At 43.6% G+C, this 65,434-nt stretch overlaps 3 protein-coding genes across 5 annotated transcripts in view; 2 read left to right on the forward strand and 1 right to left on the reverse strand.

Moving 5' to 3' along the window:
* The window catches only part of AK2 (adenylate kinase 2), a 17,325-nt gene extending 9,777 nt beyond the window's left edge, over positions 1-7,548 (reverse strand). For 2 of the 3 annotated variants that reach the window (XR_010908720.1, XM_067460610.1), the window contains exons 1-3: positions 7,378-7,548; positions 1,342-1,467; positions 3-113 (exon numbers count right to left, since the gene is read on the reverse strand). Coding sequence is in view for 2 of the 3 variants with exons in the window: in XM_067460610.1 (XP_067316711.1) it covers positions 3-113; positions 1,342-1,467; positions 7,378-7,500 (360 nt within the window). In the remaining variant the exon portion in view is untranslated. The remainder of the gene's footprint in view (positions 1-2; positions 114-1,341; positions 1,468-7,377) is intronic. The other variant, XM_067460611.1, reaches the window with a different exon arrangement.
* A 5,864-nt stretch (positions 7,549-13,412) lies between these two features.
* AZIN2 (antizyme inhibitor 2) lies at positions 13,413-49,181 on the forward strand. The gene is made up of 11 exons (XM_060784098.2): positions 13,413-13,626; positions 16,994-17,112; positions 21,227-21,402; positions 24,756-24,929; positions 29,804-29,976; positions 33,676-33,810; positions 36,570-36,735; positions 41,315-41,477; positions 42,401-42,513; positions 46,837-47,051; positions 48,848-49,181. The coding sequence occupies exons 3-11, from the start codon at positions 21,304-21,306 to the stop codon at positions 48,999-49,001; spliced, it is 1,392 nt and encodes a 463-aa protein (XP_060640081.2). The 5' UTR covers positions 13,413-13,626; positions 16,994-17,112; positions 21,227-21,303; the 3' UTR covers positions 49,002-49,181.
* Positions 49,182-55,102: 5,921 nt separating this feature from the next.
* On the forward strand, positions 55,103-60,574 carry NDUFS5 (NADH:ubiquinone oxidoreductase subunit S5). The gene is made up of 3 exons (XM_060784096.2): positions 55,103-55,220; positions 57,669-57,886; positions 60,253-60,574. Exons 2-3 carry the CDS (start codon positions 57,671-57,673, stop codon positions 60,355-60,357), a joined length of 321 nt encoding a protein of 106 aa, XP_060640079.2. The 5' UTR covers positions 55,103-55,220; positions 57,669-57,670; the 3' UTR covers positions 60,358-60,574.
* Positions 60,575-65,434: the final 4,860 nt, after the last annotated feature.

Consider the following 65,434-nt stretch of genomic DNA (forward strand, 5'->3'; position numbering starts at 1 on the left):
ACCATCTCCGCTTGGCGCACAGTGCGGGGGAACCCATCCAGAAGGAAGCCATTTTTGCAGGGAGGGGTCTCCAGGTTGTTCTCAATCAGCTCCACCACCATTTCGTCACTCACCTTATAAAAGACAGAGAAAGCAAGTCTTGGTTACAGTGCCCCACAGTGGCAAAATAATCTGAGAGGATATATGGATGGCCTCAGTGGCACACATTGTTAATGTGCTTCGTGTAGGATTTGATAAGTGCTCTGAGCTTGGGATAAAAGCATTGTTGTTCCTGTTTACATTTGGAAGATCTCTAAAAGAGATCTCCCAAACCAAGATAATTATCACTGTCAGTTCAATCGCAAATGAGAACGAGCTACATTATTTACTATAAATATGGCATGTCACTTCCTCATGATTGGAAAAGCTACCATTACCACTTATCCGAAGGCAGAGGCGGGAGGCCAGGCAAGATAGATTATGGGCTCAGGCAGAACAGCAACATTATCTAGAATAACCAGCCAGCTCCATAACACTCCTGCCTCTCCTCTCGCACTGATATCACCATGAAAGCTGGGAGCAAAGGCTGCAGATAAGCAATCCATAAAACTCTGAACAAAGCCATGTTTGCAAGCTGTCAGTGGAACACAATAAAATGCAGGTGAAGAAAAGGAGACCCTAAATCTGGCTCCAAAGAAGACTATGGCTGCTTCTACACTGCCATATAATTCAGATTATCAAAGCAGATAATCCCTTTGGGGCACTACCAATTTGTTCTAAAAGGCATTTTAGACCAGTGGTTGTCAACCTGTGGGTCCCCAGATGTTTTGGCCTTCAAGAAATCCTAACAGGTGGTAAACTGGATGAGATTTCTAGGAATTATAGGCCTAAACACCTGGGGACCTACAGGTTGAGAACCACTGTTTAGACATATGTAGCTTGCTGAACCTAATTTTGAGTTATCTTTATTGCTTTACATTTTTAATTATTTTACAAATGTTAGCATTGATTTGGCTTGTCTGATGGAGGGCGTGCTGTTGTTGAGTCCCTTGAAGTTGGCTTTCCACCTACGGCAAAGTTAAGATAAACTTTAAATTGCTTTGTTTTCACTTACCAAATTGTTTAATATGGATTCTATACTTTGCTTAAATTAGTTTCCTTTTGTAGTTTTACATTAAGTGAATCTGATCTTAGTCGATCCCATGGTAATAAGGTAAGAATCAATATATTTGACCAAATCATGTTAATGTTTTCTCTAATATACCTTGGCATCCTGTAAAAGTGGACCAGCTATAAATATTTTTATTATCTGTATATCCATCTATTTCTAGAAATGCGAAAAGGCAGCTGTTTGGCACCCACCAACTTCCCAGCATCCATTGTTGCTTTCAGCCGCTTTCCAAGCTCTGATCCAGTAGCCACCATGGCCCTCAGCATGTCTCCCGTTGCCAAGTGGCACACGCAGTAGGTTTCAGCAAGCCGGGGAGCCTGAAATGAGAAGGAAAAGAATGTAATAACTGAGCCACCAGACTAGGGCTCAGCCCATAGGGCAAATCAGTCTTTCCTTTGGGTGCATTTCACCCATGAGATTTTACAGCATTGGTGGAAGCATTCTGTAGGGTACAAAGAAACTGTTTTAGCCTGGCCGCAGTGGAGCAATTGGCTGAACTGCTGACCTGAAGGCCGGCAGTTCAAATCCACGAGATGAGGTGATCTCCTCTCTGTCAGCTCCAGCTTCCCATGCGGGGGCATGAAAAAAGCCTCCGACAGGATGGTAAAACATTCGGGTGCCCCCTGGGCAACGTCCCTGCAGACAGCCAATTCTCTCAGACCAGAAGTGACTTGCAGTTTCTCAAGCTACTTATGACATGAAAAAAATAAGCTTGACAATGGGGAACAGAGGTAGGGAGAGACCATTCAGACCACGGAGAAACAGCTGGACTTAGCTTGATCACATGGAGAAATGAATGCACCCACTTTGTTCTTCTGCAATGAGCTCAAAGCAGCCAAACCATCATGGTCTAAATTGCACATCCATCTTCCTGTTTGGTAGGAAAATACAAAAGCAACCACTTCCAGGACTTCATGCTGCTGGAAGGTGGGAGTCTTTTGTGTGAAGCACAATTGCAAAAGAACAGACTTCTAGGACCTGTAAAAAGGACTTAATACATGTATGTCACTAACAGGATGCTGGCTATTATGTGTCCCCCTCTTTCAAATATTGTTTAATCTCCTTTGTTTTGATCATACTGTTTCTGAGTATTTATGTGCACAGAAGTCACCCCTCTCATTGGGAAGCCATTTTGTGGGTAGGGTGTCTCTAAAAACTAGGATATCCATGTACAGAGAGAATAAATGACTGGTGCCAATGTTGGAACCACACAAGTGAAAACATATACTAGCTAGACCATGAGACATTTTGGATGTTACAATTCCTCTAAGTGCAGAAGTTTCCTGCTCCTAAAACTCACATTGGCCTTTCATTATGAGTGATGGAGAATTGCAGCAATTTCTTCAACCTGGTAACCCACCTTTGTTCTTGGCATGCCACCTGGAGTTTGGGAATTCCAATGCTAACAGATTTTACACATGGATAGGCAGAAAGGAACTGGTCTCACGAGAAAATAAGTATTAAAAATAACACTCAACAGGCTTTTTTTTTTCAAACAGACAAAAGCACCCCACCCGAAATAATTCAACAACTAATTTCCTTTCTTTTGAAATGGAACCAAATGTGATTGCTTTGGAACACAGCAAAAGAGAGTCAGCATGGGGAGACAGAGAGATTATATATATATATATATATTACATTACATACACACATATGAGAACTTACGAAATGTTCTCCTTTGCAGGCCTGACTGGCGCCAACATTAGTTTCTTTTCATCATCAGGTCAAGATGTGCCTTTTAATTAAAACCTTTGGGAGTCTAATTCATTTTCAAGATCAAACCTGTTTTTAAAACTCTTGTGAGTTTTTAAAAGTTGCTTTACCATGTTTGAATCATTTACTGTGTTTCTATATCATTCTTTATTGGCTCTAACTTGGGATTTGTCTAAATTGTTTACATCACGCCATCTGTTTGGGATCTTGTATCAAAAGGGCAGGATAGATAATACCTTAATAAATACGATAATTGCAATTAGTTACAGACACTGCAACAATTGCGGTCAAAGAACAATTAAACTGCACAGGTCCATTTCTGCTTTTGGAAAACAATGGCATTAATGGGTTGCTGTGAGTTTTCCGGGCTGTATGGCCATGTTTCAGAAGCATTCTCTCTCTTCTGGAAAATGGGCATACAGAAAACTCACAGCAACTCAGTGATTCCGGCCATGAAAGCCTTCAACAACTCAATGACATTAATTTCAACCAAACAAGGAATACAGGTTGCAAATCTCTCACCCAGAAGTCAATAATCCTCCTATCTACATTCCAGCAATTCAAACGTATAATTTGAGTATATTAACCTCCTCTCTTTAAAATCTATTTACTACAGGCAGTTCCTGAGTTACAAACATCTGACTCACAAACGACTGCTAGTGAAGAACGAGGCTGAGACCACAGGAAGTGAGAGAAATCTACCCCTTGGAAGGGAAATCCACTCCTGAAAGAGTTATCATGATGGGGAAAGGTGTCTCTATGGAAGCTTTTTCTTCAGTCCTTTTTTCCACAACAAGCGAATTTTTCCAATATCCAATTATCACAGAGACAGAAAGTGAGGTGAAATTTTCTGAACAGGGGCATAGACAGCAAAACAAATACCACACTCTTCCCTATGCTATCCAAAACACACACACACACTTTGACTGGAGTTACACTTTAAAAATTGACCTGTTCCAACTTACAAACAAATTCAACTTAAGAACAAACCTACAGAACCTATCTTGTTCAGAACATGGGGACTGTCTGTAGTCACCAAATTCAAGTATTATTTTCTATGGTTTCTTTATTTCCAATTGTAGTATTCTATATGGTCATTTTTCGTTAAAAAAAAGTCTTAACATTCACAATGGGGAAAAAACTCGTTAATGATGTTCTAGATCAGGGGTCCTCAAACTTTTTAAACAGAGGGCCAGGTCACAGTCCCTCAAACTGTTGGAGGGCCGGATTATAATTTGAAAAAAAAAAAACCATGAATGAATTCCTATGCACACTGTACATATCTTATTTGTAGTGCAAAAGACACTTAAGAACAATGCAATAATTAAAATGAAGAACAATTTTAACAAATATAAACTTATTAGTATTTCAGTGGGCCTGCTTTTGGCTGATGAGATAGGATGGTTGTTGTTGTTGTGTGCTTTCAAGTCGTTTCAGATTTAGGTTGACCCTGAGCACAGACCAGGCAAATGACCTTGGAGCGCCGTATCCGCCCCCTGGGCCTTATTTTGAGGACCCCTGTTCTAGATTCTCTAAGGGAGGCACAGAAGTGAAAGTGGTGTCAAAGTGCATTAAATCTACAGCAGGCATGGACCAACTTCGACCCTCCAGGTGTTTTGAACTTCAAACTACCAGAAATCCCTGCTAGCTAACGGCTGCTAGGAATTGTGGGAGTTGAAGTTCAATACACCTGGAGGGCCAAAGTTGACCCACGCCTGATCTACAGTGTAGATGCAGCCTAAATAGATACTATGTGTGTATTACATATGTATGCATATATCAATTATAGTGTTAATTACTACAAAAGGACGATCTACTAATAGCCAAAATATAAGCGTTATTTCCTATAGTTTCTATAGAGAGATATGCATATTATATATACACACATTAAGGGATTAAATATGTGTGTGCATATATACCAGGTATGGACCAACTTGGGTCCTCCAGGTGTTATGGACTTCCAACTCCCACAATTCCTAACAGCCTCAGCTCCCTTCCTTTTCCCCCTCAGCTGAATACGTGTGTGTATATATACCAAGTGTGGGCCAACTTGGGTCCTCTAGTTGTTTTGGACTTCAACTTCCACAATTCCTAACAGCCTCAGCCCCCTTCCTTTCCCCTCTCAGCTGCTTAAGTGGCTGAGGGGGGAAAGGAATGGGTCCGAGACTGTTAGGAATTGTGGGAGTTGAAGTCCAAAACACCTGGAGGACCCAAGTTGGCCCATACCTGGTATTTATTTATTAATTTACGATATTTATATGCCGCCCTTCTCACCCCAAAGGGGACTCAAAGCGGCTTACAAGCAGCTTACAGGGGCACAGACAGCAAAACAAATACAACAGGGGGTTTCAGTCTTCCCTATGCTATCCAAAACACACACACATACATACAATACATTATATCATTAGTATAGTACAATATCAATATTATATATTACTATATTGTACTATACCATTGTTCTGTAATATTATGAGTAATATTACATGTAATATAAAATATACTATTATAATATCATATTATTAGTAGTATTATATACACAATACATTATATTATTAGTATTACATATTACTATATTGTACTATACCATTATATTGTAATATTATTAGCAACATTACATGTAATATAAACTATGTAATTATAATATCATATTATTATTATTGTTATTATTAGTATATTGTATTACATTATAATATAAATATTATATGTATATACAATATTATGTGTGTGTGTGTGTGTGTATATACACACACACACATATACACACATATAATTTATATATTCCATAAAGGTTTAGCACCTGCTAATCACCAAAATAGAAATACCTTATTTCCTATATGCTGTGTATGCATATACACATACACACACACACACACAGACAGATACATACTATCTTCTATATATATAAAAATGCTCTGGTCATAATGAGTTCCTTAGAAACAAAAGAACCAATGAACGAAATTACACCAAATTTGGCAACAAAATGTCTCACAACACAAGGAGTGACCATCACTCAAAAAAATTATGATTTTGTCATTTGGGAGTTGTAGTTGCTTGGATTTATAGTTCACTTACAATCAAAGAGCATTCTGAACTCCATCAATGATGGAATTGAACCAAACTTGGCACACAGGACTCCCCTGACCAACAGAAAACACTAGAAGGGTTTGGTGGGCATTGACCTTGAGTTTGGGAATTGTCGTTCACTTACATCTAGAGAGCACTGTGGACACAAACAATGATTGATCTGGACCAAACTTGGCACAAGCACTCAATATGCCCAAATATGAACACAGGTGGAGTTTGGGGGAAATAGACCTTAACATTTGCAAGTTGTAGCTACTGGGATTTATAGTTCACCTACAATCAGAACATTCTGAACCCCACCAACGACAGAATTGGGGCAGACTTCCCACACAGAACCCCATGACCATCAGAAAATACTTAAGGCCACCCAGTCCAATTCCCCTCATCAGGGAAAGAAAACGTAATCAAAGCGCTCCTGACAAAGAGCCATCCAGTCATAGATATAGATAGACAGACAGACAGATAGATAGGTATTATTCGCACACAGAGAGATATAGTATCATAGATTTGAAAGGGACCCTTAAAGAAGGACAATGATATGTTGCATGTTCCAGGGCGGGCAAACCAGACACTCTCCACATCAACACTGACAAAGAAACAGCAAGAAATGCTGTTTACCCACAAGCATAAAGAAATTCCCTATATTAGAAACCAACACTTTCTCATTACTTTATTTTCCAGATCAATAGACAGGGCCACAGCAACGCGTGGCAGGGGACAGCTGGTAATATCATATTATTGGTAGTATTATATACACAATACATTATATTATTAGTATAGTACATTATCAGTATTATATATTACTATATTGTGTTGTTGTTCAGTCGTCTCCGACTCTTCGTGACCTCATGGACCAGCCCACGCCAGAGCTCCCTGTCGGCTGTCACCATCCCCAACTCCTTCAAGGTCAGTCCAGTCACTTCAAGGATGCCATCTATCCATCTGGCCCTTGGTCGGCCCCTCTTCCTTTTACCTTCCACTTTCCCCAGCATCATTGTCTTCTCTAGTACTATATTGTACTATATCATTATATTGTAATACAGGGTTAGTCAAAATGCATAGGCCAATAAGCCATTCAATTGAATGGCTTATTGGCCTATGCATTTTGACTAACCCTGTATTATTAGCAACATTACATGTAATATAAAATATATAATTATAATATCATATTAGTAGTAGTAGAATATTGTATTACATTATAATATAAATATTATATGTATATACAATATTATATGTGTGTGTATATATATATATATAATTTATATATTCCATAAAGGTTTAGCACCTGCTAATCACCAAAATAGAAATGCCTTCTTTCCTATATGCTGTGTATGCATATAACACACACATATACTATATATTGTATAGCTACTTCCTCCTAAAAAAATAATAAATCCTTCCAGGGTCTTTCTGCTTCTTTCCAGCCTCACCTGAGTGCCCTTCCCTGCGCCGGGTGGGCCCAGAAGGACCGCGCGGATGCCCTTCCGGACGCCGCGGCCTAGCGCGCCTTCCTTCTCCTCGCAGCCCTTGCCTCCTTCCGCGCTGGGCGCCATGGTTGAGAACTAGGCCTACAAAGAAGGCTCCTTCGCCTCCTGACCCCGCCGCCCCGCCCCTTCGCCTTCCCTGAGCCTCCCGATTGGCTCCAGCCCCTGCTTCCGTGGGAGGAAGGGCGGTTTAGCCAATCGCCGCGGGGAAGGGCTCCGATTGGCCGGCGCGAGGTTAGGAGGCTCTTCCCACCTTGGAGAAGAGAAGCCTTAAAGAGAACATACAAGACATGGTTCTTGTAGGTTTTTTCGGGCTAGGAACATGAAAGGCACTGCAGACTACTTCAACCAGAGAAGTCAGCCATAGCAGAGCACCTGATGAACCAGCCTGGACACAGCATATTATTCGATCACACAGAAATGCTGGACCACACCAACAACCACCATGTCAGACTACACAGAGAAGCCATTGAAATCCACAAGCATGTGGACCATTTCAACAGAAAGGAGGAGACTATGACATAAAGTAAAGAAATAAAGTAAATAAATAATATTATTTGAGAACACAGAAATGCTGGACCACTCTCACAACCACCATGTCAGACTACACAGAGAAGCCACTGAAACCCACAAGCATGTGGACAATTTCAACAGAAAGGAGGAGACCATGAAATAAAGTAAAGAAATAAATAATATTATTTGAGAACACAGAAATGCTGGACCACTCTCACAACCACCATGTCAGACTACGCAGAGAAGTCACTGAAATCCACAAGCATGTGGATAATTTCAACAGAAAGGAAGAGACCATGAAATAAAGTAAAGAAATAAAGTAAATAAATAATATTATTTGAGAACACAGAAATGCTGGACCACTCTAACACCCACCATGTCAGACTACACAGAGAAGCCATTGAAACCCACAAGCATGTGGACAATTTCAACAGAAAGGAGGAGACCATGAAATAAAGTAAAGAAATAAAGTAAAGAAATAATATTATTTGAGAACACAGAAATGCTGGACCACTCTCACAACCACCATGTCAGACTACGCAGAGAAGTCACTGAAATCCACAAGCATGTGGACAATTTCAACAGAAAGGAAGAGACCATGAAAACGAACAAAATCTGGCTACCAGCATTAAAAACTCTAAAATTACAACAGCAAAACAGCAGAGAGGAAACAACCAGGCACATCTTAACACCTCTCAACAAAAGATTTTCCCAGGCTCAGCCAGGCCTTCAAATGCTAATGAAGGTGGTCAGTTGAAATTATTGTCAAAGGCTTTCATGGCTGGAATCACTAGGTTCTTGTGGGTTTTTTCGGGCTATAGAGCCATGTTCTAGAGGCATTTCTCCTGACGTTTCGCCTGCATCTATGGCAAGCATCCTCAGAGGTAGTGAGGTCTGTTGGAATTAGGACAATGGGTTTATATATCTGTGGAATGGCTGGGGTGGGGCAAAGAACTCTTCTCTGCTCTCACCTCTGCAGGATTCTACCATATACCATGTAGCTGTGGACAAGTCTACATAGGGACCACCAAACGCAGCACCCAGACACGCATCAAGGAACATGAAAGGCACTGCAGACTACTTCAACTAGAGAAGTCAGCCATAGCAGAGCACCTGATGAACCAGCCTGGACACAGCATATTATTTGAGAACACAGAAATGCTGGACCACTCCAACAACCACCATGTCAGACTACACAGAGAAGCCATTGAAATCCACAAGCATGTGGACAATCTCAACAGAAAGGAAGAGACCATGAAAATGAACAAAATCTGGCTACCAGTATTAAAAAACTCTAAAATTACAACAGCAAAACAGCAGAGAGGAAACAACCAGGCACATCTTAACACCTCTCAACAAAACATTTTCCCAGGCTCAGCCAGGCCTTCAAATGCTAATGAAGGTGGTCAGTTGAAACATTCACACCTAGCTCCAGCAGAGAAGAGCTCTTTGCCCCACCCCAGTCATTCCACAGATATATAAACCCTTTGTCCTAATTCCAACAGACCTCACAACCTCTGAGGATGCTTGCCATAGATGCAGGCGAAACGTCAGGAGAAATGCCTCTAGGACATGGCCATATAGCCCAAAAAAACCCACAAGAACCTATTTATCTTCCTTCGCTCAGCCTTCCTTATGGTCCAGCTCTCACATCCACATGTTACTATGAGGAATACCGTTGCTTTAACCATGCGGATCTTCGTTGCCAGTGTGATGTCTCTAGTCTTCACTGTTTTATCAGGATTGGCCATTGCTCTCCTCCCAAGAAGTAAATGTCTTCTGATTTCCTGGCTGCAGTCTGCGTCTACAGTAATCTTTGCACATAGAAATACAAAGTCTGTCACTGCCTCCATGTTTTCTCCCTCTATTTGCCAGTTATCAATCAGTCCGGCTACCAGAATCTTGGTGTTTTTGATGTTTAACTGCAATCCAGCTTTTGCACTTTCTTCTTTCGCCTTGATTAGAAGGCTCCTTGGCTCCTCCTCACTTTCGGCCATCAAAGTGGTGTCATCTGCATATCTGAGGTTGTTAATGTTTCTTCCAGCAATTTTCACCCCAGCCTTGCATTTGTCAAGCCCCGCACATCGCATGATGTGTTCTGCATACAAGTTGAATAGGTTGGGTAAGAGTATACAACCCTGCCAGACACTTTTCCCAATCTTGAACCATGGTTGTAGCTTAACGGAGTGAATCTACCCTTGCAGTTTTGGGCTTTTCCACACAGCCCTATATCCCAGAATATTAAGGCAGAAAACCTCACAATGTCTGCTTTGAACTGGGTTATCTGAGTACATACACAGATAATGTGGGATTTTCTGCCGTGATATTCTGGGATATAGGGCCATGTGGAAGGGCCCTGGATTATCTGAGTCCACATTCAGATAATATGGGATTTTCTGCCTTGATATTCTAAGATATAGGGCTGTGTGGAAGGCTCCCTTGACACCACTTGAACTGCCATGCCTCAAGGCTATGGACTCACGAGAGGTGTAGTTTTACTTTAGCCTTCTCTACCAGAGAAAGCTGGGACATGGCAAATAGTGTCAAACTATATTCGTTCACAGTGCAGATGCAATCAGGAATGGGGAGGGGGGGGGGCTTCTACACAGCTGAATAAAATCCCACATTATCTGCTTTGAACTGGTATATATGGCAATGTGGACTAAGATAACCCAGTTCAAAACAGATATTGGGCCCGGGCCCTTCCACACAGCCCTATAACCCAGAATATCAAGGCAGAAAATCCCACATTATCTGCTTTGAACTGGGATATATGGCAATGTGGACTCAGATAACCCAGATCATAGCAGATATTGGGCCCTTCCACACAGCCCTATATCCCAGAATATCAAGGCAGAAAATCTCACATCTGCTTTGAACTGGGTTATCTGAGTCCAAAGTCTACTTCATTTTTGTTTCTTGAGTGTATACTATAAAACAAATAGCTTTATGGGAGAGCAGATATATTTTTGGGCAACTGAAAAACACTTCGGAAACACTGCTATTTTGTGCACTGGGAAATCTCTGTTTCCTAATAGGTCAGAGATCACAGGTTATCAGTCTAACAACTGAAAACCAAATTGCCTTGCATAATTACATCTGGTTGTGTGCCACTTGAGAAGATTCTACAGAGAAGGGTTTTTGGCCCTTCTGTGAAAGATCATGCTTTTCCAAAAGATTACGATCTCCAAATGGTTATGAATTTGCCATTTTCCAAAACAATCTATTTTCTATGGCAGTGCATATGGAGTCTCCATCTACACTGCCATATAAAATCCAAATTGTTTCAACTGGATTGTATGGGAGTGTAGAGGGGCCTCTCATTCAACATAGCTTAAGCGGCTGAGGGGCAAAAGGAAGGGACCTGAGGCTGTTAGGAATTGTGGGAGTTGAAGGCCAAAACACCTGGAGGGCCGAAGTTTGCCCATGCATGCCTTAACTGTTATGGCTCAATGCTATGGGATCCTGGGAGTTGTAGTTTGAGCAGGCCCAGCATTCTTTGGCAAAAAGGTTGCAATACCTTGTCAAATTACAACTTAGGGATAAAAATAAATGAAACAGAGTGGCAACAATTATGGAGACAAAGACATCTAAAAAACTTTTCAATACGGGTTAAAGAAAATTATTACAAGTTAATATGGAAATGGTACCTAACACCAGTAAGAATGGCACATATAAATAAAAACTATTCAAAAAATTGTTGGAGAGGATGTCAAGAACCAGGAACATATATATATGTGGTGACAATGTAAATATGTAAATTTGGGGGGGGGGGAGTATTTATAGAAATAGAAGATATAATGAATATTAAAATAGAAAGAAGTCCTAGTATAGCTTTATTATCATGATATAATAATAAACAATTGAAAAAAGAGGATAATGAAGCGATAATAAATTTATTAACAATAGCAAAACTGCTTATAGCAAGGAACTGAAAAAAGAAATAAATATACAAATAGAGGAGTGGTACAAGGAAGTCTGGAAATTGGCAATAATTTTTTTTTGTCGCGTCAGGAGTGACTCCTGGTGTCACTCCTGACATGAGGCTTCTCTCATGTCCCTGCATGAGGAGCTGGAGCTGATAGAGGGAGCTCATCCGCCTCTCTCCGGATTCGAACCTGCGACCTGTCGGTCTTCAGTCCTGCCAGCACAGGGGTTTAACCCACTGCGCCACCGGGGGTTCCTATATGGCAATAAATGATAAGCTGACGTGTATATTAAAAGTTAAAAGAGGTACATGGAAACAAAGTGATTTTGATGATGTATGGAGAAAATACATTGAAAAGGGATTAAAAAACAAAGAAGGAAAGTTACCTCCACAAGATGAACTGAAATTTTGGACAGATGATATGTAAAAGCTGTGGCTTGAGAGGGGGAAGCGGAGCACAGTGGTGAGAGATAGACAATATTGAAGACAGCTCGGAAGCTCCAACTAGTCCAACGCTCGGCAGCCATGATTTTAACAGGAGCGGAGCGCAGGGAGCATACAACCCCCCTGTTGCGCCAACTCCACTGGCTACCAATCTGCTACCGGGCTGAATTCAAAGTGCTGGCGTTGGCCTTTAAAGCCCTAAACGGTTCCGGCCCAAGCTACCTATCCGACCGCATCTCTGCCTATGAACCCACCAGGACTTTGAAATCTTCCGGGGAGACCCTGCTCTCGATCCCGCCTGCTTCTCAAGCTCGGCTGGCGGGGACGAGAGATAGAGCCTTCTCGGTGGTGGCTCCTCGGCTGTGGAACGCCCTTCTTACGGACATTAGACTAGCACCATCTCTAATGGTATTCCGCAAAAAGGTGAAGACCTGGCTGTTTGAGCAGGCGTTTGAATAATTAGTGCAATGATTGGTTAATGAACACTGGAATGGAACAATGGATGACGAATCTGGAACATGTTTTTGATGACGAGACGATAGTGAATGGGTAATGTAGTAACTGTTTATTAATTGTGTAATGTGTTAGGTTGTTAACTGTTTCTATACTGTAGCACTGAATTTTTGCTGTTCGTATTTGTTGTGAACCGCTGTGAGTCGCCTTCGGGCTGAGAACAGCGGTATATAAGTAAGGTAAATAAATAAATAAATAAATAAATAAATATGTATAATGCAGAAAAATAACACTAGATGCCAAAAGTATGGCAGGTTGTATCAAATAATATGCATCTGCTGTAAAACAAACAATGTATAACAAATGTATTAAACCATGATAAAATAATCAAAATATTTTTTTTTAATTACAAGTCACAATATTCTATAACATGGAGCCCTGGCAGTTAAAGTAGTGTCAAAATGCATTCATCCTACAGTGTAAATGCCTCCCTGGCCTTAGCCTTGGGAGGTACACCTGTTAAGTGCAGAAGATGTATGCACGGGAAGGAGAGCTGATGAGAAATGAAGTGGTCCTGCTTCCTTTTATCCCTCTCGGCCAATCAGGGGGCAGAGCCCGGTTGCCAGGGCAACTCTTGTGAGCAGGATGGGAGGTGGGAGGGGCCCCCAGAGAGGAGGTGGCTGTTTAAAGGGTGGCTTGGCCTCCTCCGGGTCCAGAATTCACTGGTGCGGCTTCGCATGGTGGAGCCTCTGGAGAGGGGCAGGAGGAGGAAGGGGAGCCGCTGCCGGAACTGAAGAAGAAGAAGATATTTACTCTTGGGAGACCCATGGAAAAAATCCGTTTAAATGCTTTTTAAGGTGGGCGGGGTGTCTGTGTGTGTACATCTGTATCATTAAATAGGTACTGATCTGGGTCTGGATACGTGCGGAGGCTTAACGGTAGGAATTTATGAAATGGGCAGAGAGCATTTCAGAACATAAACTGCTATTTACATGCTTTTTATTATTCTTTGAAATTCTGGTGCATTGTTACTATGACATTTTTATACTGTACTAGCTGCCCCCCTGCCACGCGTTGCTGTGGCTTAATCTGGTGATCTGGAATATAAAGTAATGAGAAAGTGTTGGTTTCTAATAGAAGCAATGTCTTTATGCTTGTGGGTAAACAGTATTTCTTGCTGTTTCTTTGTCAGTGCTGATGTGGAGATTGTCTGATTTGCCTACTCTGGAACACACAACATATAATTGTCCTTCTTTAGGGGCCCCTTTCAAATCTATGATACTATATCTCTCTGTGTGTGAATCATATCTATCTATAGAATCATATAGGCCTGGGTAACAACGGAAAATTTGTTTCTAAAATTGATTCGTTTTTTGGGGTTTTTTGCGTTTCGATATTTAAAAGAATTTTCTTTTAAAAAGTTCGATATTTACGAAATTTCGTAAATGTTAAAAAAATTACGAAACATTAACGAAACAAATACGAAACAATACGAATCGATTCGTTAATGGCGGACGCGACCGCGCAATACGCTAAAAAACCTCCAAATGGGACAGGGGGAACTTCTGAAGCTTCCCTCTCACTTGTTGTTGACTGTTGGTGTGATATTATAATTTTTTTTCTCTAATAAAAAAAAAACAACTATAAAACTTGCCCCAGACATGCGGAAATAATAACAAAACAATCTCAAACCGATAACGAAACGAATACAATAACGAATCCGAAGCATTTACGAAACGAATTTAAAAATTCATTTTGTTTTTAAGTTGTTCCAGAATGGTTCATTATCGCTTCGTTATAAAAAAAAACGAATTTTTAACGAATTACGAATTAACGAAACGAAACTGCCCAGCCCTAGAATCATAGAATAGAATCATAGAATCATAGAATCAAAGAGTTGGAAGAGACCTCCTGGGCCATCCAGTCCAACCCCCTGCCAAGAAGCAGGAATGTTGCCTATCTATCTATCTATCTATCTATCTATCTATCTATCTGTCTGTCTATCTATCTATCTATATCTATGACCTGATGGCTCTTTGTCAGGAGGGCTCTGATTACGTTTTCTTGCCCTGGTAAAGGGAGTTGGCCTGGATGGCCTTAAGTATTTTCTGGTGGTCATGGGAGTTCTGTGTGGGAAGTTTGCCCCAATTCTGTTGTTGGTGGGGTTCAGAATGCTCTGATTGTTGGTGAACTATAAATCCCAGTAAATACAACTCGCAAATGTCAAGGTCTATTTTCCCCAAACTCCATCTGTGTTTATATTTGAGCATATTGAGTATTCGTGCCAAGTTTGGTCCAGATCCATCATTGAGTCCACAGTGCTCTCTAGATGTAGGTGAACTACAACTCCAAAACTCAAGGTCAATGCCCACCAAACCCTTCTAGTGTTTTCTGTTGGTCAGGAGAGTCCTGTGTGCCAAATTTGGTTCAGTTCCATCGTTGGTGGAGTTCAGAATGCTCTTTGATTATAGGTGAACTATAAATCCCAGGAACTACAACTCCCAAATGACAAAATCATAATTTTTGAGTGATGGTCACTCCTAGTGTTGTGACACATTTTGTTGCCAAATTTGGTGTGATTTCGTTCATTGGTTCTTTTGTTTTTAAGGTACTCGTTATGCACAGAGCATAGATAGATAGATAGATAGATAGATAGATAGATAGATAGATAGATAGATAGATAGATAGATAGATAGATATTGTACTTGTTTCTCTATAGATGGGTAGATGTAGATATAGATATAGTGTATTCCATCCTTGCCTCTGGACACTGATACATTGTAGAATGAATCCAGTTTGACACCACTTTAACTCGTGGCTTAATGCTATGGAACACCGTGGGTGCAGCGTATCTGGATTTCAGTGAGGCCTTCAACAAGATCCCCCCATGACCTTCTGGCAACCAAACTAGTCAAATGTGGGCTGTGGTTTGGTGGATTGTCGAAGGCTTTAATGGCTGGAATCACTGAGTTGTTGTAGGTTTTTCAGGCTGTATGGCCATGTTCTAGAAGTATTCTCTCCTGACGTTTCATCTGCATCTGTGGCAGGCATCCTCAGAGATTGTGAGGTCTCACAACCTTCGAGGATGCCTGCCATAGATGCAGACGAACGTCAGGAGAGAATACTTCTAGAACATGGCCACACAGCCCGAAACACCTACAACAACCCTATGGTTAGGTGGATCTGTAATTGGTTAAGTGAACGAACCCAAAGGGTGCTCACCAACGCTTCCTCTTCATCCTGGAAAGAAGTGACGAGTCCATAAGCAGGGTTCTGTCCTGGGCCTGGTCCTGTTCAGGATGTTGATTTATGACTTAGATGAAGGGTTAGAAGGTATGACCATCAAGTTCAAAATGAAGTTCAACAGTGACAAATGCAAGATATTCCACTTATGCAGAAAAAAATGAAATGCAAAGATACAGAATGGGGGACAATGCCTGGCTCGACAGTAGGATGTGTGAAAAAGATCTTGGAGTCCTCGTGGATATCAAGTTAAACATGAGCCAGCAATGTAATGCGGCAGCTTAAAAAGCCAATGGGATTTTGGCCTAGATAAATAGGAATATAGTGTCTAAATCCAGGGAAGTCATGCTACCCCTCTATTGCGCCTTGGTCAAGCATTGCAGGGAGAACATCGTCATTGAAGGGAGATGTTGACAAACTGGAATGTGTCCAGAGGAGGGCGACTCAAATGATCAAGAGTCTGGAGATCAAGCCCTATGAGGAGCAACTTAAAGAGCTGGGCATGTTTAGCCTGAAGAAGAGGAGGCTGAGAGGAGACATGATGGCCTTGTATAAATATGTGAGGGGAAGTCATAGAGAGGAGGCAGCTGGCTTGTTTTCTGCTGCCCTGGAGACTAGGACGCAATGGAACAATGGCTTCAAACTACAGGAAAGGAGATTCCACCTGAAGATTAGGAAGAACTTCCTAACTGTGAGAGCTGTTCAGCAGTGGAACTCTCTGCCCCAGGGTGTGCTGGAGGATCCTTCTTTGGAGGCTTTTAAGCAGGCTGGATGGCCATCTGTCAGGGGTGCTTTGAATGCATTTTCCCTGCTTGTTGGCAGGGGGTTAGACTAGATGGTCCATGAGGTCTCTTCCAACTCTATGATTCTATGAATTCTGGGAGCTGAACTTTTGCATTTATTCTGTAACATAGAAAAGTAGACAATAATGATGCTGGTGGTGATGAAGATAACAACAACAGATTCTGTTTACCCTTACAGAGATCTCGGATCCCCAGCAGCAACTGTGCCTCGGGGTGTTGCAAAAGCGCAGAGTTCACCGGAGAGCCCCCCTGGCATTTCACCTAGCCACCCACCAAGGAGGAAGGCTTCGGGACTTGGTGAGGCCTTATGCAATGCAATACATAATGGCACAGAAGAGGAGGTTGATTTCATCTTCCTCATTGGCAGCAGAAACAATGGAGGTGTGGGTATATGAGGAAGGTTCTTCCTTTTGGAATGATGCTTCCAGAAACCTCACGACAGCTAGCCTTCAAGTCACCTTGGCTTATGACAACCCATGAATTTCTCAGGGTTTTCTTAGGCTTTGCCATTTCCTTCCTCTGAAATATGGCCTCCAGCACCCAGGATTTCTTAGCCATCCTCTTGGGCTTAGGGAAGGTCTTCTATTTGGACTGCCACTCCTAAACTCCTCTAGTCAACGGTGGACTAGATGGACTCTGGGGTACCCTTCTGACTATGATTCTATGACTGTCTCTTGCCTCTGCTGAGTTGTCAGCGTAGGTCAATCCACTCTGCATTTCAGAATAAATGACTGCTATCCCCAGATCCTTGCTGTCCCAGGTTGAGTAAATAATGAAGCAGATAGGCAGACCATCTCAGCAACTTGGCCAAGGTGGTCCATGTTACATCTAGAATGGACTATTGTAATGCACTCTATGTGGGGCTGCCGTTCGGAAATTGCAGTTAATGCAAAGGTTGGCTGCCACATTTCGAAGTGGAACTAGCTATAGGGGACATACTATGCCCCTATTAAAGCATCTTAACTGGCTTCCGACAATTTTCTAGGCTCAATTCAAGGTGCAGGTTATTAACTACAAAGCCCTATATGCTTCGGGTCCAACCTGTTTTCAAGACTGCATCCCTTTCTATGAAGCGACAGAGGCTTTGAGATCGGCGGGGGAGGCCCTTCTCTCAGTCCCACCACCGTCTCAAGTGTGGTTGGTTGGAACAAGAGAGAGGGCCTTCTCTGTAGTGGCTCCCCAGCTCTGGAATTCCCTCACAAAAGAGATTAAATTAGCCCCTACCCTTGAATCCTTCCGTTATAGCCTAAAAACATGGATTTTTAAGCAGGCCTTTGACCTCAAGCAGGCTGAAATGGGCCTATATTAGGTTGACACTTTGGCACTTTACTTGTATATTGATGGCAACAAGTTTTAACCATTGATGGAAAGTGTTTTTAAATTGTGTATTTTACCTTATTTTATATGTTCATAGTGGTTGTTTATAATGTATAATGTTTTATACTCATGTACTGTTGATGTTTATACTGCACTTTTAATGCCTTGTTAGCCACCTCGGGTCTCTTTTTTGGAAGATGGAAGCAGGATATAAATAAAGTTGTTCATGGCCAGAATCACTGGGTTATAGGTTTTTTCGGGCTATATGGAATGACCTCTCAACAAAAGTTTGCTCCAGGCACTATCAGGTCATTATATGTTAATCAAGGTAGTCAGTTGAAACATTCGCACCTAGCTCCAGCAGACAAGAGTCCTTTGTCCCACCCTGGTCATTCCACAGATATATAAACCCTTTTTCCTAGTTCCAACAGACCTCACTACCTCTGAGGATGCTTGCCATAGATGCAGGCGAAACGTCAGGAGAGAATGCCTTTAGAACATGGCCATATAGCCTGAAAAAACCTACAACAACCCAATTTTTATTCTTATTATCCTGGTCTATCGTTGATTGATTAGAGCCTCCAGTGGCGCAATGGGTTAAACTTTTGTGCCAGCAGGACTGCTGACCGAAAGGTTGGCGGTTTGAATCCGGGGAGAGGGGGGAGCTCCCATCTGTCAGCTCCAGCTTCTCATACGGGGACATGAGAGAAGCCTCCCACAGGATGGTAAAACATCCGGGTATCTCGTGGGCAATGTCCTTGAGATGGCCAATTCCCTAACACCAGAAGCAACTTGCAGTTTCTCAAGTCATTTCTAACATGAAAAAAATGATTAATTGAATTAGGTGCTTTATTTCTGTCCTGCATTCCCCCCCCCCCCCCCGCCTTATGAATTTTATCCTTGCAAATGGCATTTTAACTTATTCCCTACATTTTTAGGTAGGAACAATTATCAATGTCTCACTCTGTGCAGTGCTAGAAACTTGGAGATTGAAATATATTTTGCTGGAGTGGCTAATTCATATTCGAGGGAGGCAATACCCTCATTGTGCTACACCCCTATGTTCAGGGGTTCCATTGTGTGCTATGCGAAGCAATGGTAGGACCTGTGTCTCTCCTCCCCTTGGATACCACAGACACTGTTTCCAGACGGAGGAAAGGGAGAAGGGATCTCAGTCTATAGGTCATTGCTGGCCTTGAGCAAGCCAATTATCCTCTTCTGGGTTGGGATATTATGCTTCAGTGGTGGGCTGGTGGACGGAGCAATGATGCAAGATAACCGCTGACCTAGAAATGGATGTGAGGCCTGGAGCTCTGCTTCCATTGTGTGAAGGAGAGAATGCCATTCTACCAGACATTTGCCAAACTCTCTCCTGAATGAAATTATGCTTTTTTAAAAAAAGCATCTTAATTGCACATTGTAAGGAATGGAAGGGTCAGACTCTGCAAACGCAGACCATTGTAGTCCTTCCGAGCTTGGCTGTTCTGCCTCTTAATAGCTTTTGCCATCTTGACCACACTGTGATATTGCTTACCTCCAAAAGTCCTGCGAAATGTTTGATGGTATGTTTTTAAAAAGGCTTCTACTAAGCCTAAAATGGACCGGAAGAGCCAAACATGTGACAAATTTGTTGGGCAAGTGAGCTTATTAAGAAAAGACCCTCCTCATAAGCAGAGTAACATTATAGAATCATAGAATCAAAGAGTTGGAAGAGACCTCATGGGCCATCCAGTCCAACCCCCTGCCAAGAAGCAGGAATTTTGCATTCAAATCACCCTTGACAGATGGCCATCCAGCCTCTGTTTAAAAGCCACCAAAGAAGGAGCCTCCACCACACTCTGGGGCAGAGAGTTCCACGGCTCTCACAGTCAGGAAGTTCTTCCTCATGTTCAGATGGAATCTCCTTTCTTGTAGTTTGAAGCCATTGTTTCGCGTCCTAGTCTCCAGGGAAGCAGAAAACAAGCTTGCTCCCTCCTCCCTGTGGCTTCCTCTCACATATTTATACATGGCTATCATATCTCCTCTCAGCCTTCTCTTCTTCAGGCTAAACATGCCCAGCTCCTTAAGCCGCTCCTCATAGGGCTTGTTCTCCAGACTCTTGATCATTTTAGTTAGCAGCAGTGTGACCCACCACCTGTAGCCAAAAGCGATTAAAAGAACAAAAACACACAGACCAATGTTGTTTCTTTCATAGGAGGCTTTTCTTTGTAGTAAAATAATATGGTTGCACTATTTAAAAGACCAAGGTTTCCATAACACAGCTAAATTTCTTTATATTTACTTCCACACTGGGCTTCTTTCTCATGCAGACAAACAGCTTTGCTCTTACAGAGCCTCCTCTCACACCAAAGTTACATAGGAATCTCTCATAGTAGCTTTTTACACACAGTAGCCTTCACACTGAAGCTTCACACATGATGGCCTTAAACTTGGGGCTTCTATCACCGAAGCTTCTCACACAAGACCTTCTCAAACTGAGGCCTACTAACACACTGAGGCCTTATCACACTGAGGACTCCCTCAGGGCCCTTCCACACAGCCCTATATCCCAGAATATCAAGGCAGGAAATCCCATATTATCAGAATGTGGACTCAGATAACCCAGTTCAAAGCAGATATTGTGGGATTTTCTGCCTTGATATTCTGGGATATAGGGCTGCGTGGAAGGGCCCTCTGACTGGGGTCTTTCTCCCACTGAGGTGAACTAACACTGAGGCCTACTCATACTGAGGCCTACTAACACACTGAGATTCTTCTCCCACAGAGACCTCTCACAGTCTGAGGCTACTAAACTACAGGCACACCTGCTTATACTGAACTGCTGCTTTTGCTGAGTTATTGTACCCATTTAACCCTTTCAATGCTTGACTCACATTTTTGTTATTTTTTAATATTTCCATATGTACCTGAGAGATCATTCGAGGACATTTGGGAGCAGGGAATGTGGGGTTTCTTAATGGATACAACTGTGCTGCCGTCCCTTCCTGGCTGTAATAATCTATAGGTAGAATGAACATGCTGCAGGTGAGTGCCTCCCCTCGGCCAAGGTGAACTGAGGCAGCTGCCTCACCCCTGTTCTTCTTCCCTTCTGCAGTGTGTTGCATACTTAAAAATCATCCTCCCCCCTCCTGACGGAGGGTTTCGAAGCAAGGTCCTCCTTTGACAGCAACAATGACCAGGTGCTTGGACGAGTCCGACATCGTCATGGTGGAGGAAGGCTTCACCACCAAGGATGTCTTGGAGAACCTCCTCCTCGAGATGGACCAGACGGTGAGAGGCCGAAGCCAATGGGTTTGGGGTTGTCATTTTCACAGTTTGGGGTCATGGCTTTGTCTTTTGCTTCTCTGAAACCTCCTCAGCTTACATACCTGTAAGTCAGGCCCCATCTACATTGCCATATATAATCCAAATTATCTACTTTGAACTGGATTGTATGGCAATGTAGACTTATATCACCCAGCTCAAATTAGATAATGTGGATTATCTGATTTTATAATCTGGATTATATGGCAGTGCAGAAGGGGTCACAATAAATAAGCCCCAGGTGGGACTTAAAAGGAACTCTCCAAGTTCCTGAACATTAGTACAGTAGGGCCTCCCCTGTCATAAAAGTTAGTGGTATATAATCCACACTGATGATCGTGCCATTACTGCTCAAGCAGGGAGCTTTGAGACGGTAGAACAGAAGCTCTCCGAAGCTCTAGGTGCTCTTACTGCCTACTACAAGGAAAACCAGCTGATCCCTAACCCATCTAAAACACAGACATGTGCCTTTCATCTCAAGAACAGAAAAGCATCCCGAGCTCTGAAGATCACCTGGGAAGGAATCCCACTGGAGCATTGCAATGCACCCAAATACCTGGGAGTCACTCTGGACCGTGCTCTTACCTACAAGAAGCACTGCCTGAACATCAAGCAAAAAGTGGATGCCAGAAACAATATCATACGAAAGCTGACTGGCACAACCTGGGGATCACAACCAGATACAGTGAAGACATCTGCCCTTGCGCTGTGCTACTCTGCTGCTGAGTATGCATGCCCAGTGTGGAACACATCTCACCATGCTAAAACAGTGGATGTGGCTCTGAATGAGACATGCCGCATTATTATGGGGTGTCTGCGCCCTACACCACTGGAGAAATTACACTGCTTAGCCGGTATTGCACCACCTGACATCCGCCGGGAAGTAGCAGCCAATAGTGAAAGGACCAAGGCAGAGACATCTCCAGCTCATCCCCTGTTTGGGTATCAGCCAGCACGTCAACGACTTAAATCTAGAAATAGTTTTCTAAGATCTACAGAGACACTCGCTGGAACACCTCAGCAAGCGAGAGTCCCAAAGTGGCAGGCTCAAACCCAGAACCTCAACCAATGGCTGATACCAAATGAGAGACTCCCCCCTGGGCACACAGAAGACTGGGCGACTTGGAAGGCACTGAACAGATTGCACTCTGGCACCACGAGATGCAGAGCCAACCTTCAGAAATGGGGCTACAAAGTGGAATCCTCGACATGCGAGTGTGGAGAAGAGCAAACCACTGACAGGCTGCAATGCAACCTGAGCCCCGCCACATGCACAATGGAGGACCTTCTTGCAGCAACACCAGAAGCACTCCAAGTGGCCAGATACTGGTCAAAGGACATTTAACCAACTACCAAACTCACAAGTTTTGTATTTGTCTGTTTGTTTGCTTTGTTCTGTTAGAAATGTAATATAATGGACTGGTTGCTCTAACACGACAAATAAATAAAATCCCCACAAAAGTGGGCCAACCACAAATTAAACATTATCTTTTTAATCTGTGAGAACACCTGTGTAGATATCATTAGGACCCCTTCTGCACTGCTATATAGTCTACATTATCTTTAAAAAATGATGTGCGATGGTAAGTTGCTGCTAAATGTGAGAGAAATAAGTTTGAACACTGTGAAAGCCATCCACTACATGGCTACCAGCCTCCTCCCAGTAGACTCAAGTCAAGGAAAAGCTTTATGAGAACTACCACTACTCTTGGCATCCCTCTGGGCAGCTAAACCAGGAAACGCCAACTGGATGGCCCCTCTTGAGGGTCTTCCTCCAGGGGCAAACCAAGAATGGGCAACTTGGAAGTCTCTGAACAGACTCAGAAGTGGAGTGGGCAGATCAAAAGACAACCTGGCAAAATGGCACTACCTAAAAGAATCTCACACCTTATGTGACTGTGGAGCAGAACAGACAATTCCACATCTGTATGCTTGCCCACTATGCCCTGCCTCATGTACAGAGGAAGAATTGTTGGAGGCTATAGACAATGCCATTGCTGTTGCCAGTTTTTGGTCAAAAGATATTTAGCCACCTGCGCTCCTTTATCGGTTTTATACTAATTTATGCAATGCTTTTGATACAAAATAAATAAATAATCTTAAAGTGTGCTTTGCGGAGCCCTTTTGTGGAGCTGATCTATCACTCATCTGTTTGTCATCTACCATCTGCTTTATTGGAAAATCCATAATCTATTGGAAATTCCAGTGCACCATAACCTTATTGCAAAGGTAAAATGATGTCACCTCCGTTTGGCAAATGTGAATCTCTATGAACATAGAAACCACCTGAAAACCGCTAGTCAAAAGAAGTATGACTTTGTTAGATGTCAGCCATTAAGACAAGTGATTTTCATAAAGTATTGATGTAATAGCACACAGGTAACTCAGCTGTTAAACTGGGAACCATGTCTTTAAACGGCCAAGGATAAAAACAGGTCACTACAAAAATATATCTGGTTAGCAGGGGATAGTTGTTTGAAGTAGAATTTGCACTTGTCATTTGCTGTTGCACCAAAAGATATATACACTCCCATAAAAGTGTATATATGCACTCAAGAGACAAAACAAAATAGTCGTCTTTGAAAAATGACATATCTTGTTTACTAACAAACTTGTATATATTCAGTATATAGGCAAATCGTCTTTAAAATGTCTTTAAGCATATCTGTACTCACTAAAGTCCACTACAGCGCACACATCCACCTCCAATGAAGTGGTAAGCTGACTTACTACATTGAAGTCCATGAACAAACATCTATCTCATTCAAGTCCAAAAGCAAACTGAACACAAAGTGGGGTCCTGAGTTTGCACATGCTCAGTACAATCACATCTATAACTCCTCCCACATCAAAGAGATAAGTCAAACTGGCAAATCAACATACACATAGAATGCAGGCTAATAATTGTATATATATTAACAAACAGTTAGTGGAGGCTTGGAAGGTTGCTATTTCCAACATGCTTATCTAATGTCTACCTGTCATCTGTCTAGCCATGTATCCATTTATCCATCTTTCCAAACATACTGTATTCTCACATCTTAAATAGGAAAGTCACACTTTTCGTGAGTGAGATTCCCCTTTATCACTTATTTCAGCTGTTTAAACTACAGATTCGTTTTTCCCAAAGGTTTTGACCAGTTCCGTTTCCATTTTGAGGTCCTAGCCCAGTGTGACCCTTGTGGGGTTTCTGGGATGGGGAAATGGCACCCAGATACCCTCCTCGTCACATAGAACCTGTCACGTGTCCCTGATATGTATAAGTCTTTTAGTGCTGTGGCTTTGAGGCTAGGATGATGGTGTTCTCCTTTGTTTACCAGGGCAACCGGGAGCCCTTTTTCGTGGCGGATCTTGAGGAGGTGGTGAAGAAACACTTGCGCCTCCTGAAAGCCTTGCCGCGGATCAAACCCTTCTATGCCCTGAAGTGCAACCGGAGCAAGGGAGTGGTGCAGACGCTGGCAGGTCTGGGGGCTGGGTTCAGCTGTGCCAATAAGGTAGGAAAGTGTCAGGGAGAAAGGGCTGAGACACCCCCCCACCCCCGCACCCATTCAAAACAAACTGGATTGGGACATGTTCATTCAGTTTCTATGGCTCCAGGTGCACCACATGGCACAATTATAGCACCATTAACTGGTTGGGTATCCCATATTTGGAAATAAAAAATGCTCCAAAATCATCCCAGTCAGTGGCTGAGATATTTATTATCATTTATTTGCTGTATTTATAAACCGCCTTTCTCAACCCTGAGGGGGACTCAAAGGGGTTTACAACATATTAATGGCAAAAAGTCAATGCCACAAATATAGTAACACAAAGAAACTAATTACTACATATAACTTTGACTTAAAATATTTAAAACAATTAAACATAACACATTAACAAAATTTAAGCATTCAGAGAAAGTATTAAAATCATCCTAGTATAAATATGAAAATCACATAATAAAAAAAATAATACTCCACAGCCATTCCAATTGTCATTGCACATGTTCCTTAATTGGTCTTTGTACCGTGTTATTTTACTAGCCAAAGGCTTGATCCCACAAACAGGTATTTGGTCTCTTTCTAAAAGTCAGGAGGGAGGGTGCTGATCTAATCTCACTGAGGAAGGAGTTCCAGAGCCGAGGAACCACCACTGAGAAGGCCCTGTCTCTTGTCCCCACCACTCGTGCCTGCAACGGAGGCAGGACTGGGAGCAGGTCCTCCCCTGATGATCTTAACTTCCATGATGGTTCATAGAGGGAGATATGTTCAGACATGTAAGCTGGGCCAGAACCATTTAGAGCTTTATAGGCTAAAGCAAAAACTTTATTTATTTGTTTGTTTATTTACATTTTTTCTATCCTGTCCATTTCAGCCTGAAGGCGACTCAGTCGGCACAATTCGATGCCAAAACAAAATACATACATTGATAAAGCAAAAACATCAAGTGCAATTAAACATAAACGACAGTGCAAAATGAACAATTTAAAAATAAACTATGTCCTCTCATTCAAATCTTCATCCGTTACATTGTCTTGGCCGTTCCTGGATCAATTTCTAACTCTAGTTTGTCTGTTTACTCCAGGGTTCCGAATGCTTTCTCGAAGAGCCAAGTTCTTACTCTTTTTCGGAAAGTCAGGAGGGAGGGGGCTGATCTAATATCCCTAGGGAGGGAGTTCCACAGCCGGGGGGGGGCACTACAGAGAAGGCCCTGTCTCTCGTCCCCGCTAGACATGCCTGCGAAGCAGGCGGGATCGAGAGCAGGGCCTCCCCAGACGATCTTAAGTTCCTGGGGGGTTCGTAGGAAGACATGCATTGAGATAGATAGACTGGGCCAGAACCGTTTAGGGCTTTATAGGCTAAAGCCAGCACTTTGAATTGAGCCCGGTAGCAGACTGGCAGCCAGTGGAGCTGATTCAACAGAGGAGTTGTATGCTCCCTGAGCCCCACTCCTGTTAGCAACCTGGCTGCCGCACGCTGGACCATTTGAAGCTTCCGGGGCCATCTTCAAAGGCAACCCCATGTAGAGCGCGTTGCAGTAATCTATATGGGATGTAACCAGAGCATGGACCACTGTGGCCAAGTCAGACTTCCCAAAGTACGGGCGCAGCTGGCTCACAAGTTTTAATTGTGTAAATGCTCCCCTGGTCACCGCCGAAACCTGGAGATCCAGGCTCAGCGATGAATCCAGGATCACACCCAAGCTGCGAACCTGCGTCTTCAGGGGGAGTGTAACCCCGTCTAACACAGGCTGTAACCCTATGCCCTGTTCGGCTTTTCAACTGACCAGGGGTACCTCTGTCTTGTCTGGATTCAATCTCAATTTGTTAGCCCTCATTCAGTCCGACACAGCTGCCAAGCACCAGTTCAGGACCTGAACAGCCTCCTTAGTAGTAGGTGGAAAGGAGTGACAGAGCTGGACATCATCTGCGTACAGATAACACTGCACCCTGAAACTCCGGATGATCTCCCCCAGCGGCTTCATGTAGATGTTAAACAACATGGGGGACAGTATAGAGCCTGCGGGACCCCACAAGACAATGGTTGTGAGGTCGAGCAGTTGTCCCCCAACAACACCTTCTGAGTGCGATCCTCTAAGAAGGACCCAAGCCACTGCAAAACAGGGCCACCAAGGCCCATTCCCATGAGGCGTCCCAGAAGGATACGGTTGACGGTATCGAAGGCCGCTGCGAGGTCCAGCAGAACCAACAGGGACACACTCCCCCTGTCTAGCTCCCGGCGAAGATCATCGACTAAGGCGACAAAGGCTGTCTCAGTACCATGTCTCGGCCTAAAACCAGACTGTCCCAGCCTAAAACCAGACAGATCTAGATAATCCGTGTCTTCCAAGAATACCTGGAGTTGTGAGGCCACCACACGTTCCAGGACTTTACCCAAAAAGAGGAGATTGGAAACAGGCTGATAGTTGACGAATTGAGTGGGGTCCAGTGATGGTTTCTTCAACAGCGGTTTTATTATAGCTTGTTTTAAGCTCGCCGGAATACTGCCTTCCCAAAGGGAGGCATTAACCACCACCTTCACCCACTCGCCCAATCCCCCTCTGGCCTCCTTTAGAAGCCAGGATGGGCAGGGGTCTAGGATGCATGTGGTTGCCCTCATTACTCCGAGTATCTTGTCCACATCCTCGGATTTCACCAATTGAAATGAATCCATCAAAATAGGACAAGCAGGTGCTCTTGTTACATCCTCAAATGTGCTCGGTAGCAGACTCGCAACCAGTGGAGCTGACGTAACAGGGGTGTTGTGTGCCTATAACCCACTCCAGTGAGAAATCTGGCTGCTGCCTGCTGGACTACTTGAAGCTTCCGAACAGTTTTCAAAGGCAACCTCATGAATAGCACGTTGCAGTAATCTATTCTCAATGTAACAAGAGCTTGGACCACTGTGGTGGTTCTTTATAATGACCTCTTTGCTTTCTGACGTAGTCCGGAAACTATATTTCATGCCCAAACTTATTAAAAACATTGCATGAGGTTTATTTATTTATTTATTTACAACATTTATATCCCACTCTTCTTACCCCTAAGGGGACTCAGAGCATCTTACAAGTTATATGTACATATAAGGTATTATGGAGCTCCAGTTGCGCAGTCAGTTAAACCACTGAGCTCCTGAACTTACTGGCCAAAAGGTCGCAGGTTCGAATCCGGGGAACAGTGTGAACTCCTGCTGTTAGCCCCAGCTTCTGCCAACCTAGCAGTTCGAAAACATGTAAATGTGAGTAGATCAATAATAGGTACTGCTCTTGTGGGAAGGTAATGGTGCTCCATGCAGTCATGCTGGCCACATGACCTTGGAGGTGTCTATGGACAACACCAGCACTTTGGCTTAGAAATTGAGATGAGCACCACCCCGCAGAGTTGGGCACGACTAGACTTAATGTCAGGGGAAAACCATTACCTACTTTTACTACAATGTACCTTTACTACAATAGCACAATATTAGTGTTGTATCACTATATTGTACTATACCACTATACTGCAATATTTTTAGTAATATTACATGTAATATATAATTATTATATTAATATATTGTATTACAATTTTATGATCAATATTATATGTACATATAATAAATGAATGAAGTGACTTTCAGGCTATATGTATAATAATAATAATAATAATAATAATAATAATTTATTTGTACCCCGCTACCATCTCCCCAAGGGACTCAGTGCGGCTTACATGAGACCGAGCCCACAATACATCAGCAAAAAACAACAGTAATACAGAACAATAAAATAAACTCATAAACAAAAAATAGGCAGTAAACATCAACAATAACACAATAACATTTAAAAACCTATGGCTAGGCCAAATGTAATAATTAAAATTTAAAAATAATGCTGAGCAAGACCAGGTAAAATATAACTAGGATAGAATTTCGGAAAAGAATGGTGCGTAGTATAGGGTCTCTGTGAGACATAAAAGGTTTTGTATTTAGACCTGGGTCTCATCTCTAAAATGTTTCATCATATATGTAAATATAAGTCTTCCAAAATAAAAAAATAAGTCTGAAATCTAAAACACTTGTGCCCCAGGCATTTCGGATAAGGGAGACTCAACCTGTAATAAATAACGTAAATGAGAAAAAGAGTTCTCCAAGGTGCTGAACTCTCCCTCCCTTTCTCTCAATAAGTGCCTTGTTTATTTCCGTTAAAATTCAGACTGGAACCCCATCAACAAGGAAGCTGCCAGGCGCTGCCTAAATGTGGGGGGCAAGGCCTGATTCTGCAGGACATGTGCTGGTTTTGACCTACAAAACCCTATACGGTTCCGGCCCAGCGTATCTGTTCGAACGCATCTCCCTTTACGTCCCATCTCGGAGTCGGAGATCCTCTGGGGAGGCCCTGCTCTCGGCCCCGCCTCTGTCACAAGTGAGATTGGCGGGGACGAGGAGCAGGGCCTTCTCAGTGGTGGCCCCTCACCTATGGAATTCACTCCCCGGGGAGATTAGATCAGCAACATCCCTCCTTTCCTTCAGAAAGAAATTAAAAACATGGATGTGGGACCAGGCGTTTGGGCAATCTGGCAGATGAATAAAGGACTGTGACGATGGATAGGAATTGGACAAGGTGGAACGAAATATGAACTCTGAGTTGGCGAAAGCTGTGTCTGAGATTGGCTATTGACTGTGTGATATATTGTTGTTTTAATTGTTTTAATTGTTGACCATTTAATTGCTGGTTTTATATGTTATTGTATTTGTGTAGGCACCAAGATGTGCCTTTTTGTAAGCCGCCCTGAGTCCCCCCTCGGGGGTTGAGAAGGGCGGGGTAGAAGCATATGAAATAATAATAATCCCCCTTCTCTCCAAAATGCAACCAGCTGTGTCCTTCCAAAAGTATTTCCTTGTTGTCTCTCCAGACAGAGATGGCCCTGGTGAAGAGTATTGGGGTTCCAGCGGAGCGGATCATCTGTGCCAGCCCCTGCAAGCAGCTCTCCCTGATCAAGTACGCAGCCAGCCAAGGGGTGCAGCTGATGACCTTCGACAATGAGGTGGAGCTGGGGAAGGTGGCACGCAGCCACCCCTCTGCTAGGTAGGTAGGCCTTGGCAGCACTAGGCACAAGGGGTCTGGCATGCAATGGAAAGATATAGAATATATGTGTGACTCCCTACCCTCACTTACATAAATGGTAAAGCTAAAAGAGCCATCGTATCCTAGAACTGGAAGGGGTCCCCAGAAGCCATTGAATCCAGCCCCTTCCTTATCCTCAGTGGCAGGGAACTGTAAGCCTCACTTTTGGAGACATCCAGAGAAGGAGACCCCACCACCTCTAAGACCAGATACATAAATGGTAAAATGCAAAGAGCCATAGTATCTTAGAGGTGGAAGGGTTCCTCATAGACCATCTAGTCCAACCCTTGTAGCAGGGAGTTCTCGGTCTCATTTTTGGAGATGTCCAGAGCAGGAGAACCCATCCTCTCGTTGGACATTTGATCTCATTGTTCAATGGCTTTCACTGTCAAGAGATTCTTTCTAATGTGGCCTGAGGTGTAGAGATTTTAATGACAATGATACATGTTATTTTTATGTTTGTTTGTATTTATGTAATTTGTGTATTATGCAGTGTTTTGATTTTCTGTTTATATCAGGTTGGTGGGATGCTGGTTTTTATGTATTATGTAGGCTTTTTTCTAGTTTGTTCGCCACTTTGAGTCCCATCGTAGGAAAAAAGTGTGATAAAAGTAAATAAATCTATGTATATAATAAAAGTCAAAACTTGTATGTGGCGGACAAAAGTGTGGCGGTGCGACAGGAGGAGTATGTGCCAGCGTTTTGATTGGCCAGCCTGAAAGTTCCAACATTCGGATTGGCTGCCGCAGTGGTGCTATTTGCATATGGTCTCTGATTGGCCAGCTTCAATAGGAGCCCCTGGTGGTGAAAAGAGTTCATGGAAGAAACGGGGACATGAGAAGGAAATTTGCATATGGTCTCTGATAGGCCAGCATCAATTCCAAGATTCCGAGATGAGAGGAAAGGAAAGAGAGGAAAGGAAAGGCCAGGGGCTGAGTCAGAACATTACCATTACAGACCACACTTGGCACACAGAGCCCCCATGACCCACTCTACATCCTACTGCAGTTTGGAGGAGGATGAACCATGGATGATGGGACTTGCGGTACCATCACTCACATTCTGAGACCGCTGTTAACCTCATCCAATGACTGATCAGGACCAAACTTGCCACATAGACCTCTCATGCCCCACTTTACATCCTGGTGTGGTTTGGCCGGGGATGGACCTTGGATTATGGGACTTGCAGTACCTTTGCTCAATTCTTGAGACCACTGCAACCCTCATGCAATTACTGATAAAGACCAAACTTTGCACACTGAGTCTCCATGACACACTCTACATCCTGGTGCGGTTTGGGGGAGGATGCACCATGGACGATGGGACTTGCAATACCTGCACTCCCTTCCTGAGACCATTACAACTGCCAACAGTGATGGATCAGGATCACAATTCGCACAGAGAGCCCACATGACCCACTCTACATCCTGGTGCAGTTTGGAAAAATATGGAAATGGATGATGGGACTTGAAGTCACTTCACTCACTTCTTGAGACCACTGAGACCCTCGCCAATGACGGATCAAGACCAAACTTGGCACACAGAGTCCCCATGACCCACTCTACATCCTGGTGCACGTTTGAGGAGGACAGTCCATGGATGATGGGACTTCAAGTACCTCCACTCCCTTCCCAAGACTGCTGCAACCCTCATCTAATGTCCAATCAAGACCAAACTTGGCACACAGAACACCCATGACCCACTCTACATCCTGATACTGTTTGGAGGAGGGTTGACCATGGATGATAGGACTTGCAGTACCTTTACTCACTTACTGAAACCACTGCGACCCTAATCCAATGACCGATAAAAACCAAACTTAGCACACAGAGCCCCCATGACCCACTCTGCATCCTGCTGCAGTTTGAAGGAGGATGGACTTTGGATGATGGGACTTGCAGTACCTTCACTCACTTACTGAAACCACTGCCACCCTCACCCAATGACTGATAAAGACCAAAGTTGGCACACAGAGCCCCCATGACCCACTCTATATCCTGCTGCTGTTTCGAGAAGGGTGGACCATGGATGATGGGACTTCAAGTACCTTCACTCACTTCCTGAAAACAATGCAACCGTCATCCAATGACCAATAAAGACCAAACTTGGCATACAGAACCGCCATTACCCACTTTCTCTAATAACCCGGGCAGCGCCGGGTCCCCAAGCTAGTAAGTAATAAAGGGGACTGTATGACTATGACTGTAGACAGGACATAAATTCTATGTGCCCAACGGGACACCGGGGCTGCCTCAGATTAAAGGCCCTTGGACCTCCCCGAAACAAAGTTCTGTAGAGGCTTAAAGTAAGTCCAACAAAGTTCTTTATTGATGAAAACAAACAGGTACTTTAAAGCTTTCTTAACAGTCTATTGGCTCTTGCAATCTTGTTCACTGGGAACAGGCACTATCTTCATAACTGTATACTAACTAATGGGGAAATCCTTAACTTCTAATCTGGGCAGTCTGTACTTGCCTCTGTTGGCGTGAGCAACCCTTACCAAGCAGAGCTTTGTAGACTTCCAGGGGAAAAGAAGGAGTTCAGGTTTCAGTGATGGCTGGCTGAAGTCCCTCAGCAAAGGAGCTGTAAGGCTGCAAAATCCTCAGCCAAGCTGTGGGCCTTTTCTCCCCGGCCAAGCTGTAGGGCTGTATAACCCCGGCCAAGCTGTAGGCTGTATATCTCCCTGGCCGAGCCGTAGAAGACGAAGCTTTCTACAGGAGCTCTTGGTTTTATGTCCTGTATGAAAAATTTCTCTGTGTGGACTGAACCCAAAAAGGCTCCTATTTCCTCCAAAAACCCAAAGGGGGCGGGACCAGGGAACCTAACTATAATTGACAGGTGGCTTGCCCTATGATTGCAGCCAAAAGAAGCCACCTATCTGCAGAGTCCCTGAAACTTAGGACTGCAACAAACATACAATGCAAAGCAAACAAAATTGGAGCTCCTGGTACAGCTGTACCTGCACATCAAGGGAATACCTGACACAAAACTATCAGGGCCAGTTAACACCTCCCAACAAAGGACTCCCCCAGACATTCTTTGAAGCTGCAAGGCCATTCAGTGCTAATCAAGGTAGCCAATTGCAACATTCACACTTGCCTCCAGCAATCAGGAGTTCTTTCTCCCACCCTGGACATTCCATTCCAGATATATAAACCCCACTTGCCTAGTTTCCAACAGACCTCACAATCTCTGAAGATGCCTGCCATAGATGCAGGTAAATCAGGAGAGAATGCTTCTGGAACATGGCCATGCAGCCAGGAAAACTCAAAGCAACCCAATAATAAGAATGTTCTGTTGAAATCTAAATGTAAAAGTAAAGGTTTCCCCTGACATTAAGTTTAGTCGTGTCCAACTCTGGGAGGTGGTGCTCATCTCCATTTTTAAGAGCTGCCGCTGTCCGTAGATGTCTCCAAGTTCATGTGGCCAACATGAGTGCATGAAACGCCATTACCTTCCCGCCGAAGCGGAATCTATGTCACATTTGCACATTTTTCAACTTCTAGGTTGGCAGAAGCTGGACCTAACAACGGGAGCTCACCCCACTATTATTATTGCTAATAATAAAATAATAAAAATAATAATAATTAGATAGATAGATAGATAGATAGATAAAAATGTAGCTGACCATGTTTTCTGTCTCTGTTCCTTTCCTGCAAGAATGCTCCTCTGCCTAGCAACAGATGACTCCCACTCTTCCACCCATCTGAGCATTAAATTTGGAGCTACCCTTAAAACCTGCCGGCATCTCCTCGAAACTGCAAAGGAGATGAAGGTGGAGGTTGTGGGCATCAGGTAAGTAAGTGGTAGATTTCTTTGCAGTGCTTCTAAAATTTTGGAGGGGACCAGCAAAATCTTCCAGGGCAGTAGGACTTAAGGCCAGACCGAAGGAAACATAGGTCCAAAGACCACTCCTAAAGAACCGGGTCTGGAAACATTGTTGAAGCAGTAAACTATATAATCACAATTCCCTCAATAAAAAAGTGCTTCCAAAGGAATGTATTTCTAACAAGGCTATACAAGTGTGAAGTGTGTGTGTGTTTGTGTGTGTATACAGACACACACACAAACACACACATATACACATATATATTAGCTTGGGTACCTGCCATTGCCTGGGTTATTTGAAAAAGTCCGTTTTTTAATTGCACAAAATGCATAATGTTATGGGTGAACTACAACTCACATCATACCAGGTTAACCCCAAAAAACTACATCAGTACTTAAAGTTTGTTATGTTGGGCAAGTTTAGATTCATCATTGGAGGGGTTCAGTGTGCTCTCTGGCTGCAGGGTAAACTACAACTCCCATGATGGTGAGTCAGTCCCCTCAAACCCCTCCAGTAGGTTGAATTAGTCATGGAAGTTCTGTGGGCCAAGTATGGTCCAGGTTCATCATTGGTGGAGGTCACAGTTTCTCTAGTTGTGGATGAACTACAACTCCCAGAAAAGAAGGTCAATTCCCCCCAAACCCCTCCAGTAATCAAATTTCAGCATATCAGGTATGTATGCCAAGTTTGGTCCAGATCCATCAGTGTTTTGGTTCACAGTGCTCTATGGATGTAAGTGGACTGCAGCTCTCCCAAACCAAGGTGAATTTCCTTCAAAGACCTCCAGTATTTATTTATTTATTTATTTATTTTTGCTGGTCATGGGGACTCTGTATGCCAAGTTTGGTCCAATTCCATCTTTGGTGGAGGTCAGAGTACTCATTGATTGCAGGTAAACTATATATCCCAGTACCTAAAACTCAAAAATGTCCAGCCTCAAAACCCACTAGTATTTACATTTGGGCATATCGGGTATGTATGTCAAGTTTGGTCCAGATCCATCATTGTTTGGGTTCATAGTATGCTCAGGATGTGGCTGAACTGTAACTCCTATTAATCCCTCCAGAGACCTCCACTATTTTTTGTTGGGGGTTCTGTGTGCCAAGTTAGTTCCATGTCCATCGTTGGTGAAGTTCAGAATGTTCTTAGATTGCAGGTGAACTATGCATCCCAGCACCTACAACTCCTATAAATCATGGTGAATTCTCCACAAACCTCTCTAAGTATGTTCAGTTTCTGATCAATTCCTTTGTTTCCTGTGTGCCATAGAAAAGAATAGGAAAGGGTTAAGGGAGAGGCAGTGGGCGGGGTCATGCAAATTCCACACCAATGGAGAAAGTAAGAAACACTAGGAGGCCTGTGGTGGAGGAAACACATAAAATCTAGGATGAAAAGGTCCCCCTATGAAAACCTTCACTTGGGTGGTGGGCAGTATTGTGTTTGTGGAAGACATTGGCAGGGCTCTTGGACATGTTCATGGCGCTCACTATAACCTGCAATGTCATTGGAGGATGGGCCTTTGGTGTCTCCTAAGTAGTGTCTGGTATAGCTGCTTGTAGAGGCAGGAGTTTGTCTGTATAAGTGGATATGCCAGCCACACACACACATATATTTTCACTTTTATTATGTGTATGGATATATGAGGAGACAGGAAAGCCTAGAGAAGACAATTATGCTGGGGAAAGTGGAAGGCAAAAGGAAGAGGGGCCGACCAAGGGCAAGATGGATGGATGGCATCCTTGAAGTGACTGGACTGACCTTGAAGGAGCTGGGGGTGGTGACGGCCGACAGGGAGCTCTGGCGTGGGCTGGTCCATGAGGTCACGAAGGGTCGGAGACGACTGAACGAATGAACAACATGGATATATATCTCAAACTTCTTATACATATTTGTAAAAAGGTACATCTGTACATCAAAGCTTTCCTCAAAATATGAAGGTCACTTGTTAGAATTCACAATTATATAGAGCCTGTCTATTAGACTTTCTCTTTCAATAATTCAAAGTGCTGGTCTTGACCTATAAAGCCCTAAACAAGTTCTGGTCCAGCTTACTTGTCGAAATGTATCTCCCCCTACGTCCCACCTTGAAACTTACGATCTTCCGGGGAGGCCCTGCTCTCAAGCCCACCTTTGTCGCAAATGCACTTGGTGGGGATGAGGGACAGAACCTTCTCGGCAGTGCCCCCCCCCCCCCCCCGCCTGTGAAGCTCACTCCCCAGCGAAATTAGGTCAACAGCTTCCCTCCTTTCCTTCAGGAAAAAGTTGAAGATGTGGCTATGGGACCAGGCATTCGGATAGCAGGCTGACAATGCTATGGAAAATGGACTATGGACAGGCTACGGATTAAGTTGTTGATCGTAGAATTCGGACTTGACATGCCAACTAATTTAATTTGCACTATTTTAAATGAGTTTTTAATCTAATTTTAATGTTTAATGTTTTACTTATTATGTAACGGTTGTTTTATCTGTTGTATCTGGGGGGCATCGAATTGTTGCTGGCTGTAAGCCTCCCTAAGTCCCCCTTCGGGGGTAGAGAAGGGCAGGATACAAATATTTGAAATAAATAAAAATAAATAAATAACATTTTTTATGTCAAGTGCCTCTTTACAAACCTCCCTGGAAGAGCAACAAACTTTTAAAAAAAATCTCTGCACTTTCCCTGTTACCTTGATAACATTTCTAGAGAGCATGCACAAAATGTCCTTGTTGCCTTCTCTCCCCAGTTTCCACCTCGGCAGCAGCTGCCCTGACCCCCAGGTCTTCACTCAGTCCATAGCAGATGCTCGCCTGGTCTTTGAAATGGGGGCAGAAGTGGGCTACAAGATGCATCTGCTGGACATTGGAGGGGGCTTCCCCACTTTCGAAGAGTCCAGAGGCCGCTTTGAAGAGGTACATATTGTATTGTCACTATTTTATTGTATTACTATGTTACTGTTAAGCATTTTTATTTGATGTTATCATCTGCTTTGTATGCATTATATTTTGCTTTATTGTAATTACTTGGGCTTGGCTTCATGTTAGCCGCACCGAGTCCCTTCAGGGAGATGGTGGCGGGGTATAAATAAAGTATTATTATTGTTATTATTATTATTACTAGCCAACCCCTGCCACGCGTTGCTGTGGCCCAGTCTGGTGATCTGGAAAATAAAGTAATGAGAAAGTGTTGGTTTCTAATATATGTAATTTCTTTAGGCTTGTGGGTAAACAGTATATTTTGCTGTTTCTTTGTCAGTGTTGATGTAGGGATTGTCTGGTTTGCCTACTCTGGAACATGCAACATATAATTGTCCTTCTTTAGGGATCCCTTTCACATCTATGATATTACGTGTGTGTGTGAATCATATTTATCTATCTATATCTATGGCTAGATGGCTTTTTGTCAGGAGGGCTTTGATTACGTTTTCTTGCCCTGGTGAAGGGAGTTGGACTAGTTGGACTTAAGTATTTTCTATTGGTCACGATGAGGGTTCTGTGTGGGAAATTTGCCCCAATTCTGTCGCTGGTGGGGTTCAGCATGCCCTTTGATTGTAGGTGAACTATAAATCCCAGTAACTACAACTCCCAAATGTCAAGGTTTATTCCTCCCCGCCCCCCAACTCCATCTGTGTTTATATTTGGGCATATGGAATATTCGTGCCAAGTTTGGTCCAGATCCATCATTGTTTGAGTCCAAAGTGCTCTCTGGATGTAGGTGAACTAAAACTCCCAAACACAAGGTCAATGCCCACCAAACCCTTCTAGTGTTTTCTGTTGGTCATGGGAGTCCTGCGTGCCACATTTGGTTCAATTCCATCTGTTGGTGGAGTTCAGAATGCTCATTGATTGTAGGTGTACTATAAATCCCAGCAACTACAACTCCCAAATGACAAAATCAATTTTTTTGAGTGATGGTCACTCCTTGGGTTAGTAGGTGTCTTGTGGCCAAATTTGGCAGCAATTCATCCAGTGGTTTTTGAGTTATGTTAATCCCACAAACGAACATTGCATTTTTATTTATATAGATTATTATTGGTTTTATTGGGAGCTGCTTTGAGCCTCTTTTTAGAAAAAATGGGATACACATAAAACTAATAAATATGCCCCTCTCTGTCCCATTCATTTTCTTTCTTCATTTTCAGGAGACTATGGGAGAAAGGAATTGGGGATTCTGGGAGATATAGTCCAAAAATGTAACTCTTCCAAAGCTCTCAATGATATGTGATGCCATACAATGTGTTACTACACATTGTAGACTGGTTGATTGTTGACAGTACAGAATTATAGCTGTTTGACACCACTTTTAATTGCAATGGCTCTGTATTACACTATGCAACATGATTTTTGTTCCTGGGTTATAAATGTCATTTCCTAATTGGATCTGTCATAAAAACATGGGGAAAGTTATTATCTGCAGCATATTTTGCTATAGTTTTTCAATGAATATCTCATCGAGTCTCAACTAACTAAACCTATGTATTGTCGAAGGCTTTTATGGCTGGAATCACTAGGTTCTTGTGGGTTTTTTTCGGGCTATAGGGCCATGTTCTAGAGGCATTTCTCCTGACGTTTCGCCTGCATCTATGGCAAGCATCCTCAGAGGTAGTGAGGTCTGTTGGAATTAGAACAATGGGTTTATATATCTGTGGAATGGCTGGGGTGGGGCAAGGAGCTCTTCTCTGCTAGAGCTAGGTGTGAATGTTTCAACTGACCACCTTCATTAGCATTTGAAGGCCTGCCTGAGCCTGGGAAAATCTTTTGTTGAGAGGTGTTAAGATGTGCCTGGTTGTTTCCTCTCTGCTGTTTTGCTGTTGTAATTTTAGAGTTTTTTGGTATTGGTGAATGGTATTGATCCAGTTTTGTAGCTCCTGGTTCAGGACATTTATTTATTTATTTGTGACATTTATATGCCTCCCTTCTCATCCTGAAGAGGACTCAGAGTGGCTTACAAGTAATATGTAAATACAATATATTATATTATTATCATAGCACAATATTAGTATTACATCTACATATATAAAAATGCTCTGTACGTAATGAGTACCTTAAAAACAAAAGAACCAATGAACGAAATCACACCAAATTTGGCAACAAAACGTCTCACAACACAAGGAGTGAAATCTGGATACCAGTATTAAAAAACTCTAAAATTACAACAGCAAAACAGCAGAGAGGAAACAACCAGGCACATCTTAACACCTCTCAACAAAAGATTTTCCCAGGCTCAGGCAGGCCTTCAAATGCTAATGAAGGTGGTCAGTTGAAACATTCACACCTGGCTCTAGCAGAGAAGAGCTCTTTGCCCCACCCCAGCCATTCCACAGATATATAAACCCATTGCCCTATTTCCAACAGACCTCACTACCTCTGAGGATGCTTGTCATAGATGCAGGCAAAACGTCAGGAGAAATGCCTCTAGAACATGGCCCTATAGCCCGAAAAAAACCCACAAGAACCTAGTAACTCAACCTAGTTTGTGGCAGCCACAAAAACGAAGTTTCTGGAGTAGAACAACTACGATTGAAGTAAGGATCCACAATTAAACAGGAAATGACACTTTCAAAGCAGAAACAGAACATTTTTCAAATTATGTTACATATTGCTATAGAATCCTGAGATTGAATGTTTGTTGTGGCAGCAGAGAAGTCTGAAAGAGCTCAAATAATTACAACTCCTACGATTACATAGCATGGAACTGTGGCAATTAATACAAAATCAAACTGCTATAATTCTTCAGCACGGATACAGCTATTGTTACAGATGAGATTTAACATTTTGTTCGAACCACAGGGTATTATTACTATTATTATTCTCCATTGTTATCCTGAATTAGATGCCCCTACTCACCCCACTATTTGCTTCAAAATAAACAGATTTGTAATGCTGTGTGAATGGTATTGATCCAGTTTTGTAGCTCCTGGTTCAGGACATTTATTTATTTATTTATTTATTTATTTATTTATTTGTGACATTTATATGCCTCCATTCTCACCCTGAAGACGACTCAGAGCGGCTTACAAGTAATATGTAAATACAATATATTATATTATTACCATAGCACAATATTAGTATTACATTACATCTATATATATAAAAATGCTCTGTGCGTAATGAGTACCTTAAAAACAAAAGAACAAATGAACGAAATCACACCAAATTTGGCAACAAAACGTCTCACAACACAAGGAGTGACCATCACTCAAAAAATTATGATTTTGTCATTTGGGAGTTGTAGTTGCTGGGATTTATAGTTCATCTATAATCAAAGGGCATTCTGAACTCCACCAACGATGGAATTGAACCAAACTTGGCACATAGGACTCTCCTGACCAACAGAAAACACTAGAAGGGTTTGGTGGGCATCGACCTTGAGTTTTGGAGTTGTAGTTCACCTACATCTAGTTAGCACTGTGGACTCAAACAATGATGGATCTGGACCAAACTTGACACAAATACTCAATAGGCCCAAATATGAACACAGATGGAGTTTGGGGGAAATAGATCTTGACATTTGGGAGTTGTAGTTACTGGGATTTATAGTTCACCTACAATCAAGGAGCATTCTGAACTCCACCAATGACAGAATTGGGGCAAACTTCCCATAAAGAACCCTCATGACCAACAGAAAATACTGTTTTCTGGTGGTCTTTGGCAACCCTTCTGACACCTCCTCGCAACCCCCCAGGGGTCCCAAACCCCAGATTGAGAAATGCTGCCTTAAGGCCATCCAGTCCAACTCCCTTCACCAGGGCAAGAAAACATAAAGCCCTCCTGACAAAGAGCCATCTAGCCATAGATATAGATAAATACTGGTATATATGATTCACACACACACATGTTTATGACAGATACAGTACCATGGATTTGAAAGGGACCCCTAAAGAAGGACAATTATATGTTGCATGTTCCAGAGTAGGCAAACCAGACAATCTTTACATCAGCACTGACAAAGAAACAACAATACTGTTTACCCACGAGGATAGAGAAATTACATATATTAGAAACCAACACTTCCTCATTACTTTATTTTCCAGATCACCAGACTAGGCTACAGCAACGCGTGGCAGGGGACCACTAGTATTACTATATTGCACCATACCATTATACTGTAATATTACATGTAATATAAAATATATAATTATAATATATTATTATTAGTATTATATTGTATTACATTATAATTATCAATATTATATGTATATAAATTATATTATATTATATTATATTATATTATATTATATTATATTATATTATATTATTAGCACAGTGCAGGAGACAAGGTGGAACTGTCTTCCTGGTCCCCTCTCTTCACTCTGGTCCCGGAGCAGCAGTTGGTGCTGGGGGGAAGGCTCCCAACTGGTGACACAGGAGACAAGATGTAACTGTCTTCCTGACCCCTCTCTTCACTCTTTTGTGACTCACATTTGAACAGCCACTCGGTCTGGGTGTCTTTTACAAATTTTTCTCTATTTTCTGCTTTGCACCCATTCAGACAGTGGCTGTGGTCAACTCTGCCTTGGATCTGTATTTCCCTGAAGGCTGTGGAGTGGAGATCATTGCCGAACTGGGGCGCTATTATGTGGATTCGGCCTTCACTTTAGCAGTCAACATTATTGCCAAGAAGGAAGTGTCCCTGGACCAAGTGGGCTCTGAAGGTAGTCAATGGTTGGAAAGGTTGGATGGGGGGGGGGGGGGGGGAGGAGGTCAGGAAACAGCCATTAGTAAAGGCATAGCTTTCCCCTTGACATTAAGTCTGGTTGTGTCCAACTCTGGGGGCTGGTGCTCATCGCCACTTCTAAGTCGAAGAGCCGGCATTGTCCATAGACATCTCCAAGGTCATGTGGCTGGCATGACTGCATGGAGCACTGTTACCTTCCAGCTGAATCAGTACCTATTGATCTACTCACATTTGCATGTTTTGAACTACTAGGTTGGCAGAAGCTGGGGCTAATAACAGAAGTTCACCCCGGATTCGAACCACTGACCTTTTGGTCAGCAAGTTCAGCAGCTCAGCAGTTTAACCCATTGCACCACTGGGGGCTCCAGCAGCCATTAAAGGGCCTAAATCGGGAAATTACAAAGGATCAGCCATGGTTAGCACTTGAATGGGAGACTTGCCATAGGCTCTCTTTCACAGGAAAGAAATGGCAGTGCAACCTAGGAACTTTATGGCACTGCCTTAAATGGACAGGCGACTTGAAGGCACAAGATCTGACCATGATCTCTTTTCCCCAAATGCTGCAGGCTAGAGATTCCTGAGCATTGTGGGAAAGGGACCCTTTTTGGATTGTCACTCACAGAAGCCCGCAGCCAACATTCTGGGAGTGGCAGTCCATAAAGAAGTCCAAAAGGACCACCAATTAATCCATTTCATATGGAGGAATGAACAAAACCACCTTTGAGGATTCCTTGCATAGGAAAACCCTACAAAATTCATTGGGTCACCCTAAGTGGACAGGCAATTTGGAGTCATATTCATACGGAACCAGAAAAGAAGGTCTAGACTCTTAGATCCTAAAATGAAAAGTGCCCTAAGATGTCCCTGACTTGGCCTCTGGTGCATTTCCCTTCCCTTCAGATGAAGACCCCGGTGGCAAGAAGAGCTTTGTCTACCATCTCAACGATGGCGTTTACGGCTCCTTCGGCTCAGTCATCTTCAACAACGCTTGCCCTGTACCCATCCTGCATCAGGTAAGGAAGGTTTTTGCTCCTGGGACTCATGAATGGAGGAAAGCCAGGCAAATCTGCTCCCTCCTTCCACAGAGACCCACTTGCTTGGATGGCTGAAATATGGGTTTGAATTTAGCAGGCTTAATGTGGTTTGAAACCATACACTGAGAGACATCTAATAGCCACTTTCTGACCCAGTTTCAGTTTCCACTTTTCAAGGGCACACCTAAGCATAATCTATCTGTTGTTGTTGTTGTTGTTGTACATCCACACTACATAAGTATAGCAATTTATATGTCATGGGTCCATCCCGAGGAAATTCTGCAATTTGTCGATGATGACTTACTTAGGCGATCCCTTGTAGTCCAAGGATGATGGTCCTCCAAGTGTAGTGTCCTGGCGGTGGGTCCGTAGGTGACTGTGGAGCCCTATTCTTGGTCTGCATCTTCTCCCACAGTGAGGGCATCGGTTTCCAGGTGGAAGGCGGTCCCGGACGGGGTTGGCTTGATGCGCCTTCCTCTTGGCACATTTCTCTCTTTCGCCCTCCATTCATGCCTCTTCAAATTCTACAGCACTGCTGGTCACGGCTGACCTCCAACTGGAGCGCTCAAGGGCCAGGGCTTCCCAGTTCTCAGTGTCTATGCCAGAGTTTTTAAGGTTAGCTTTGAGCCCATCTTTAAATCTCTTTTCCTGTCCACCAACATTCCGTTTTCCATTCTTGACTTTGGAGTAGAGCAACTGCTTTGGGAGACGGTGGTCGGGCATCCGGACAACGTGGCCGGTCCAGCGGAGTTGATGGCGGAGGACCATCGCTTCAATGCTGATGGTCTTTACTTCTTCCAACATGCTGACATTTGTCCGCTTGTCTTCCCAAGAGATTTGCAGGATTTTGTGGAGGCAGTGCTAATGGAATCATTTCAGGAGTAGCATGTGACGTCTGTAGACTGTCCACGTCTCGCAGGCATATAGCAAGTATCTTGATACCATCCGTATCTCTACGGATGTCCCGGTCTTCAAACACTCTCTGCTTCATTCGGAAAATAGGTACACTTGCAGAGCTCAGGCGGTGTTGTATTTCGGTGTCGATGTTGACTTTGGTGGAGAGGTGGCTGCCAAGGTAGCAGAAATGATCAACATTTTCTAATGTTACACCATTAAGTTGTATTTCTGGCATTGGAGAAGGATTGGCTGGTGACTGCTGGAAGAGCACTTTGGTTTTCTCAGTGTTTAATGACAGGCCGAGCTTCTCGTAAGCTTCTGCGAAGGTGTTTAGAGTGGCTTGTAGGTCTTCTTCTGAATGCGCACAGATGACATTGTCATCAGCATACTGGAGTTCTATAACAGATGTTGTTGTAACCTTGTTTTTGGCTTTCAGTCTGCTGAGGTTAAACAGCTTGTCATCTGTCCGACAGATGATTTCCACTCCGGTGGGAAGTTTCCCATCAACAAGATGAAGTATCATAGTGATGAAGATGGAGAATAAAGTTGGGGCAATAACACATCCCTGTTTGACACCTGATTCCACCTTAAATGGGTCACTTTGGGAGCCATTGCTGTCCAAGACTGTTGCCATCATGTCATCATGGAGGAGCTGCAGGATGTTCACAAATTTGTTAGGGCACCCGATTTTTTGGAGGATTGTCCAGAGAGCGCTGCGGTTCACTGTGTCGAATGCCTTTGCAAGGTCGATGAATGCCATGTACAGAGGTTGATTTTGTTCCCTGCATTTTTCTTGGAGCTGTTGTGCAGTGAAGATCATGTCCACTATTCCTCTGGAGGGGCGGAAGCCGTTCTGGGATTCTGGGAGGGTGTCTTCTGAGAGGGGTAGAAGCGGTTTGCAAGGATTCTTGCGAGGATTTTCCCAGCGGAGGTTAGAAGGGAGATACCTCGATAGTTTCCGCAGTCCATTCTTTCCCCTTTTTTGAAGAGAGTGGTGATGGTGGCATTCTTGAAAACTGCTGGGATTTTCTCGGTCACCCACACTTTTTCTATGAGCTGGTGGAGTTGTTGTGTCAGCTCAGGTTCTCCCTCTTCAAAGATTTCAGCAGGGATCCCATCCAGTCAGCTGGGTATGTTGTTTTTTTGTTGGCTGATGGCATTGCTGACTTCTTCCAAATTAGGCAGTGCTGCAAACTCATCCCTGGTTTGTTGTTACGGGATTTGTGAGAGAACCTCTTCGGCCACATTGGAGCTGCGATTCAGGTCGTCAGCACCTGTCATGGCTCTTGTGAGGAGCACGTCACGGCAGTCTCTAGCACGTATGATTACATAGTCTAAGAGGTGCCAATCTTTTGACCTGGGGTGTTTTCATGATGTCTAGAACTTGTTTTTCTGGCGGAAGAGCATGTTGGTGATGACAAGGTTGTGTTCCACACATTTGGTGAGAAGCAGGATGCCATTTGAGTTGCGGTTTCCAACCCCGTCTTTTCCTATGATCCCTGGCCACAGGTCGAAGTCTCGCCCGACTCTTGCATTAAAGTCCCCCAGGAGGATGATTTTGTCCTCCTTCAGTATCTCCAATAGGATGGTGTCCAGTTGACAGTAAAATTTTCCCTTGATGTCTTCATCGGCATCTAGTGTTGGTGCGTAGACACTTATTATGGTTGCCTGTTGGTTTTTGGCAAGATCAATTCGGAGGGTTGAGAGTCGTTCGTTGATGCCAGTGGGTGCTTCGGTCAGATGTTTCTCCAGATCATTTCTGATAGCAAAGCCAACTCTGTGCATTCTTTGGTCTTCTTCGGGCAGTCCCTTCCAGAAGAAGGTGTAGCCTCCCTTTTCTTCCTTCAGTTGTCCCTCTCCTGCTCTCCGGGTCTCCTGAAGGGCTGCTATGTCGATGTTAAAACATCCCAGCTCCCTTGCAATGATGGCAGTTCTGCGTTCGGGCCTTCACTGTCAGTGTTGTCCATCAGTGTCCGTACGTTCCATGTACCGAAGTTCATTTTTCTTTTTTGGCTGCAGGGTGGTGACCCCACTGGACATGGCAGTCCAGTCAGGGATAAGATAGGCAGACTATGTTTAGGGCACCTTTTCTAGCCCCCTCCCCGTGTGGGGTGAGCAGAGTGGGTCCTAAAAAAGGCTGCTCGGTCCTGGATATAGCTGCCGAACTATTCAACTGCCTCGGACCTTGAGGTAGAATGACTGGGTCTGTATTCACTGCTCATGTGTCAGTCTGTGACTAGGGGCTTCCAGATTTCATGGTCCTGCCCCCGTCGCCACTCGCTGATCACCATGGGACTTTGGTTGGTTGGTTTTTATTGTCCTTGGAAGACACCTGTGTGTGATTTTTTTTAATGTGTGGAGGTCAGTGCACAACTGATCAACACACAGTCTTCACAGAGTGAGGTTCCAGGGGTGGCATAGTTTACCAAGATGACCATGGCTTCTCAATGTGTTGCAGCCTTCTTCCGCCTTCACAGCTGTTGTAACATGTACCATGTTATCCTCTGCCTGCTGCGCCATTGAGGTTTTTGGGTCTTCAAACTGTGCTTGGTCTGGAACCTCCCCCACGGCCACTCCTGGGAGTGCACAGCTCCAGTCGTTGTGCCTGCAGGTTCATTGGAACACACAAGCCCCCTCACCATGACAAAGTGACAGTCCATCGAGGGGGTGTCGATGATGATGATAATAATAATAATAATAATTTGAGACACAACAAGATGAGTCCACAGCAGACCCTATGCTGGCTGTTGTATTGGATCATATGTCGGACACTTCCCAAGTGTCTAGGACTGTGTGATGTATCGGCGAATAAGGAGTGCAGATCCCAGTAAGGTGGCCTTCTGCAGCTGGCAGATGGTAATTTTGTCAGCGCCGATTGTGTTTAAGTGCAGGCCAAGGTCTTTAGGCACTGCACCCAGTGTGCCGATCACCACTGGGATCACCTTGACTGGCTTGTTGTTGTTGTTGTTGTTGTTGTTGTTGTTTATTACCTGCTTCTCCTTTCTCCTCAAGGTAGGGCACCTACACAGTGAAATACACCTATAGCATCAAATAGTAAAACATAGTTAAAACACAGCCATAAAAGCATATATTAAAACACGCACATGTTAAAATGCCTGAGACAAAAGTTAAAACACAATAAACATAGAATGCGATTTAAAAGTCATAGTTAAAACTAGATACTTTGGGTGCATATGCACTCTATGGAAACCTGGGATTGCTAGTTTTATAAGGTCTCTAGTCATCTCTGCCAAACAGGGCTGGGGCCTCATCAAACTACAACTCTCCGGATTGCTTTGCTTTGAGGCATGGCAATTCAAATGTTGCTAAACTGAATTAATTCTACAGTGTTGATGCACCCTTTGTATCAAAACCAGTGAAAACAATGTTCTCTCCTGGCTACAGAAGCCCTCCCCGGATCAGCACTTGCACAGCAGCAGCTTCTGGGGTCCAACCGGTGAGGCCCTGGACCGCCTTGTGGAGGGGGTGGATCTTCCTGAACTCCAGGTGGGCGACTGGCTGGTCTTTGAAAACATGGGGGCTTATACCATGCCCCCCTCCGCCTCCCTCAACAGCGGCCCACCGACACGGATCCACTACGCCATGTCCAGGGTGACCTGGTGAGAGCATCCCTTGCAAAGGAAACAGGGTCAGGGATCTGGAAGAGGGAGGGAGAGAGGACTTTGAATAGGGAGGCAAGGTTTGCTTCACCTCCTCTGAGGCTGAGACAGTATGAGTTAGAAGCTAATCAAGTTCTTCATGTGCTGCATAGTTAGCCCTCCACATCTTCCAGATTTAGGGGCACAGGACTCTGATGAAAGTAAAAAGTTGCAAACGAAGAAACGTTTGTTTGTTTGTTTATTATCCAAGGGAACATCTCTAGGAATTTCTAGTCTTCTAGCATGATTCTGTGGGCAGCGTCAGTTGGAAGATAGCCATAGAATGTCATTGCAGTACATAGAGATTTCTGAGCAAAAATCTCTAGGGATTTAAAGAGAAATGGTAGTGTAGTCATATAATCCGGGTCAAAGCAGGTAATGTGGATTATCTGCTTCGATAATCTGGATTATATGGCAGTGTAGAAGGGGCCATAAAGTCAGACTGGAGAATCTAAGAATTCCCTAGAGGCATTCCCTTTAGGATTTACCATCAGATCACACTGGAGGACCTAGAGATTCCCTAGAGGGGGGTCTGAAGCCCTTTCTACACTGCCATATAAAATCCAGACTATCTGCTTTGAAATGGATTATATGGCAGGGTGGACTCAAAGTAAATAATCTGTATTATCTGCTTTGATCATTTGGATTATGTGGCAATGTAGAAGGGACCTCAGTCTACAGCCCTCTACATTTAAAATGTTTTATCTAGGAATCACTATGCCCTCCAAGGTGACTCTAAAATTGACTTCCTCCAAGCATGCTGGAGATTATGGGGATTCCTATTCAGGCTGGATCTACACTGCCATAAAATTTAGTTTCTGAATCCATATTATTTAACAACAGAGATTCTTATCTTCCAGTTCAAAGCAGATAATCTGGGATCTGATCCTGTGATGTAGAGCAGTGTAGAAGGGTCTGTAAGGCCTCATGGTGGCGCAGCGGATTAAATCACTGAGCTGCTGAACTTGCTGAGCGAAAGGTTGGCAGTTTGAATCTGGGGAGTGGGGTGAACTCCCACTGTTAAGCCCAGCTTCTGCCAACCTAGCAGTTCGAAAACATGCAAATGTGAGTAGATGAATAGGTACTGTGAAGGAGCCCCCGGTAGTGCAGTGAGTTAAACCCCTGTGCCGGCAGGACTGAAGACCAACAGGTCGCAGGTTTGAATTCGGGGAGAGGCGGATGAGCTCCCTCTACCAGCTTCAGCTCCTCATGTGGGGACATGAGAGAAGCCTCCCACAAGGATGATAAAACATCAAAAATCATCCGGGCATCCCCTGGGTAACGTCCTTGCAGACGGCCAATTCTCTCACACCCGAAGTGAAGTGACTTGCAGATTCTCAAGTCTCTCCTGACACGACAAAAAAAAACCTGCTTCTGTGGCAAGATAACAGCACCCCATGCAGTCATGCTGGCCACATGACCTAGGAGGTGTCTACAGCCAACGCCGGCTCTTCAACTTAGAAATGGAGATGAGCACCACCTCCCAGAACCAGCCACGACTAGACTTAATGTCAAGGGAAACCTTTACCTAGAAGGGCCCATAGACTCATACAATCCAGTTCAAAGCAGATAATCTGGATTTTATATGGCAGTATAGATGAGGCCTAACTAAGACCTCTGTTTTGATCATCTGGGATGAAAGGGGGAGCAAAATGGGGGTTGTCCCCTACTTTGACTAAATGGCCTACAGTTGCCTTCTTGACTCGCTGGTTGGGGTTGGCATTGATCCTTCTCCTCTTTCTTTCTGGGGATTGCAGGGAAGCGGTGCAGCTGCTGTGGGGGAAGCTCCTCCATGCTGAAGAGGAAGAAGAAGAGGGCCGGGAGAGCACCTGCACCCCACTGTCTTGTGGCTGGGAGATCACCGACTCCTTGTGCGCGGCCCCTGTCTTCGCCCCGGCCAGCATCATGTGAGCGGAGGAGGCCCATCGTCCACCGCAGGCACCCTCCTCCCGTACTCTAGCCTCCCCTTCACATCCACCTCCTCTTACACCCTGGAATTGGGTCTCTTGCTGCCCTTTTCCTCTCCTCCATTCCTCTCCCAAAGAAGCAGTGCGGTTTTTAAGTATGCAACATAAAATCCTGTTCCTCCTCTTTCCAGGGTCTTTTGTTTTTCAGTCTGTGAGCAGATATTTCTTTGTCTTTGGTTGGTTATTTCTACATCAGGCACGGGCAAACTTCGGCCCTCCAGGTGTTTTGGACTTCAATTCCCACAATTCCTAACAGCCGGTAGGCTGTTAGGAATTGTGGGAGTTGAAGTCCAAAATACCTGGAGGGCCAAAGTTTGCCCATGCCTGTTCTACGCTGTTGAATGAATGCAGTTTGACACCACTTTGGCTGCTTGTATGCATAAATCAGGGCCAGCAACATAGCTGTAAGGTGGAGAAAAGTGAGGGTATTATATAGTAATTGCCTCAATTCCTCTAATTGTGGTATTTCCACATAGGCATAGTTCATATAAATGGGATATTCTAGAGAAAGTCTCATTTGGTAATCTCCTTGGGTTTATGTCTCACTTTTGTTTTGTGTATTTTAATACGTATTTTATGGAAATATGTGCATTCTGTGGAATGTTTTTAAATGCTAATTTGTTTTATGTGTTTTTGGCAATGTTGTAATCTGCCTCGAGCCGTGAGGAGAGGCGGGTAAGAAATAAAATTGTAATAATAAGAATCTACACTGTCATATATAATCCAGATTGTCAAGGCAGATAATCCACATTATCTGCTTTGGACTTGATTATATGCGTCTATACTGCCATATAATCCAATATGAGTCTATACTGCCATATAATCCAGTTCAAAGCAGATAATCTGGATTTTACATGGCCGTGTAGAAGAGGCCTACATTGTAGAACGAATTCAAGTCCCTTCTACATTGCCATATAATCCAGATTATCTGATTTGAACAGGATTATATGAGTCCACACTGTCATGTAATCCAGTTCAAATCGGACAAACTGAATTTTATATTGCAGTGTAGATGTGTTCTGATACCATTTTAACTGCTATGTCTCAGCAGTATGGGATCTTGGGATCTCTATTTTTGTGTACAAATATCATGCTTTGAGAGAGAAAGCAAAATACCTTGCGAAACTAAAAGCTATAGCAATTTAAGTGGCGCTGAACTGCATTAATTCTACAGTATAGCTGCACATCTCTTGCTGTGGGAATGGTGAATCCAATTTTGGGTCTGTGGACAATTTTAGGATTATTTCTGAATTCCCAAGTAAGGGATGCTCAGCCTCCATCTCTGTCTACTGTCTTTTTTTGTTCATGTTTGTGGTAATGGAATCAAAATTTCTAAATGGATCAGAGGAAGAAATCTGCCATGAATTCTTATTCAACAATACACTTCACACTCAGGCCAACAACTCATTGCCATTAAAACTTTCAGATAGGTCTGTGTTTGTGTGTATAATTTTTACCTCCTCATAATGTGGAAAGATTTAAATGCTTCTCTATAAATCTTTTTTTAAAAAAAAAAATGGAAGAAGAAAAACCCCTCTCTAAGAATCTCTCTATTGGTCTTCTTGGACTTCAGTTCCCAGAATCCCTAACTATTGGCCAAAGTGGCTGAGGCTTCATGGAGCTGAAATCCAAAAAGTCCTGGAAGACTAGAGCTCGTTCAAGGTCAAGCCAGTCACTTCAAGGATGCCATCCATCCATCTTTCCCTTGGTCAGCCCCTCTTTATTTTTCCTTCCATTTTCCCCATCATCATTATCTTGGTTGGAGTTGGCTTGACGCGCCTTTGTCTTGGCACGTTTCTCTATTTCGCCCTCCATTCATGCCTCTTCAAATCCTGCAGCACTGCTGGTCACAGCTGACCTCCAGCTGGAGCACTCAAGGGCCAGGGCTTCCCAGTTCCCAGTGTCTATGCCAGAGTTTTTAAGGTTGGCTTTGAGACCATCTTTAAATCTCTTTTCCTGTCCTCCAACATTCCATTTTCCATTCTTGAGTTTGGAGTAGAGCAACTGCTTTGGGAGACGATGGTCGAGCATCCAGACAACGTGGCCGGTCCAGTGGAGTTGATGGTGGAGGACCATCGCTTCAGTGCTGGTAATCTTTGCTTCTTCCAGTATGCTAACATTTGTCCACTTGTCTTCCCAAGAGATTTGCAGGATTTTCCGGAGGCAGTGCTGATGGAATCGTTCCAGGAGTTGCATGTGACGTCTGTAGACAGTCCACGTCTCACAGGCATAGAGCAGGGTTGGGAGGACAATAGCTTTATAAACAAGCACCTTGGTCTCCCTACGGATGTCCCGGTCCTCAAACACTCTCTGCTTCATTCGGAAAAATGCTGCACTTGCAGAGCTCAGGCGGTGTTGTATTTCGGTGTCGATGTTGACTTTGGTGGAGAGGTGGCTGCCAAGGTAGCAGAAATGGTCAACATTTTCTAATGTTACACCATTAAGCTGTATTTCTGGCATTGGAGAGGAGTTGACTGGTCACTGCTGGAACAGCACTTTGGTTTTCTCGATGTTCAATGACAGGCCGAGCTTCTTGTATGCTTCTGCGAAGGTGTTTAGAGTGGCTTGTAGATCTTCTTCTGAATGTACACAGACGACGTTGTCATCAGCATACTGGAGTTCTATAACAAATGTTGTTGTAACCTCGGTTTTGGCTTTCAGGGAATGCCATTGCTTTAACTATGCAGACCTTCATTGCCAGTGCGACGTCTCTACTTGATATCGAGCTCTTTTGTGAGGGGTCTTCCCAAAGGGAGATCCCTGAGGACCGCGCCAAAAAGGGTCCTGGAAACCTTGGTGAGAGCCAGCGGGAGCCAATTTCAGCAATAAAATAATTAAAATCAATAACCCTCATCAAAGTGGAAGAAGTTTTTCAAGCAATCGAGGTGTCTTTATTAGCGATTCAGCTGAGATCGGATGCATTGCAGGGATCATTCCACCACAAGCATAAAGCTAGGCATATTACAAGCATTTTTATAGACGAAAATTCAAAGGAAAAGGTTTCAAAATTCCCGCCCGCCCCCTTGCCGGCCGGCTTTTTGCTGATTGGCTGATGGCCGAACAGCTGGGAGGAGGCTTGGCAGCCCGCCCCGCTTCCGAGCCAATCAGCGCGCTTCTCCGCCTCTAGAGGGCCAATCAGCGCATTCCTCTCACTCCTAGAAATGGATGAATCAGGAGAGGGGAGGCGGGACGATCTCAAAACAATGGGGAAATGATGGGATTACAGATAGCTAGCCGGCCGGAATATGGAGTATTGTCCTTGGCTGGCAGAGTGTGAAGGTAGCAAACAAAAATTTCCTGTTCCTGATGGGCTTTTGGGGGGAGAATCAACAAGATCGGGCTTCGGACCTCAAAGGATCAACGTTGCCCTTTGCAATTTCTTAATTATTTCCTTTTCCAAAATCCCATGGAATTCCTTATCTCGCTAGCCGGCTCGGAAGACGAGACAAGGGTTGGTGACTATTGTGTTGTGTAGGTGAATCAATCAACACTCTGGGTTTCGAGGGAAATAGGAATCTTCCTCGAGCCTAGCAGCAGTTTCTGATCACTTTTGTGGGGCAAAAGTCAAAAGGAAAGATGGAAAACAGAATACAATTCATACAGCATTATTTTAGACAGGATCATACAAAAAGAATCCCCTTCCCACCCCACATCTTTATTATTTTATTACAATATTGATATATTAAAAGAACTGGAAATCCCGTGCTCCTGGGGAAGGTTCGTGGAGGCAGAGGTGGTTTGCAGTCCAAGTCAGGCAGCAAAGAGTCATTTCTCCCTGCAGAAGTCAGCAGATGGGCGCTGAGTTGATCAATAACAGAATCCATCGCTCAGCCCTTGGGGAACTACAATCCTCACAACGGGCAGAAGTCCCAAGATCCAGCCATTTCCCAAAAGCCTCGTGGGGTCCTTATTGTTGTCAGTGCCTTGGCAATGTGACCAAGACTTAACCCTTGTTGTGTAGTCTGGTGCCCTTGCCCTTTGCAGAACTATAAGTCATTATCCCTTATTTGGGGGGGGGGGGGCGGGGGTGTCCAACATCATACTCAACTATCGAGTCATTGCTCTCCACCCAAGAAGGAAACGTCTTTCCTGGCTGCAGTCCGCATCTGCAAACACCTTCTCACCTAGAAATACAAAGTCTGTCACTGCATCCATGTTTCCTCCCTCTGTTTGCCAGTTATCAATAGTATAAATAGCAGGCCTGTCGCAAAAAAAAAAAAAAAAAAAAAAAGGGGGGGGGGGAGAGGTTGAAACTTTTTTTCTTTTTAGGCAATTGTGTCTCCTGATCTGGCACAAGATCTCAACAAAGCCCTGAAATTACCATCATTATGTAAAGGTTCTTCATAGGTAATAGGTCCTGAATCTTTGCTCCCTCTTAAAGCCAGTTCTTTTCAGCCTCGAAGGACAATAATTTTCACAACTGCTAGAAGTTGTTCTGATGGTACCCTGTGTTTTGATGTCTACTGAAGACTTCTATTGCATTTTTCCATCGCACAAATGGTTTTGCATGCAATGTACCAGGCTTCTGATGACCACATTTACCCCCAACTTCTCCAAACACCACACTATACTTACAGAGTGCACCTTGTACATGAAATGAGTAGGCTTGCCGGGAACCCCTGGTGGTGCAGTGGGTTAAACCACTGAGCTGCTGAACTTGCTAACTGAAAGGTTGCAGGTTGGAATCCAGAGAGTGGCGTGAGCTCCTGCTGTTAGCCCCAGCTTCTGCCAACCTAGCAGATATGCAAATAGGAATAGATTAATAGGTACCGCTCCAGTGGGAAGGTAGCAGCGCTCCATGCAGTCATGCTGGCCACATGACCTAGGAGGTGTCTACGGACAACGCCAGCTCGTTGGCTTAGAAATGGAGGTGAGCACCAACCCCCAGAGTTGGACACGACTGGACAATGTCAGGGCAAAACCTTTACTCCTTTACCTAGCCAGGGAAATCCGCTGAACCAATTGGGTTGAAATCTTAGGTGCCTCTTCTTATCCACAGGAAATACATATCCTAGCCATGGAATTTTGCACTAATTGAACTTTCACTTAGTCATCAGAAAGAGACTTGTTCATAGAAAGTCCAATGACACAGGATTGTTACATCATTGGACAATCCAATGACACAGCTTCTTCTCTTTGCTCCTGTTCCATTGTTTCCTTGGCAGGGCTTGGATTAGAAATGAACCAGTGGTTGACACCTCAATTTCCAAGGCTTCTTCAGTTTTTGGGGTTGGTTTAAACCCCTAAACCGCCCCCTTGGCTACGGGCTTGATAAACAGAATAGGTCTATATAAATATATATAAGTACACTAGCTGTCCCCTGCCATGTGTTGCTGTGGCCCACATGGGGGTTCTGTGTGGGAGGTTTGGCCCGATTCTATCATTGGTGGGGTTCAGAATGCTCTGTGATTGTAAGTGAACTATAAATCCCAGCAACTACAACTCCCAAATGTCTATTCCATTTTCCCCAAACTCCACCAGTGTTCCCATTTGGGCATATTGAGTTTTCGTGTTGAGTTTGGTCCAGATCCATCATTGTTTGAGTTCTCAGTGATCTCTGGATGTAGGTGAACTACAACTCCAAAACCAAAGGACACTGCCCACCAAACCCTTCCCAGTATTTTCTGTTGATCATGGGAGTTCTGTGTGCCAAGTTTGGTTCAATTCCATCATTGGTGGGGTTCAGAATGCTCTTTGATTGTAGGTGAACTATAAATCCCAGCAACTACAACTCCCAAATGACAAAATCAATTTTTTTGAGTGAAGGACATACATTGGGATGTTAGGTGTCTTGAGTCCAAATTTGGTGTCAATTTGTCCAGTGGTTTTTGAGTTCTGTTAATCCCACAAACCATCATTACATTTTTATTTATATAGAAGATAGAAGATATGGGATAGGAGGAAAAACATTGTTCAAAATAAACCTGGAAGGCCCGCTTCGAGATGAGGAGAGGAGGTAGTCTATACCTTCCTATCTCTATCTCGGAAGTTGCGACGGAGGAACGCAGGGGTACCTTCCAGCAGAAGGACCATAGAGACGGGAAGTGGGAAGGCAGGAGCGTCCGGGAAGGAAGGAAGTGCGAGTGACGCTTGACGGCAGTGGCCCTGTCGGAAAAGCCCAGCAAGGACAGCTGAGGGAGGCAGAGGAAGCGCGCTGTCGCAGGCAAGGACTGCAGGGAGGGGGGTTTCAGCCATTTCTCCCTTCTTTGGAGGGCAGCTATCAAATGTTCTCCTTCCTAAAAGGGAGAAGGAGGGGAAATGGCCTTTTATTCCCTTTTCATGGGACAACATTCACCCCATTGGTGTCTTGTTGCCTCCTGCCCTTCTCCCACAACTATCTTAATCCATCCTCTTCCTTCCCGTTGAGTTCAGGGAATGTAAAGCAGGCAGGGGCAAGTTTTGGGCCTCCAGGTGTTTTGGACTTCAACTCCCACCATTCCTAACAGCCTCAGGCCCCTTCCTTTTCCCCCTCAGCCGCCTAAGCGGCTGAGGGGGCTGAGGGGGAAAAGGAAAGGGCCTGAGGCTGTTAGGAATGGTGGGAGTTGAAGTCCAAAACACCTGGAGGCCCAAAACTTGCCCATGCCTGATGTAAAGCCTTCCCAGGTTGCCTGGAAAAAAATTGTTGTTTCTTAAAAACTGGGATGAAACCATTGATAGATGGGTTTTAGAGTACAGCCAATTGCAGCTGTTGTTGTTGTTGTATTTATGCCCTGCTTTTCTCTCTTGCTCAAGACCCAAAGTGACTCGTAACTTGAAACTCAATGGAGAGTACATCCTACAAAATGGAAATATTAAAATAGTATTAAACCTTAAACTATTACATTATTTACTGCAGAAGAGAAGGCTGAGACGAGACATAATGGGCATGTATAAATATATGAGGGGAAGTCATAGGGAGGAAGGAGCAAGCTTGTTTTCTGCTTCCCTGGAGACTAGGACACCGAACAATGGCTTCAAACTACAGGAAAGGAGATTCCACCTGAACATGAGGCAGAACTTCCTGACTGTGGGAGCTGTTCAGCAGTGGAACTCTCTGCCTTAGAGTGTGGTGGAGACTCTTCCTTTTGAGGCTTTTAAGCAGAGGCTGGATGGCCATCTGTCGGGGGTTGTTTAGAATGTAATTTTCCTGCTTCTTGGCAGGGGGTTGAATTGAATCATAGAATCAAAGAGTTGGAAGAGACCTCATGAGCCATCCAGTCCAACCCCCTGCCAAGAAGCAGGAATATTGCATTCAAATCACCCCTGTGCCGGCAGGACTGAAGACCGACAGGTTCGCAGGTTCGAATCCGGGGAGAGGCGGATGAGCTTCTTCTATCAGCTCCAGCTCCTCATGCGGGGACATAAGAGAAGCCTCCCACAAGGATGATAAAAACATCAAAATCATTCGGGCGTCCCCTGGGCAACGTCCTTGCAGACGGCCAATTCTCTCACACCAGAAACAACTTCTGACACGACAAAAAAAAAAAAAAAACCCTGACAGATGGCCATCCAGCCTCTATTTAAAAGAGGCCTATGAGGTATCTTCTACCTCTATGATTCTACTTGTTTGTTGTTTATTCATTCAGTCGCTTCTGACTCTTTGTGACCTCACTACTAATATTAGCATATTAACCTTTGTCCTATGCTTTTTTAATATATGTATTTTATAATCCTCTCTAAGGAACTAAAAAATGTTGTGCCCTGCATCAAACTGTGAAGACAGGCAGTAACGAAACATGTTGTTGATGTTGTTGCTCTACTTTTCTTTCTTGATCAAAACCAAAGTTGCTCCCATTGCAACCTTAAAAACAATTGAGTTTAAAAAATCACCACTTTGAGTCCCGCTCTGGGAGAAAAGTGGGCTAGAAATAAATAAATAATAATAATAATTACATTGCAGACATGTTAAAATAGAATTATTACATCTTATTATTTACATTTTGTTAAGTTTGGTGTTTGAATCTTTGTTCTGTGCTTTTTAATATATATAGAGAGAGAGATGGAGAGGTGTCCTATCTATGTAATTTAACTATATTGTGCCCAACCTCAAGCTGTGAAAAGAGACGGTTAACAAATCCTATTATTATTACTACTACTACTACTACTACTATTATACAAATGAGTTAAAATCACATTAAAAAAGTAAAAAAGTGTTAATTTAATCTGAACGTTATATAGCACCCTGGCTCATTTTCCGGAAAATGGCTTTAAAAGCCTACTTTTTGAAGGTTTGTAACGAACTTGGAACATCTCAGATTTCCAGGCTTCCTTCACATCTGTATTCCTACCCTCAATGTAAAAAAACAGCTTTTTTGTGTCACAGAGTGCATCTGTACTGTAGAATTAACAGAGTTTGACAGCACTTTGACTGTGTGGTTCAATGCTGTGGAATCCTGGGAGTTGTTGTTTGGTGAGACAGCAGCCCTCTTGGGTAGAGAAGGCTAAAGACCCTGTAATACTGCATCTCCCATGTTGAACTACATTGATCCTACAGTGTAGATGCCCCCTTAGGTACCTTCCTCCCACATTTCCATCCTCTCTCCTCTGATCCAGAGGTTTCCTTATGGACATATTGCTGTCAGATGCCTTGGCCTGCTTTCGCTTAACCTTTCTGACTCTTCTCTGCATTCAGCCATGCCAATCTTCGACCTTCAGGACAAGCTGGGCATCGACCTTGACCGGTGGTTCCTGAACCAGAGCGGCAAGCAGCCCTACCAGAGGCCCAGCGTGTGCCATGCCTTTGAGAAGGAATGGCTGGAGTGCTCTGAGGGCATCGGACAGACGCGGGCCAAGAAAGAATGTCGCTTGGAGATGGAGGACCTGAATGAGTGCATCAATATGCGCAAAATGGTAAGGGAGGACAGCCAGGGGCCCAATTCTCTCTGTCCTTATTTCTTCCCAAGAATATAAATGTAATTATATTATTTGTACTGATGTACTTGGAGACTGCCTGTACCAAGTTGCAGACATCCAACTTACATCCAACTCCTAGTTAAGAATGGGGCTGAGACAACAAGAAGTGAGAGAAATCTGCCACTTGGAAGGGAAATCCACCCCTAAGAGTTATCTTGGGGAAAAGGGGTCTCTACTGAAGTTTTAGCACCAATCCTTGTTTCCACAAGAAACCAGATTTTTCATAATCCAATTATCACAGAGACAGAAAGTGAAGTGGAATCTTCTGAACAGAGGCACAGACAGCAAAGGAAACACCACAGGGGTGTTTACCCTTCCCTATGTGTATTTACCAAAGCGCTATACACATACACACACCTTACACATATACTTGGATGGAGTTATACTTTAAAAATGAACCTGTTCTGGCTTACATACACATTCAACTTAAGAACAAAGCTACATAACCTGTCTTGTTCATAACTTGGGGACTGCCTGTATATGACTTACATCACTATTTACGGTATACTTTTAAACTTAACTTTCTCCACTTTGCCCCCGAAAAACACCAATCAGAATAATGAAGTCAAAGTAGACCTCCCACCTTAAAGACTTAATGATGAAAATATTATTGTCATCCCGTTAATTTCTTATTTCAGACAACTTCCTCAATCTACTTTGCTATATCAACATTTTATTTACTTCAAAACCATTACCAATTTTTACGTTTTCTTTATAAATGATACAAATGGTTCCCGTTCTTTTAAAAAGTTGTCAGTTGGCTGTCCTTTATTAAACAAGAGAACCTGTCAGTTTCTGCCAGCGCAGAACATAGAGATTTCTAGAGAGAAATCACATCTGTAAATGTAGTGACAGTAGGTTCTAGTAAAACCAGAATTGCAAATTCAGTATTTTTTTACTCCACAAGAAAATGGAGGCTGGGGAGCACCTTGCCTCCAGAATTACTATGAAGCCTGTCAACTGGCTAGGTTACTAGAATTAGATATTGGAGAGTCCAAAAGATGGGTTAGGATAGAGAAATTAACACATGAATGGGAATATGGATCTTGCATTATGGGGAAAATTGGGGGAAAAGACCTAAAAAACATAAAAGGAGACCCTTTGTTATCAACAATGACCTGTTGGGGGAAATGGCAAAACAAACTTCCCCTAAATAAAATAGACATGCTCCCAATAGGTTCCATAGATAACAGAAAACCCCAGCCGTATTGCAATATGCTAAAGAAACTGGAACAGAACGGAATAACAAAGATTGGGGACTTACTGAAACCAGACAGAACTGTAATTCAATGGGAGGAAATAAAAGATAAATGCTGGCTCGGAAATTGGTTACAATGGGGTGGGCTGTCTAAAAAGTTAACAGAATTGAAGACTAAGGAAACCTCAGAAACAAATCTTGACAAATTAATAAAATGGGAAGTTGAGAAAGAGAAAGGAATCATGGGATTTATATATAAAATAATCACAGAAATACAATATAACACAAAATCTACCCTAATAGAAGTCTGGAAGGAGGAATTAAGTTGCAGTGAGAGAGAAATAGACAATTGGATGAATTCAATCAATAAAACATCTAAAGATTAAAGAAATGCAATGGAAAATACTGACAAAATGGTACAGAACTCCCGTGCAATTGGCACATATTACGAAAACGTACCCAAAATTATGTTGGCACAACTGCAGAAAAATAGGAACATACACCCACATGTGGTGGGAATGTGAAAAAATCCAAAAGTTCCATTAAATAATCAGAAAGGAAATGGAGGAGCTATTAGGGATAAATATAGAATGGAACAAGACTCAATTTTTCACCCAGATATTGCAAAGTAAAGGGGAATATAAAGAAAGTGAGGAAATAATAAAACACATGATAGAGGCAATCAAAGCTTCAGTGGCCCTGAGCTGGAAGGACCACAAGAAATGGGATATAAAAACTTGGTATAAATATCTAGACAGTTACCTTCTCCAAGATTATATTAGCAAAAGGAAAAGTTACTATACGATGGGTCAAAGCAGAAGGATATGGGAAGCGAAATGGAAGGGTCTCATTTACAGAATAAAGGGGAAAGATAAATATACGGTGTTAAATAAGACTATTCTCATGATTGAACAATTGTAATAAACACAATTGGGGAAAATACTGGAATTTTGAATGTTAATTTCAAAGATTGTATGCTTCTATGTGTTATACAATACAAAACTTTAAAAAATCTGTAAATGTAGCGGGCAAATGTTTCTCTGGGGATGGGTTTCATCTTGGAAGTGGCATCATCACAGTCCTCTTGTTCCCTTTCTTCTGGCAGATCAAGCGCCTGGTAGCCATCACAGAACAGAGGAAGAAGCTGATGAAGGAAGGGAAGTACACCCCGCCTGACTACCACAGCGGCAAGCCAGAGACCGAGCCTTGAAAGCCTGCTGTTGGTTTCAGGGGTAGCAGAAGTCATAAGCGCTGCCCAATCTCTTTTGGACTCCTCTGTGGGGGTTTTAATAGAAGGCATCTTTTGCTGTATCGGGCTAGAGCCTTTGACCATTACCCTGCAGCTTCAAAGCAATGGCTGCTTGTGGGTCAAGTTCAGTTCTCGGCTGTCGCCTTGGCTTGAATAAATATCTTAATTTGGGTCTCAAGTGATGCTGGTTGAGGTTATTAATCCTTCATGAATCCAACTGGAGAGCAGAATTTGCAAACAGAAAGGAGATCCCTTAAACCTTTAGGTACTGGTGGACTCCCAACATACCTCACCATTAGCTCTGCTCGCGAAGGGTCTGCTGGGACTCACAGTTGATGGACATCTAGAGTAGCAGTTTTCAGCTGCTGTGGTGTGGCACATATATATGCCACAAAAGGATTATGGGTTTGCAACAACAATGGGCCACCAGTGAATTTTGAAATGCTGCACAAAATCAAAACTGCTCTTGAGAACCACAGGTTTCCCCCTCCCAATCAGATTTACTCACTTTATGTTCTTAAGACTCCAACATCCATCAGCCACAACCAACAAGAACAGTAGTCATGGATGATAGGATTTGGAGTCCGCTAATAACCAGGGGGAGCATCGAACCTAGAAGCTGAAAAGGACTGGCCCCTTAATTTGCTCCTGCTGTTTGTTACTTGTATATCTTGCCTGTTTCCCATGGACTTTGAGATTGGTACTTGTATCTCCCATCTTGTTTTTATCTCCAATGGCAGTTCCGCCATTGGTCTCAGTTCAGAGTTGAACCTAAGTCTCCCTAGCCCTCCTACTGATGCTCCCAAACCACTTGGATGTACTGCCCCTCTATATTACCTTTTCTTCCTCCTATTCACGTCACTGTGTCACCTTCTACTCCTGGAAAAGGTCTCCTGTCTTGCGCCAATCATTCTCTTTCATACTCCTATCTTTGGTAAAGCTAGGGCAGAGAGGCACGTGAGTGGCATTAAATGGCAGCAAGTCTGGGAGTGGGGCAGAACCAGAGAAGCATGACCTTTGGAGTTTTGGTCTTGGGACTCTTCCACAGTGTGCCCCTTCTGTTTAGTTTCAGGGATATTTTTGGATGGAGTACAAGGGACTTGAGTTCTTTTTTCTTTATTTCGATGTTGCAAGAGATGAACACAGCAACTTCTTTGACTATGTTCACAATTGGATTACAATGATCCCACTCACCTGGAGCAAGCAGGAGGGAAATCACACTAGACCCAGGGTTTGCATCAGAGCAAAATGCCATTTTGGGAGAGGAGGAAAACCAATTTAAGGGGGTGCATGTGGGGTGAGTGTGCTTATTAACAAAAGACCCTCCTCATAAATATACAGCTGAGTAACTTATTAGCAGCAGTGTGACCCAGCACCAGTAGCCCAAAGTAATAAAAAGAAGAAAAACACAGAGACTGGTGTTATATCTTCCATAGGAGACTTTTCTTTATAGCAAAATAATATGGTTGCACTATTTACAAAAACAAGATTTCCATAACACAAACAAAGTTCGTCATACTTCCTTCTTTGCTTCAATGCTGGGCTTCTTTCTCATTCAGCTAAACAGGTTCACTCTCACAGAGCCTCTTCTCACACCAAAGTTACACAGGAGTTTCACACTGAAGCTTCACACACGATGACCTTCAACCTGGGGCTTCTCTCACCGAATCTTCTCACACTGATGCCTACCTCTCACTGAGACTTTCTCACACTGAGGGCTCTCTCAGACTGATGCCTCCTATATATTGAGGCGAACTAACACTGAGGCCTTCTCATACTGAGGCCTACTAGCACACTGAGGCCCCTCTCCCACAGAGACCTCTCACAGACTGGGGGCTACTATACTACAGGTACACCTGCTTATACCGCAACTTTTGCTGAGTCATTGCATCCGTTTAACCCATTCAGTCCTTGACTCACATTTTTGTAATTTAAAAAACTTAATTAATATTTAATATTTCTGACAGAACAGCTCTGTGTTTCCAACAAGGCCATAGAAACGAAGTATATTTGATGTGCCCAGAATGCTCAGTTGGCCTGGCTGGTGAAGGAGCACCCCACAAATGCCAAATCTTGTTACATGTTCCTCCAGATCTGAATTAATGTTCACGTGAAGGGCACCTTCCCACAAAGCTTGGCTGTTCTGCTATGATGGTATCCACGTTGATGGAATGTTTTGAAGGGAATCGAAGGACAATTCGTGCCCAACTCTCCCATCCCTGAGGGAGGATGAGAGGAGAAAAGAGGTCAGGCAGAACCCAAGCAAAAGCAGAGCAAAAACCATGCCTTTCTGGCACATTTCATCTCTCGTAGTCCTAGCATATACGATGCATGGCTGATTTCTCTTCATCAGAATGGAATTTCTGAGCAAAAAGAACACCCCCCCCCCCCAAAAAAAGAAAGTAGGGCTAGAGCTTTCTGTTTTCATAAAGGAAATAGAATATTGCAGGAAGAAAATAATTGTGGAAATAAACATTATGTTGTTATGTGATGCGCATGGAAGAGTTGTTTTAACTAGGGCGCATGGTGCCCTTTGCTTTGAAATGCAGTATTTTAAAAGATGCAAATCAGAAGCAGAGAGAAGAACGAAGGCAAGGTTTTTGGACAAGTAGAGAGGTAAGAGGGAGCGGGGCCTTGTTTTGGCAAGCAGATGCCATCAACAATCTCCCTGCAATGCTCTCTCTTTTTCTTTCATCCTGGCCATAATAACGCTCCTTTCCTCCAGTGCTTGTGGAGTCAGCAAGAAATCCTCACTTGGCGGGTTAATTTCCCTGCTGTTGCTGCCGGCAAAGGAAAGCAAAGGGCTAATTATGGCAGGCTGCCTTTCGCAGCTGCAAATAAGCAAAATGGGAGCAGGAGGAGCACAGCGCTTGGGAAACGGAAGAGCTTTCAATGGCCAAATGGTTTTCCCAACTGAGCTCCTTTCTCCTGTTCAGTGTCATCCTCAGCCTTGAAACCTGCATGCAGTCCAGAATCCTGGAGTTGGAAGAGACCCCAAGGGCCATCCGGTCCTTCCCCCTTCGGCTAGGCAGTACGAGACAATCAAAGCCCTCCTGACATATGGCCAGCCAACCCCTATTTAGAAACCTTCAGAGAAGGAGACTCCACTGGATTCTAAACCAGTGCATTCCATTGTTGAATGGCTCTTACCATCAGGAAATTCTCTGTAATCCAGTGGTTCTCATCCTGTGGGTCCCTAGATGTCTTGGCCTTCAACTCCCAGAAATCCTAACAGCTGGTAAACTGGCTGGGATTTCTGGGAGTTGTAGGGCAAAACACCTGGGGACCCACAGGTTGAGAACCACTGGAATCTCTTTCTCTGCCATTTGAATCCATTGTGTCTCTTGAGCAGCCGAAAGCAAGTTTTGTTCTGTCCTCAATGGGACACCCAAATATTTAAACATGGCTCCCGTGTCAATTTCAACTTGCTGTTCATAGAATCTAGAGTTGGAAGGGACCCCAAGGGCCATCCAGCCCAACCCCTGCCAGGCAGGAAAAACACAACCAAAAGCATCCCAATATATGGCCATCCAGGCTTCATTTAAAAGCTTCCAAGGAAGGAGCTTCCACCACACTCCGAGACAGAGAGTTCCAGTGTTGAACAGCTTTTCAAATGGCAAGGAAGTTCTTTATTGTGTTCATTTGGACTATCCTGTCATTTGAACTCATGGCTCCATTGAAGCCTAGTCTCCAGGGAATCAGAAAACAAGCCTCTCTCTTCGTTATGACATCCTTTCAGGTATTTAAACATGGTGATCATGTCTCCTCCTAACCTTCTCTTCTGAAGTTAAACAGATCCAGCTCTTTAAGCATCTCCTCAGACAAATTCATGGTCTCCACACCTTTGATTTTTCTAGTTGCCCTCTTCCTCTGAACACCATTCAAGAAGAGAACCACCCACTGGGTAAAGCGTGGATCTTGGCCTTCCCTGCTATTTTCTGTTTTATGATGGTGGGCTCCTATATATTACCAGTTGCAAAAAATCCGTCCTGAGTTTAATTGGAGCTTTAAAGGAATTGACCCTCAGTTGCCGGAGTTCAGCACCTTGGCTAGCACCATCAATACCTTAAGCTGTCAGTAAGGAGCGTTCATCACCATAGCAGGTTGGAGAAGAACTGGTACCAAGAACCCATGGATTTTTGGGTTCAGTGTGCAGGTGACACAAGAAGGAGAAATAATTGGATTCCGTAGAATCTGAGTTGCAAGGGACCTCAAAGCCATTTAGTCCAACCCCCTTCAGTCATGCAAGCTCTCCCAAAAGATGCCCATCCAACTTCTATTCCTCAAAGAAGATCAACCCACCATGAATAGTTCTAATAGTCAAAGTGTTCTCCTATTACAGTGTTTCTCAACCTTCCTAATGCCGCGACCCCTTAATACAGGTACTCATGTTGTGGTGACCCCCCAAACATAAAATTATTTTTGTTGCTGCTGCTATGAATCATAATGTAAATATCTAATATGCAGGATGTATTTTCATTCACTGGACCAAATTTGGCACAAATACCCGATACACCCAAATTTGAATAATGGTGTTTATTGATTTTGTCATTTGGGAGTTGTAGTTGCTGGGATTTATAGTTCACGTACAATCAAAGAGCATTCTAAACTCCAGCAATGATGGAACTGGGCCAAACTTCCCATGCAGAACCCTCATGTCTTGAAAGGACTCCCTCCAGCCTTGCACGCTCTTCCTCGCCCACATATGCACACCACTCTGCCATGTGCTGAGCACGCCTGCTCTCCCCTCCCCTCTTGGAGTTTCAGAAACGGCCCTCCCTTTGGCTGAGAGGCTGGCCTATCACACTGGAGGAGGGCTTTTGATGAAAGAATTCGCAGTCTGTTTCCAAAAAGGAAGAGAAGAGCCCTCGGAGAGATCGTCAGCCTTCTCTGACAAAAGGATTCCTAAGACCATCAGAAATGTATGTTTTCTGATGGTCTTTGGCAGCCCCTCTGAAACCCCACTCGCAACCCCAGGGGTCCCGGTCCCCAGGTTGAGAAACACTGTCCTATTTTTAATTCAGTGTACATATGGTGC

Source organism: Anolis sagrei, chromosome X, assembly GCF_037176765.1.
Source record: "Anolis sagrei isolate rAnoSag1 chromosome X, rAnoSag1.mat, whole genome shotgun sequence".
Classification (NCBI taxonomy): Eukaryota; Metazoa; Chordata; class Lepidosauria; order Squamata; family Dactyloidae; genus Anolis; species Anolis sagrei.

Excerpts from the sequence above, each read along its gene's own strand:
- AZIN2 (XM_060784098.2), top strand. The coding sequence starts at position 21,304 with ATGACCAGGTGCTTGGACGAGTCCGACATCGTCATGGTGGAGGAAGGC. Across the intron at positions 24,930-29,803 it reads GGTTCAGCTGTGCCAATAAG|ACAGAGATGGCCCTGGTGAA; the intron begins GTAGGAAAGTGT and ends TTGTCTCTCCAG. Across the intron at positions 36,736-41,314 it reads CCAGAGGCCGCTTTGAAGAG|ACAGTGGCTGTGGTCAACTC; the intron begins GTACATATTGTA and ends GCACCCATTCAG.
- NDUFS5 (XM_060784096.2), top strand. The coding sequence starts at position 57,671 with ATGCCAATCTTCGACCTTCAGGACAAGCTGGGCATCGACCTTGACCGG. Across the intron at positions 57,887-60,252 it reads GCATCAATATGCGCAAAATG|ATCAAGCGCCTGGTAGCCAT; the intron begins GTAAGGGAGGAC and ends TTCTTCTGGCAG.